This window comes from Ranitomeya variabilis, chromosome 4 (genome assembly GCF_051348905.1).
Source record: "Ranitomeya variabilis isolate aRanVar5 chromosome 4, aRanVar5.hap1, whole genome shotgun sequence".
Taxonomy (NCBI): domain Eukaryota; kingdom Metazoa; phylum Chordata; class Amphibia; order Anura; family Dendrobatidae; genus Ranitomeya; species Ranitomeya variabilis.
Genome location: NC_135235.1, coordinates 744,985,947 through 745,058,035, shown reverse-complemented (window position 1 = coordinate 745,058,035; position 72,089 = coordinate 744,985,947). Strand labels below are relative to the sequence as shown.

The 72,089-nt window shown below is 46.1% G+C and overlaps 1 protein-coding gene across 1 annotated transcript; it reads right to left on the bottom strand.

The window, feature by feature from the left end:
* Nucleotides 1-32,622: 32,622 nt before the first annotated feature.
* LOC143768262 (uncharacterized) lies at nt 32,623-65,409 on the bottom strand. The gene is made up of 7 exons (XM_077256956.1): nt 65,321-65,409; nt 46,990-47,131; nt 45,420-45,596; nt 45,213-45,336; nt 45,032-45,129; nt 44,746-44,833; nt 32,623-33,663 (listed from the first exon to the last, which is right to left on the bottom strand). Exons 1-7 carry the CDS (start codon nt 65,407-65,409, stop codon nt 32,801-32,803), a joined length of 1,581 nt encoding a protein of 526 aa, XP_077113071.1. The 3' UTR covers nt 32,623-32,800.
* Nucleotides 65,410-72,089: the final 6,680 nt, after the last annotated feature.

The following is a 72,089-nucleotide window of genomic DNA, read 5'->3' as shown; positions in this document are numbered from 1 at the left end:
GTACGATGCTGGGCTGCGTCGCAAATCGTAACGCCATGTCACACTTTGCAACCTCGGAACGAGGACGGATAAACGTCACAAATCGAACGCTCGTTCAGACTTTGATTGCACAGTGTGAAGGGGCCCTTAGGTGTGTGTTAGGGTATGTGTCCACGTTCAGGATTGCATCAGGATTTGGTCAGGATTTTTCATCAGTTTTTGTAAGCCAAAACCAGGAGTGGAACAATTAGAGGAAAAGTTGTTATGATCCTTAGTGGCTTAGGATCACAAATCTGACCAGCTAAGTAAGAACATAGGACGAGCTCTGGGGATGTGGTAACTGGACTGACCGCAATCCTGATCCTAACCGCACACACTATAGGCAGCCGTGGAACGTACCTAGAAATCCTAGACGTCTCTTCACAGCCTGAGAAACTAACTACCCCTAGAGGGAAATAAAGCCTCACTTGCCTCAGAGAAATAACCCCAAAGTATAGAACAGCCCCCCACAAATAATAACGGTGAGTAAAGGAGAAAGCACAAACGCAGTTATGAAAACAGATTCAGCAAAGGAGGCCCACTAATCACTAGATAGACAGAGGACAGCAAAGAGTCTATGCGGTCAGTACAAAACCCTATCCAAAAATATCCACGCTGAGGATGCAAGAACCCCCACACCAACTAACGATGTGAGGGGAGCACCTCAGCACCCCAGAACTAACCAGCGAGCAAAAAATCACATAAAAGCAAGCTGGACTGAACTCATAATATACTGAGAAACGTTTTCAAGGAAACCATGAGCAAAATAAACAAGCAAACTTAGCTTCTCCTAGCAGAAGACTGGTCACAAGGAATATTCAGGAGAGCAATGAATCAGGACTGAATACACCGACAGCAGGCGACAAGTGAAAGTCCAGCTGGATTAAATAGGCCCCGCATAGCAGGAAATTGAAACAGCTGAACCCAGCCAAGACCCGCCATATCGCTAAAGGCCACCAGAGGGAGCCCAAGAACAAATTCACAACAGTACCCCCCCCTTAAGGAGGGGTCACCGAACCCTCACCAGGGCTCCCAGGCCGATCAGGACGAGCCAAATGAAAGGCACGAACCAAATCGGCCGCATGGACATCGGAGGCGACAACCCAGGAATTATCCTCCTGACCATAGCCCTTCCACTTAACCAAGTACTGAAGCTTCCGTCTCGAAATACGAGAATCCAAGATCTTCTCCACCACATACTCCAACTCCCCCTCGACCAAGACCGGAGCAGGAGGATCAACAGAAGGGACCACAGGCACCACATATCTCCGCAACAATGACCGATGGAACACATTATGAATGGCAAACGATGTAGGAAGGTCCAAACGAAATGACACAGGGTTGAGGATTTCCAAAATCTTATAAGGACCGATGAAATGAGGCTTGAACTTAGGAGAGGAAACCTTCATCGGGACATAACGAGAAGACAACCATACCAAATCCCCCACACAAAGTCGGGGACCCACACAGTGACGGCGGCTGGCAAAGCGCTGAGCCTTCTCTTGGGACAAGGTCAAATTGTCCACCACATGGTTCCAAATCTGCTGCAACCTATCCACCACAGAATCCACCCCAGGGCAGTCAGAAGGCTCAACCTGACCCGAGGAAAAACGAGGATGAAAACCAGAATTGCAAAAGAAAGGTGAAACCAAAGTAGCAGAACTAGCCCGATTATTGAGGGCGAACTCAGCCAATGGCAAAAAGGTCACCCAATCATCCTGATCAGCAGAAACAAAACATCTCAAATAAGCCTCCAAGGTCTGATTAGTTTGTTCGGTTTGACCATTCGTCTGAGGATGGAAGGCCGACGAAAAAGACAATTCAATGCCCATCTTAGCACAAAAGGACCGCCAAAATCTGGACACAAACTGGGATCCTCTATCAGACACAATGTTCTCCGGAATACCATGTAAACGAACCACATTCTGAAAAAACAGTGGCACCAAATCGGAAGAGGAAGGCAGTTTAGGCAAGGGTACCAAATGGACCATTTTAGAAAAACGATCACAAACCACCCAGATGACAGACATCTTCTGAGAGACAGGAAGATCCGAAATAAAATCCATGGAAATATGCGTCCAAGGCCTCTTCGGGACAGGCAAAGGCAAAAGCAATCCACTGGCCCGAGAACAGGAAGGCTTGGCCCGAGCACAAATCCCACAGGACTGCACAAAGGAACGCACATCCCGCGACAAAGAAGGCCACCAAAAGGACCTCGCCACCAAATCCCTGGTACCAAAAATCCCAGGATGACCCACCAACACCGAAGAATGCACCTCGGAAATAACTCTACTGGTCCATCTGTCCAGAACAAACAATCTCTCCGGTGGACAACGGTCAGGTCTATTGGCCTGAAACTCCTGCAACACCCGTCACAGATCAGGAGAGATGGCAGACAAAATCACCCCTGTTATGACCCCAGTGGACAGGGTCTCAGAGGAACGTGTAAGTCTGCAAGATACAAAAATCCAGCTCATAGGGCTGTGGTAACTGGGTTGACCAAATAGCTACTCCTAACGCCAACACTAGAAGTAGCCGGGGATCATGCCTACGGTCATCGCTAGATGACTCGCGCCAGCCGGAGAATCTAACTACCCCTAGGAGAAGAAAACAAAGACCTCTCTTGCCTCCAGAGAAAGGGACCCCAAAGCAAGATACAAGCCCCCCACAAATAATAAAGGTGAGGTAAGAGGAAATGACAAACACAGAAATGAACCAGGTTCAGCAAAGAGAGGCCAGCTTACTAATAGCAGAATATAGCAAGATAACTTATCTGGTCAACAAAAACCCTATAAAAATCCACGCTGGAGATTCAAGAACCCCCGAACCGTCTAACGGTCCGGGGGGAGAACACCAGCCCCCTAGAGCTTCCAGCAAAGATCAGGATACAGATAGGAACAAGCTGGACAAAAATACCAAACAAAACAAAAGCAAAAAGCAAAGAAGCAGACTTAGCTTGAAAAACAGGAACCAGGATCAGAGGACAAGAGCACAACAGATTAGCTCTGATTTCAACGATGCCAGGCATTGAACTGAAGGTCCAGGGAGCTTATATAGCAACGCCCCTGAACTAACAGCCCAGGTGAGGATATAGGAAAAGACAGACGCTCCAGAGTCAAATCACTAATGACCACTAGAGGGAGCAAAAAGCAAAATCACAACAGTACCCCCCCCCTTAGTGAGGGGTCACCGAACCCTCACCACGACCACCAGGGCGATCAGGATGAGCGGCATGAAAGGCACGAACTAAATCGGCCGCATGAACATCAGAGGCGACCACCCAGGAATTATCTTCCTGACCATAGCCCTTCCACTTGACCAGGTACTGAAGCCTCCGCCTGGAGAGACGAGAATCCAAGATCTTCTCCACCACGTACTCCAACTCGCCCTCAACCAACACCGGAGCAGGAGGCTCAGCAGAAGGAACCACAGGCACAACGTACCGCCGCAACAAGGACCTATGAAACACGTTCTGGATAGCAAACGACACAGGTAGATCCAGGCGAAAGGATACAGGATTAAGAATTTCCAATATCTTGTAAGGACCAATAAAACGAGGTTTAAATTTGGGAGAGGAAACCTTCATAGGAACAAAGCGGGAAGAAAGCCACACCAAATCCCCAACACGTAGTCGGGGACCCACACCGCGGCGGCGGTTGGCAAAGCGCTGAGCCCTCTCCTGTGACAACTTCAAGTTGTCCACCACAAGATTCCAGATCCGCTGCAACCTATCCACCACAGAATCCACCCCAGGGCAGTCAGAAGGTTCCACATGACCCGAAGAAAAACGAGGGTGGAAACCAGAGTTGCAGAAAAACGGCGAAACCAAGGTGGCGGAACTAGCCCGATTATTAAGGGCAAACTCAGCTAACGGCAAGAAGGTCACCCAATCGTCCTGATCAGCAGAGACAAAACACCTCAAATAAGCCTCCAAAGTCTGATTAGTTCGCTCCGTCTGTCCATTAGTCTGAGGATGGAAAGCAGACGAAAACGACAAGTCAATGCCCATCCTACTACAAAAGGATCGCCAGAATCTGGAAACGAACTGGGATCCTCTGTCTGACACAATATTCTCAGGGATGCCGTGCAAACGAACCACGTTCTGGAAAAACACAGGAACCAGATCGGAAGAGGAAGGCAGTTTAGGCAAAGGAACCAAATGGACCATCTTGGAGAAGCGATCACATATCACCCAGATAACAGACATGCCCTGAGACACCGGAAGATCAGAAATGAAATCCATGGAGATATGTGTCCAAGGTCTCTTAGGGACAGGCAAGGGCAAGAGCAACCCGCTGGCACGAGAACAGCAAGGCTTAGCTCGAGCACAAGTCATTCCGGCGTCTATGAATTTTCCTCTCATTTCTAGTCAGGATTCTATCACATTGCATCAAATCAGGTGTCCGTTCAGACAACACCATGAGGGAATTTGCGGTTTTTCTATCACATTGCATCACATCAGGTGTCTGTTCAGACAACAACATGAGGGAATTTGCGGTTTTGCGCTCCCGCAACCGCCGGTCAATTTGAATAGCCAGGGACATGGTATCATTCAGACCTGTGGGAATGGGAAAACCCACCATAACATTCTTAATGGCCTCAGAAAGGCCATTTCTAAAATTAGCGGCCAGTGCACACTCGTTCCAATGTGTCAGCACGGACCATTTCCGAAATTTTTGGCAATACACCTCAGCCTCGTCCTGGCCCTGAGACATAGCCAGCAAGGCTTTCTCTGCCTGAATCTCAAGATTGGGTTCCTCATAAAGTAAACCGAGCGCCAGAAAAAACGCATCAATATCAGCCAATGCCGGATCTCCTGGCGCCAACGAAAAAGCCCAATCCTGAGGGTCACCCCGTAAGAATGAAATAACAATTTTTACTTGTTGAGCAGAGTCTCCAGACGAACAAGGTTTCAGGGACAAAAATAATTTACAATTATTCCTGAAATTCCTAAACTTAAATCGGTCTCCTGAAAACAGTTCAGGAATCGGAATCTTGGGTTCAGACCTAGGATTTCTGGTAACATAATCTTGTATACCCTGCACACGAGCGGCAAGCTGGTCCACACTTGTAATCAAGGTCTGGACATTCATGTCTGCAGCAAGCTTAAGCCACTCTGAGGTAAAGGGGAAAAGAAAAAAAAAAATGAGAGAGGGAAAAAAAAAAACTCAAAATTTTCTTTCTTATAATCCCACTTCTGCAATGCATTAAACATTTAATACTGTCCTGGCATACTGTTATGACCCCAGTGGACAGGGTCTCAGAGGAACGTGTAAGTCTGCAAGATACAAAAATCCAGCTCATAGGGCTGTGGTAACTGGGTTGACCAAATAGCTACTCCTAACGCCAACACTAGAAGTAGCCGGGGATCATGCCTACGGTGATCGCTAGATGACTCGCGCCAGCCGGAGAATCTAACTACCCCTAGGAGAAGAAAACAAAGACCTCTCTTGCCTCCAGAGAAAGGAACCCCAAAGCAAGATACAAGCCCCCCACAAATAATAACGGTGAGGTAAGAGGAAATGACAAACACAGAAATGAACCAGGTTCAGCAAAGAGAGGCCAGCTTACTAATAGCAGAATATAGCAAGATAACTTATCTGGTCAACAAAAACCCTATAAAAATCCACGCTGGAGATTCAAGAACCCCCGAACCGTCTAACGGTCCGGGGGGAGAACACCAGCCCCCTAGAGCTTCCAGCAAAGGTCAGGATACAGATAGGAACAAGCTGGACAAAAATACCAAACAAAACAAAAGCAAAAAGCAAAGAAGCAGACTTAGCTTGAAAAACAGGAACCAGGATCAGAGGACAAGAGCACAACAGATTAGCTCTGATTTCAACGATGCCAGGCATTGAACTGAAGGTCCAGGGAGCTTATATAGCAACGCCCCTGAACTAACGGCTCAGGTGAGGATATAGGAAAAGACAGACGCTCCAGAGTCAAATCACTAATGACCACTAGAGGGAGCAAAAAGCAAAATCACAACACACCCCCTCTTTGAGGACACCAGTCGGTTCAGAAACTTCCGGGGAGTCAGGTACAAAACTCGTAGAAAGGGCATCAGCCTTCACGTTTTTCGAACCCGGAAGATATGAAACCACAAAATTGAAACGAGAGAAAAACAGCGACCATCGAGCCTGTCTCGGATTCAACCGTTTGGCAGACTCGAGATAAGTCAAATTCTTGTGATCCGTCAAGACCACCACACGATGCTTGGCTCCCTCAAGCCAATGTCGCCACTCCTCAAATGCCCACTTCATTGCCAACAACTCTCGATTACCAACATCATAATTCCGCTCGGCAGGCGAAAACTTTCTTGAAAAGAAAGCACATGGTCTCATCACAGAGCTATCAGAGCTTTTCTGCGACAAGACAGCCCCTGCTCCAATCTCAGAAGCATCAACCTCGACCTGAAACGGAAGAGAGACATCGGGCTGGCGCAAGACAGGAGCCGAAGAAAACCAACGTTTCAGCTCATGAAAGGCCTCCACGGCCGCAGGGGACCAATTCGTCACATCAGAACCCTTTTTGGTCAAATCCGTCAAAGGCTTAACCACACTAGAAAAATTAGTGATGAAGCGACGGTAAAAATTAGCAAAACCCAAGAACTTCTGAAGACTCTTCACAGATGTAGGTTGAGTCCAGTCATGAATAGGCTGGACCTTGACTGGATCCATCTCAATAGCAGAAGGAGAAAAAATAAAGCCCAAAAAGGAAACCTTCTGGACTCCAAAGAGACATTTAGAGCCCTTCACAAACAAGGCATTGGCACGCAGGACCTGAAATACCATCCTGACCTGCTTCACATGAGACTCCCAATCATCAGAAAAGACCAAAATATCATCCAGGTACACAATCATAAATCTATGCAGATACTCTCGGAAGATGTCGTGCATGAAGGACTGAAACACAGAGGGGGCATTAGAAAGCCCAAAAGGCATCACCAAGTACTCAAAATGGCCTTCGGGCGTATTAAATGCTGTTTTCCATTAATCGCCCTGCTTTATGCGCACAAGATTATACGCACCTCGAAGATCTATCTTGGTGAACCAACTGGCCCCCCTAATCCGGGCAAACAGATCGGACAACAGTGGCAAGGGGTACTGAAATTTGACCGTGATGTTATTTAGAAGGCGATAATCTATACAGGGTCTCAGAGAACCATCCTTCTTGGCCACAAAAAAGAACCCCGCACCCAAAGGAGACGAGGACGGGCGAATATGTCCCTTCTCCAAGGACTCCTTTATATAACTCCGCATATCGGCATGTTCTGGTACAGATAAATTAAAAAGTCGTCCCTTATATAACTTACTACCAGGAACCAGGTTTATGGCACAATCACAATCCCTATGAGGAGGTAAGGCACTGGATTTGGGCTCATTAAATACATCCTGGTAGTCCGACAAAAATTCAGGGACTTCAGAAGGAGTAGAAGAAGCAATTGACACCAAAGGAGCATCGCCATGAATTCCCTGGCAACCCCAACTTGACACAGACATAGCTTTTCAATCCAGGACTGGGTTATGATCCTGCAGCCATGGCAGACCCAATACGACAACATCATGCAAATTATGTAGCACCAGAAAGCGAATCACCTCCTGATGTGCAGGAGCCATGCACATGGTCAATTGAGTCCAGTACTGAGGTTTATTCTTGGCCAATGGTGTAGCGTCAATTCCCTTTAGTGGAATAGGGATTGTAAAGGCTCCAAGATAAAACCACAGCGCCTGGCAAATGACAAATCCATCAAATTCAGGGCAGTACCTGAATCCACAAAAGCCATAACTGAGTAGGATGACAGAGAGCAAATCAAGGTAACAGACAAAATGAATTTAGGTTGTACAGTACCAATGGTGACAGACTTAGCGAAGTTTTTTGTGCACTTAGAGCATGCTGAGATAACATGAGCAGAATCACCACAGTAAAAGCACAACCCGTTCTGACGTCTGTAGTTTTGCCGTTCAACTCTGGTCAGAATCCTGTCGCATTGCATAGGCTCAGGCTTCTGCTCAGAAAGTACCGCCAGATGGTGCACAGGTTTGCGCTCCCGCAAACGCCGATCAATCTGAATGGCCAAAGACATTGACTCATTCAGACCCGCAGGCGTGGGGAACCCCACCATAACATCTTTAAGGGCTTCAGAAAGACCCTTTCTGAAAATCGCCGCCAGGGCGCACTCATTCCACTGAGTGAGCACTGACCACTTCCTAAACTTCTGACAATAAACCTCTGCTTCATCCTGACCTTGAGAGAGAGCCAGCAAAACTTTCTCTGCTTGGTCTACCAGATTTGGTTCCTCATAAAGCACTCCAAGCGCCAGAAAAAACGCATCAACATTTAGCAGTGCAGGATCTCCTGGTGCCAGAGAGAATGCCCAATCTTGAGGGTCGCCACGTAACAAAGAAATAACAATTTTAACTTGCTGAACAGAGTCACCAGATGAGCGAGGTCTCAAAGAAAGGAATAACTTACAATTATTCTTAAAGTTCAAAAACCTAGATCTATCTCCGGAGAACAGCTCAGGAATAGGTATTTTAGGCTCTGACATAGGACTGCGGATTACATAATCCTGAATGCCCTGTACCCTTGCAGTGAGATGATCCACACTAGAAGACAGACTCTGAATGTCCATAACAGTAGCTGCATTCAGAACCACCCAGAGGTTAAGGGGAGGAGAGAAGCTAAACACAGTGCAGAGGGAAAAAAAAAAAAAATGACCTTAGGATTTCTCTTCTCCCTCTTTTGCTGCATTAACACTTTCTGGCCTGCTGTACTGTTATGATCCTTAGTGGCTTAGGATCACAAATCTGACCAGCTAGGTAAGAACATAGGACGAGCTCTGGGGATGTGGTAACTGGACTGACCGCAATCCTGATCCTAACCGCAATCCTGATCCTAACCGCACACACTATAGGCAGCCGTGGAACGTACCTAGAAATCCTAGACGTCTCTTCACAGCCTGAGAAACTAACTACCCCTAGAGGGAAATAAAGCCTCACTTGCCTCAGAGAAATAACCCCAAAGTATAGAACAGCCCCCCACAAATAATAACGGTGAGTAAAGGAGAAAGCACAAACGCAGTTATGAAAACAGATTCAGCAAAGGAGGCCCGCTAATCACTAGATAGACAGAGGACAGCAAAGAGTCTATGCAGTCAGTACAAAACCCTATCAAAAATATCCACGCTGAGGATGCAAGAACCCCCACACCAACTAACGATGTGAGGGGAGCACCTCAGCACCCCAGAACTAACCAGCGAGCAAAAAATCACATAAAAGCAAGCTGGACTGAACTCATAATATACTGAGAAACGTTTTCAAGGAAATCATGAGCAAAATAAACAAGCAAACTTAGCTTCTCCTAGCAGAAGACTGGTCACAAGGAATATTCAGGAGAGCAATGAATTAGGACTGAATACACCGACAGCAGGCGACAAGTGAAAGTCCAGCTGGATTAAATAGGCCCCGCATAGCAGGAAATTGAAACAGCTGAACCCAGCCAAGACCCGCCATATCGCTAAAGGCCACCAGAGGGAGCCCAAGAACAAATTCACAACAAAAAGTATAACAGAAACATATGCTCCACTTCTGCATTTATCACCCACTCCTGGTTTTGGCTTACAAATACTGATGAAAAATCCTGACCAAATCCTGATGCAATCCTGAATGTGGACACATACCCTAAGAGTCTCCTGTCTGTATAGACCAGTATTGAAAGCTGTTTTCCGCTCATCCCCCTCTTTAACCCCATAAGCCCCAAGGGTGGTTTGCACGTTAATGACCGGGCCAATTTTTACAATTCTCATCACTGTCACTTTATGAGGCTATAACTCTGGAACACTTCAACGGATCTTGACAATTCTGACACTGTTTTCTCATGACATATTGTACTTCATGACAGTGGTAAAATTTATTTGATAATACCTGCGTTTATTTGTGAAAAAAACGGAAATTTGAAGAAAATTTTGAAAATGTCGCAATTTTCCAACTTTGAATTTTTATGCCCTAAAATCACAGAGATATGTCACACAAAATACTTAATAAGTAACATTTCCCACATGTCTACTTTACATCAGCACAATTTTGGAACCAAAATTTTTTTTTGTTAGGGAGTTATAAGGGTTAAAATTTGACCAGCAATTTCTAATTTTTAAAACACCTTTTTTTTTTTTAAAGGACCACATCACATTTGAAGTCATTTTGAGGGGTCTATATGATAGAAAATAACCAAGTGTGACACCATTCTAAAAACTGCACCCCTCAAGGTGCTCAAAACCGCATTCAAGATGTTTATTAACCCTTCAGGTGTTTCACAGGAATTTTTGGAATGTATTAAAAAAAATGAGTATTTAACTTTTTTTCACAAAAAATTTACTTCAGCTCCAATTTGTTTTATTTTACCAAGGGTAACAGGAGAAGAAAATGGACCCCAAAAGTTGTTGTACAATTTGTCCTGAGTACGCTGATACCCCATATGTGGGGGGGGGAACCACTGTTTGGGCGCATGGCAGAGCTCGGAAGCGAAGGAGCGCCATATGACTTTTCAATGCAAAATTGACTGGAACTGAGATGGGAAGTCATGTTGCGTTTGGAGAGCCACTTATGATGTGCCTAAACATTGAAACCCCCCACAAGTGACACCATTTTGGAAAGTAGACCCCCTAAGGAACTTATCTAGATGTGTGTTCAGCACTTTGACCCACCAGGTGCTTCACAGAAGTTTATATATTTTTTTTTTTAAATGATCTTTTCGCCCCAATTTTTTATTATCCCAAAGGTAAGAGAAGAAATTGGACCCCAAAAGTTGTTGTGCAATTTGTCCTGAGTACTCTGATACCCCATATGTGTGGGTAAACCACTGTTTGGGCGCATGGCAGAGCTTGGAAGGGAAGGAGCGCGATTTGACTTTTAAATGCAAAATTGACTGGAATTGAGATGGGATGCCATGTTGCATTTGGAGAGCCCCTGATGTGCCTAAACATTGAAACCCCCCACAAGTGATACCATTTTGGAAAGTAGACCTCACTAAGGAACTTATACAGAGGTGGTGTTAAAAATTCTTTTTTTTTTCCACAAAAAATATTTTTTAGCCCCCAGTTTTGTATTTTCCCAAGGGTATCAGGAGAAATTGGACCCCAAAAGTTGTCCAATTTGTCCTGAGTACGCTGATACTCCATATGTGGGGGGAACCACCGTTTGGGCACATGGCAGAGCTCGGAAAGGAAGGAGCACCGTTTGGAATGCAGACTTAGATGGAATGGTCTGCAGGTGTCACATTGCGTTTGCAGAGCCCCTAATGTACCTAAACAGTAGAAACCCCCCACAAGTGACCCCATATTGGAAACTAGACCACCCAAGGAACTCATCTAGATGTGTTGTCAGAACTTTGAACCCCCAAGTGTTTCACTACAGTTTATAACGCAGAGCCGTGAAAATAAAAAATCATTTTTTTTCCACAAAAATTATTTTTTAGCCCCCAGCTTTGTATTTTTCAAAGGGTAACAGGAGAAATTGGACCCCACAAGTTGTTGTCCAATTTGTCCTGAGTACGCTAATACCCCATATGTTGGGGTAAACCCGTTTGGGCACACGGGAGAGCTTGGAAGGGAAGGAGCACTATTTTACTTATTCAACGCAGAATTGGCTGGAATTGAGATCAGACGCCATTTCGCCTTTGGAGAGCCCTGATGCGCATAAACAGTGGAAACCCCCAATTCTAACTGAAACCCTAACCCAAACACACCCCTAATCCCAACCACACCCCTAACCCCAACACACCCCTAACCCTAATCCCAACCCTAACCACACCCCTAACTCCAACACACCCCTAACTGTTATGAACTGGTGGCCTAGGAGCGGCATGAGACGTACTCTGGAGAATGTGGTAACTGTACTGACCGCAGACCCTGGACTTAGCACCGCAACTAGAAGTAGCCGTGGGATGTACCTACCAATCCTAGACACCTCGACACAGCCGGAGGACTAATTAACCCTATAGATAGAAAAGGGAAAACTATCTTGCCTCAGAGAAAATTCCCAAAGGATAGGCAGCCCCCCACAAATATTGACTGTGAGAGGAGAGGAAAAAAACATACACAGGCTGAAAACAGAATTTAGCAAAGGAGGCCAATCTAGCTAGATAGAAAAGATAGGACAGAGAACTATTCGGTCAGTATTAAAATACTAAGAAATGTCCACCACAGATAATACAAAAAAAACTCCACATCTAACTAAAGACATAGAGGGTAAATCTGCCTCTCCAGAGATTCCAGCTTAGCTGCATAAATCCTTACACAGATTAAGCTGGACAAGAAAAAACATGAAATGCACTGAACAATGAGGCCCACAACAAGTGGGCAGAAAAACAAGCGGACTTATCTTGAAGAAATGAACTGCAAGCAGGAGCGACCAGGAAGGGATGTGAATCCTCCAGAACAATGAACAACTGGCACTCACTAAAGGGTGAAGCCAGACTAAATAGCCCCGTCCGAAGTGGACGCACCTGATGACTGCTGTGAAGGATAAACAGCAGCACTACCACTTATAACCACCGGAGGGAGCCCAAGAGCAGAACCCACAACAGAATTCACAACACCTAACCCTAATCCCAACCATAACCCTAACCACACCCCTAACCCCAACACACCCCTAACCCTAATCCCAACCCTAACCACACCCCTAACTCCAACACACCCCTAACCCTAATCCCAACCATAACCCTAACCACATCCCTAACCCTGACACACCCCTAACCCTAATCCCAACTGCAAATGTAATCCAAACCCTAACTTTAGCCCCAAGCCTAACCCTAACTTTAGCCCCAACCCTAACTGTAGCTCTAACCCTAACTTTAGCCCCAACCCTAACCCTAACTTTAGCCCCAGCCCTAACCCTAACTTTAGCCCCAACCCTAACCCTAAATTTAGCCACAACCCTAACTGTAGCCCTAACCCTAGCCCCAACCCTAACCCTAGCCCTAACCCTAATCCTAACCCTAATGGGAAAATGGAAATAAATACATTTTTTTTATTTTATTATTTTTCCCTAACTAAGGGGGTGATGAAGGGGGGTTTTATTTACTTTTATAGTGGGTATTTTATCGGATTTTTATGATTGGCAGCTGTCACACACTAAAAGACTCTGTTTGTTGCAAAAAAAATAGTTTTTGCATCTCCACATTTTGAGAGCTATAATTTTTCCATATTTTGGTCCACAGAGTCATGTGAGGTCTTGTTGTTTGCAGGAGGAGTTGACGTTTCTATTGGTATCATTTTCGAGCACGTGACATTTTTTTATCGCTTTTTATTCCGATTTTTGTGAGGCAGAATGACCAAAAACCAGCTATTCATGAATTTCTTTTTTTGGGGGGGGCGTTTATACCATTCAACGTTTGGTAAAATTGATAAATAAAGCAGTTTTATTCTTCGGGTCAGAATGATTACAGTGATACCTCATTTATATCATTGTTTTATGTTTTGGCGCTTTTATACGATAAAAACTATTTTATAGAAAAAATAATTATTTTTGCATGCGCTTTATTCTGAGGACTGTAACTTTTTTATTTTTTTGCTGAAGATGCTGTATGGCAGCTCGTTTTTTGTGGGACAAGATGATGTTTTCAGCGGTACCATGGTTATTTATATCCGTCTTTTTGATCGCGTGTTATTCCACTTTTTGTTCGGCGGTGTGATAATAAAGCATTGTTTTTTTGCCTCGTTTTTTTTTTTACGGCGTTCACTGAAGGGGTTAACTAGTGGGATAGTTTTATAGGTGGGGTCGTTACGGACGCGGCGACACTAAATATGTGTACTTTTATTTTTTCATTATTTAGCTAAAGAAATGTATTTATTATTATTAGTATTTATTAGTAATTTTTTTATTTAGGAATTTTTTTATTTTTTAGTCTTTATTTTTTTTTTACACATCTAAATTTTTTTTTTAACTTTATAACGTTGTCCCAGGGGGTGACATCCCACTATAGGGTCAGATCGCTGATCTGACACTTTGCACAGCACTGTGTCAGATCAGCGATCTGACAAGCAGGGCTGCAGGCTTACCAGCGCCTGCTCTGAGCAGGCGCTTGTAAGCCACCTCCCTGCAGGACCTGAAAGTAGCCCCGCGGCCATTTTGGATCCGGGGCCTGCAGGGAGGAAACGCACGGTACAAGGTGAGCACATCGCCTTGTACTTAGGGTCTCAGGGAAGCACGCAGGGAGCCCCCTCCCTGTGCGATGCTTCCCTATGCATCCGGAATGCTGCGATCGCAGTGTTTCGGGGGTTAATGTGCCGGGAGCGGTCCATGGGCGACCCATTCCTTGCGAATAGACCCACCGACGATCCTAGGTTAATCTCATGCGAACAACTATAGATAAGGGGAAGAGGTACCCTAAAAGAACTAAGGACTGGGTACAAAAATGGGTCACCTCCTAGTAGAAAACACAAAGAAGGCTGCAGAAACCAATAGAAAACAGAAACTAAGGCTAGCAGAACCAGAGGTACCAGCACTGCACAAATAACACACACAGAACACTAAGCAAAGTACTAAGCTAGAGCTCAAGCAGGTTAACACTGTTGTCCAGCAAGGACTGAAAGGCAGGTTCTGGTTAATAAAGAGTGAAACAAACACCTGACCCAAGTCAAACCCAGCACCAGAGGAAAAAGACCAGCAGCCAGAACTTCACAAGAAAATGGCGGATAGTAACAAACTAAACAGATTCTAACAGCTTGAGTAAAATACCCCTGTCTCAAGGGTGTAGAATCGATGGCCGTTATGGGTATAGATCTGGACAGTCCATAAAGAAGAAAGCGGATTGGCACATACCGTCCCGTGCAACAAAATCCTTTATCCTTTACATTGCACTTCAACAGGTCATAAACAGCTGTGCATTCGTCCTGCCTCTCTCCCATGGTATATAGATCTGGACAGTGTGTGTGGTCTGAGATCCTGGACCTGGAGGAACCTAGTGTCGATCAAGTTAAACCCAGAAATGCAGAAATAACCACCTTATTGTAGCCCAGATTGATTTCAGCCAGCAAAATAAATTGTGTCCTCGCCATGGAGGAGATATGTACACCCGGGTTGCTAACCTCCCCGCAATCTGGGCTCCTTAGTTTTCTGGCGTCTGTTTACTGTGAGATAGGGAAGGACATGTGCCCATGAAATAGCCCTTTATACTACAGTAAAAATATACTCCCCTTTGCATCGAACAACAGACTGCTTTCCAGAATGAGTTGCCCCACCCAACTGCATGGGTTCCTCAGATGACTCAGAATAGGTTTCCCTTGGCCCCGAATCTGCCGCACATTGGGGTGTCTCTTTATGTCTCTGGCGAAGACGGCGATCCACTCAGATAGACAGAGACATGGCCTCCTCAAAGGAAACTGGAGTCTCATACAGGGCTAAGGCATCCTTCACCCTTACTGATAGCCACTCACAGGACTGTCTATCGAGTGCAGGGTCATTCCACTTAGTGTCCGTGGACCACCTCCCAAACTCAGACATACTCCTCCACCAGCTGGTCTCCCTGCTGGAGCTGATGTAGTGTGGACTCAGCCAGGGAGATGCGGTCAGGGTCATTGTATACATTAAACAGCACCAGAAAAAATTCCTCCACTGTCTGGAGAGACTGGGAGTCAGATAGCAGAGAGAATGCCCATGCTTGGGGGTCACCCTGAGGGAGCGAGATTATTATCCCCACCCTTTGCTCCTTGGTTCCTAAAGTATAGTTTACAGGCCTCCCTGAAAACAACAAACTTGCCACGCAACCCCGAGAACCTGTCAGGCAGAGCGATCTTGGCTCCACTAAGGGTTGCCTGGCAGTCATGGTCCCCAAACTTGATATGTTAGGATGCTGCAAAACAACAGGGCATAGATCTGCCACCTCAAGGCTGAGCTCATGCAGTTGCCCTGACAGAGTAGTGAAAGCATCCATACTGTTAGGGTATGTGCACACGTTGCGGATTTCTTGCAGAAATTTCCTGAAGAAAACCGGAAATTTTCTGCAAGAAATCCACATTTTTTTTTTTGCGTTTTTTTCGCGTTTTTTTAGCATTCTGCAAGCGTAATTAGCTTGCAGAATGCTAAAGTTTTCCAAGCGATCTGTAGCATCGCTTGGAAAACTGACTGACAAGTTGGTCACACTTGTCAAACATACTGTTTGACAAGTGTGACCAACTTTTTACTATAGATGCAGCTTATGCAGCATCTATAGTAAAAGATAGAATGTTTAAAAATAATAAAAAAAATAAAAAAAATGCTTATACTCACCCAGACATCTCATCAGCGGCGTCCGTTCGTCTTCCTATAGCTGGTGTGTGCGCACAGGACCTTCCGTGATGTCACGGTCACGTGAGCGGTCACATGACCGCTCACGACCAATCACAGGACAGTGACGTCATCGGCAAGGTCCTTCGCCGCACATCAGCTACAGGAACCGAAGCGACAGCGTGCAGTGGAGGCGGGAAGACATCGAGGGTGAGTATATCGCTATTTTTTATTTTAATTCTTATTTTTTGACCACTTATATGGTGCCCAGTGCGTGGAGGAGAGTCTCCTCTCCTCCACCCTGGGTACCAACCGCACATAATCTGCTTACTTCCCGCATGGTGTGCACAGCCCCGTGCGGGAAGTAAGCAGATCAATGGACCCCTAGGTGTGCGGAATCCCCTGCAATTCCGCATTTTAATGAACATGTTGCTTTTTTTTCCGCGATGCGATTTTTTCGCGGAAAAAAAGGCTACATTTGCACAAAAAATGCGGAATACACTTAAAATAATGGGAGGCATATGTAAGCGTTTTTTTCGCGTTTTTATCACGTTTTTATAGCGAAAAAACGCGAAAAATACTTAACGTGTGCACATGGCCTTAGGAGTTGAGTTCCCACCTCTGCACAGGGGGAATCTCAGGCCATCTCCGCTGTGGTCTCCCATTACTTCTCCTGCCGCAGTGGAGACTGCTCAGCAGAGATGTCAGACCCAGGATCTCACTCAGTCTGACTCTGTATAGAGAGTTACTACTGCTTTTCCAGCTTCTGCCATTGAAGTCAGTGCTGGGCAGCGGCGAGCAGATGCTTCTAGGACTAAGTCCTGCTTTTCTCGTTCTGAGCATGCCCAGAGTAAGATCTCTCAGTGGAGATCGAGGGTCACATGTTCAGATACTGCAGCTAAATCCATTGGTCCTCCAGGAAGGTCCTGAAGGTGCTCAGGCTCTCTAGCAGCCTCTCATTGGTCCTTCTAGGAGGGTCCTGTACTTGCTGCAGCTATTTAAGGCTCTCATCACCGCACGGCCATGCGCTAGTATTGAATCTGTTACGTGCATGCGCCAGTGTGGTCATTTATGTGTGTTCAGGGACTCGGCTGAAATAAGCCCCTAGAATGCCGGCACCTCCGGCGAGGAGATTGTGTGCATGGATTTAGGGCCCCAGATGAAATAAGCCCCTAGAATACCTGCTCCTCCGGTGAGGAGATTGTATGTTTGCATGACCACTGAATGCTCTCTGATGGGCACTTAACCTGTGCTCCTGTGAAGTCTAACAGGGCGCAGAGCTTCCCTTTATTGGCTACTCTGTAACAAAGCTAATCTATACCGCCAAATAGTGCCACCATTTACTAGCAGCTGGTTCCCCTGCACGGTGGACCCTGGGCTGCTAACACATCAATAATAATAAACATCTTTATTTACTCGGTGTGTTCCGCTAGCCCTAACACATACTGGATCAAAAAATGGTTTAGGTCAAAGCTAATGTCACAACTTGGTTGGCGGGTGTCTTGAGACCAGCGGCTCCTTCTCTATACCTAAGGCTAGGGGCATCCTAGCTCTTCATATGTCCAATTACTTCTGATGGTGAAGGTGCTTGGGCTACATACCTTGCCTTATTTCCTGAATCTGCCCTCAGTCTGTACCCTTCCCCCCCCAGGGAAGAGGGGAGTAGTGGTGTACCGTAATACACCAACCAGACAAACAAGTTAATACAAACAGGGATAACAAAAAATACCAAACATACAAATATGTTCACGCATATAACAGTGGAATGCTCTGGGGAGTGGATGATGGGTTAAACTAAAGTAGAAGAAAGGGAATTATAACACTCAAAACCTAGCAACAGTCACAGATAAATCCACCAACTGCCTTCTCCAATAACAACCAACAACCTCCAGCCATGCTGCATGAGCTATCTCTAGAGGACAATGAGTGCTAGCCAGGGCCCAGAATATATAGGAGATGGGAGTGGCTAACAGTGCACAGATGAGTGCCTTAGGCAATGTTCACACTTTGCGGTTTTTGCTGCGGATCCGCAGCGGATTTGACGCTGCGGATCCGCAGCAGTTTTCCATGCAGGGTACAGTACAATGTTACCCTATGGAAAACAAAAACCGCTGTGCCCACATTGCGGAAAATCCCGGAAAAAAACGCGCGGAATTGCTGCGGAAAAAAAGAAGCATGTCACTTCTTTCTGTGGATTCCGCAGCGGTTTTCAACATGCACCAATAGGAAAGTGCTGTTGAAAACCCGCAGAGGAATCCGCAGAAGAAACCGCAGGAAAATCCGCAGTGAAAATGGCAGCGGTTTTGCACTGCAGATTTTCCAATTCCGCAGCGGAAAAACCGCAGCAGATTCCGCAGCGTGTGCACGAGCCCTTAATGCTCCAGGAGCTCTCAACAGAGCAGATTAATCATTGCACTGCCTAAAGAAATTTACACCGTTTAATATGAAGGTGAAGTGCTTCTAATCAGTGCAGGAGCAGGAGAAATCAGATGCTGCGGTCTTCTGGCTCCTTTGTGTTGTGGAAAACCTGTGACAACACCGCCAAATGTGTCTCTCAGTGAGTGGGACCCCCCTGACCCTTTTCCCAACGCGATGCACTGCTCCCTCGGACTGAGGCCTATCTGGAGGCCTGAAGCCTTGGCCTCCCTTGCGGGCCATGTACACCAGGTGCACGGCCCCTGTGGAATACACAGGAGTGATCTGATTGCTCGAAGATACAGACCCGAAAGAACAAAATAGACAGGCGGAGCTAGAGAGACACAAAGCCAGCCTGGCCAATGATACCACACCCGACACCGCATATTTATCTGCCGCGTGTCCTCCTGCAGCAAAGACTGGACCCTGGGGGTTGTGGCGTAGCTTCTACTCCAGGTCTGCCTCTTCTGACATCATGGCTGCTGGTGAGTGACTGGATCAGCTTGGTTGCATCTCGTGTCCTGTATAGGTGCTCGCAGGGTGGGCGCTGTGGTTGAGGTTTCCCCTGTCGTTCACAGGGTTCGTCTGGCTTTAACCCTGACACAGGTATAGTGCAGTCTGAGGGCCTCAGGCGGTGAATCTCAGGAAGGCCTCTGCAGTGGTCATTTTCCTTTTTCCCCTAGGCTTCTTGTCCAGGAAGAACACCTTTGAACAAAATACGGTACTCCTCAGCCTCTTAGGTGCATAAGAGGGGTCACTTATAGCACCAACACCTGCTCCATCGGCCCTTCCCTCTCCCCTCCCTCTTTCTACATTGGACATCTTTTGCTACAACAAGTCTCCAGCATAAACAAGTGCTTCTCACAAAATTAGAATATAATCAAAAATTTTATTTATTTCAGTTCTTCAATGCAAAAAGTGAAACTCATATATTCTATTCTATAGAGTCATTACAAACAGAGTGATCTAATCAAGTGTTTATTTCTGTTAATGTTCATGATTATGGCTTACAGCCAATGAAAACCAAAAGTCATTATCTTAGTAAATTAGAATACTTTATAACACCAGCTTAAAAAATGATTTTAAAATCCGATAAGTTGGCCTACTGAAATGTATGCTAAGTAAATGCACTCAATACTTGGTCGGGGCACTTTTTGAATCAATTACTGCATCAATGCATCGTGGCATGGAGGCAATCAGCCTGTGGCACTGCTGAGGTGTTATAGAAGCCCAGGTTGCTTTGATAGCAGCCTCCAGCTCATCTGCATTGTTGGGTCTGGTGTCTCTCATCTTCCTATTGACAATACCCCATAGATTCTCTATGGGGTTAAGGTCAGGCGAGTTTCTTGGCCAATCAAACACAGTGATACTGTTGTTTGTAAACCAGGTATTGTTACTTTTGGCAGTGTGGACAGGTGCCAAGTCCTGCTGGAGAATTAAATTTCCGTCTCCAAAAGATTCATATCACCGCCACAAAATAACAACGTGGGATACAGCAAGCTGTTTCACATTTAGCAACAGAAAAAATTATAACTTTGTTTAATGTGCCTTAGGTCTGCAGACAGTTTTATATCACCACAGAAGTAAATGACAAGGTGGGATACAGCAGGCAGTTTAATATTTTTTTCACTAGCTACATGTGAATTAGAATGCTATATTCATGCATGGAGCACAATAGAAGCACTGCACAACATGTGCCCTGCTAGCATTCTTTGTGGACCTCAGTAATGTCCAAAAAGGAATTAAAAAAATGCTGGAAGGTAAATTTAACAGCCACACTGGACAGTAGCTCCCTACACTATCTGACTGATATACACCCGCCTAGCTAACTAGCTAAAATCTTGTTAACAGTGGCAGCTTCAGGAGCAGCCTCTCTGCTCTGTTATAGTGTCAAAATGGTGCTAAAACAAGATGTCTGTTATTTATATGGAGAGGGACATGTGATTTCAGCAGCCAATGACATAAGCCGTGGTGTCAGGACATTGTGGGTGTTTCCTGTGCCCTGATTGGCTAGCCACAATGTGCACACAAAGTTAGGAGAAAAAAATGACTGCTGTGCGGTGCTTACAAGAACGTCGCTCCTCTGAGCTCTGCAAACCCCCTCCTCTCAAACATGTGCCAAACTCTCATGATACACCACCATTATTGTTGCTAAAGTGCTGAAAATACTTTTGTGGCAACGCAAATATTTTCCCGTACTTTTACCGAATGTTAACAAACAGGATTTCCATGCATGTGTTGTGACTGTCATACAGCCGTGACACATGCAGCTGTGGCACCGATCAGCCGTCACTATCCAGGAAGCAGGGCTCCCTCTGCAGCTTATTTGGTAAGCGCTGTAGCTTGCCGAATAAGAGGGAACCCAAACAAATTTGCTCAACTCTACCTTCTGACCAGCGGGGATGATTTCACCGTCGATCAGAAGCGGTGTTTGCCAGGCTTTCATGCACATGACAGTGTGGGAAACACTGGATGTTCGGGCCCCCCATTCAAGTGAATGGGGTCCGGGGTTCGAGTACTGTTCTGGTGCCCGAACCCGAACTTTTTGTAACTGTTCGGCCTAACTCGTTGGACCCGAATATCCAGGTGTCCGACCATCTCTATTCGTGACAAGTTGGTGGCAGCTTTAGAGGTTTTCATGACACAGACTAATGGAAAAATCGCTCATCTCTATTTCCTAATCATCATTTAGTGTTGAGAATAGTTTCCCTTACTCTTCTAAAACTGTAACTGTTGGATTTTTTTTCTTATAAAACACTCAACCTCTATTCTAGGTTATAAAGTGCCTAGAACAAAAAATAAAATAAAAAGGGAGAAATAACAGAAAATACTTAAATGTTTTCCGTCTGTAGTTATTCTGATTTCCTGAGGTGAGGGGAGTAATTCATGGAGCACGTCAGCCTTTAAGCTGACCCCACATGTGAACACTTCTCTTTGCGTAACCCAGCTGTTTATAGAGGCTCATTTTTCTAGGATGACTTGGATTGGTCTATTGAACCACTTCACCCCGAAGCCTGTTTTCACCTTTCTGACCAGGCCAAATCTTACAATTCTGACCAGTCACTTTATGTGGTTATAACTCTGCAACGCTTCAACGGATCCCGCTGATTCTGAGAATGTTTTCTCTTGACATATTGTCCTTCAAGATAGTTGTCAAATTATTTGATATGACTTACACTTGTCTGTGAAAATATTGGAAATTTGGTGAAAATGTGAAAAATTTTGCAATATTCAGACTTTAAAATTTTATGCTCTTACAGTTATGTCAAATAAAATAGTTAATAAATAACATCTCCCACATGTCAACTTTACATCAGCACAATTTTTTGAAACACAATTTTATTTTTGTTAGTTATAAGGGCTAAAAGTTGACCAGCAATTTCTAATTTTTCCAATAAAATTTACAGAACCATCTTTTTTGAGCGATGACATCACATATGAAATGATTTTGAGGGGCCTATATGACAGAAAATAGCGAAAAGTTACACCATGCTAGAAACTGTACCTCTAAAATGTGCTCAAAACCACATTCAAGAAGTTTATTAACCCTTCTGGTTCTTCACAGTAATTAATTAATGGAATGTGGATAAAAAAAATGAACATTTAACTTTTTCATAAAAAAATTACTGTAGACCCAATTTTTATTTATTCTCACAAAGGTAACAGAAAAAAAATTGACCCCAAAATTTGTTGTGCAATTTTTCCTGAGTATACAGATACCCCAGATGTTGGGGGAAAACACTGTTTGGACCTCATTTTATAAACAAGACCCATCAAGGAATTTATCTAGATGTGTGTGAAGTTAATAACGTTGAACCATGAAAATAGAAAAATCTAATTTTTCCCACAAAAATGTTCTTTTAGCCCCAATTTTTTATTTCACAAGGTTAACAGGGGAAAATGGATCTCAAAATTTATTGTGCAATTTCTCGTGAGTACATCAATACCCGGTATGTGTCCAAAAACTACTGTTTAGGCAATGTCACGACAACGGTCGGTTGACCTGGGACCAGGGATCCTTTTATGGCCCTAACACTAGGAAGCGACCTAGCTCGCCCTGTTCCCAGGGCTACTTCAGATGGCAAAGACGTCGAGGCCTCTGCTGTTACCCTGTCTCCTAAATTAGCCCTCCGTCTGTTCTCCTCCCCCACCCAGGGAGATGTGGGTGCTACTGTGCACCCCAGTGCACCAACCCGACAAACGGGGACAAAGACAAGGGGAAATTGAAAACTCCACACACACTAAATATACACTCACATATAACAGAGGGATCAACCAGGGTGTGCAGGAAGGGGAATAAACCAAAAATAGGAAAGGATAAGGAATTACCAAGCAAACCAAACAGCCACTTATATGTTGTGATTCGGTTCGTGGGCTCCCCCGGTGGTCTCTTGTGGTACTGGTGTCCTGCAAGCTTTGCCTTCAGTTCACCTGTTCCTATCAGGATGTGGGAGTATCCTATTTAACCTTGCTCCTCAGTCATTCTAATGCTGGCCATCAATGTATCCAGAGTGATTCTGTTGCATGTTCCTGCTCCCAGTTTTCTGCTCAGCTAAGTTGGACACTTTAGTCCTTAAGTCTATTTTTGTATGTTTTGTCCAGTTTGCACTTATGTGAATCTCTGCAGCTGGAAGCTCTTGTTGGGCTGAAATTACCACTCCAGTGGCATGAGTTGTCACATGAGTTAAGGTAATTTCAGGATGGTGTTTTGAAGGGTTTTGCAGCTGACCGCGAAGTCCTCTGTTGTATCTTTCTGCTATTTAGTTAGCGGGCCTCTCTGTGCTAAATCTGCTTTCATACTACGTGTGTCCTTTCATCTGCTCTCACCGTTATTATATGTGGGGGGCTGCTATCTCCTGTGGGGACATTCTCTGGAGGCAAGCCAGGACTGTGTTTTCTTCTACCAGGGGTAGTTAGTTCTCCGGCTGGCGCGCGGCATCTAGAGACAACGCAGGAATGCCCCCTGGCTACTTCTAGTGTGGTGTGTAGGTTTAGCATCGCGGTCAGCTCTAGTTTCCATCACCCGAGAGCTTGTCCGTTTATTCTATGCTTCTGATGTTTTCTTGCCATTGGAAACCATAACACTTATAACTCCTCCAGCGCTCCTTCACATACCAACTTCTCTCCTTCATTTAGTCATGCAGCAAAAAGCGAACTCTGACGAGGACTAGCAATAGAGCAGAGATTATATAGGGAAAAGGAGTGGCTAACTTAGCACAACTGAGAACAGGGACTTCCAACATGGCAGATTAACCCTTGTTCTGCTAGAAGAAATAAACAATAATAAGCCAGAGTAGTGCTTTTTCTCAGCGCTAGAGTAGGAGCAAAAAGACGCTGCGGTCCTCTGGCTCCGCTCCATTGCGGTAACCCCGTGACAGGAACTCTGCAAAGCTCAGAAGGGAAGAACCACCATATTGGAGTTCAGATTTTGCTTGACTGATTTAATGGTACATGTCACATTGGGAGAGCCCCTGAAGGGCCAGAGTAGCAGAACCCCACCATAAAAGTGACCCCATTTTACAAGACACACCTCTCAATGAATTAATCTATGGATGCATTGAGCATACTGACTCCGACTTTTATACCATTGGGCAGTGAAGAAAAAAAAAATCAATTTTTGCCACCAAAATTTTGTTTTAATATTTCTTAACCACACGGTGAGACTCAGGAGGGACAGAGTGCTATTTTCCTCCTGGAGTGCAGATTTTTTGAGAATTCTTTGCAATTCCGTATCCAGAGCCACTAAGTGCTAGAAAAGCAGAATCCTCCCTCAAATTACTCCATTTTTGAAATTATATCCCTTTTGGAATTTATCTACAGGTGTAATGACGATTTTGACTCCATGGGTGGTTTACAGAAACATGCAGCAGTGGATGTTGCTTAGTGAAAATTCCAAACTGCCATTGTGGTGCCAGTACGTTGCAAGTCTCAGTATGTTGCAGTCACCAGAATGTGGCAGTGCCCAGCTCATGCTTCTGGAGACACACAACTGTAAGTTAGGTGATCTGTCATCACTACAGAAATGCTAAACATGTGGATGCTATATGTGGTTTAGACACACTGTGATCAGAAGGGAGGGGGCATTTGGTAGCGCAGAATGTGCTTTCTTTTGGGGGGCAAGGAGCCATAGTGCTTTTCCAGAGCCTTTGTGCTACCAGTAACGTGGAAGACACCTATATTTCCAGCTGATGGACCTGAGTGGGGACTTGATTTTTTTTAGGGAACATTTTCCATAACATTTGAGATCACATTTATCCTGCGCTTTACACTGAGCACTTACATAGGGGTTTACATCTATATCTGTGAGTGACAGGATTCAGATGAGAATCCCCAGGTTATTTACTATAATGCAGCAGCAGTGTTACTCTGGACTGTTTGGCCTCTGTTCAGCAATATACTTCTTTTCAGAGGTGCACAAAACTGTAGTTGACTGCGCAGTTTTGCACGCCTAAAAAAAATAGACACCGCCGGATCATAGGAAGCCACACGGCATCCACAGTGACTTCATCTGCCTCGTTATAGGGAATCTTCCACCAGAGGTTACATCTGAATCACTTATTTCAGAGATTTACACAGAAACCCTGGTGTAAGTGCTCAGCATAGAGCACATTATAAATATGAGCGCAGCCTTACTGTGATCTTTTGGAGATTGAATGAACAAAATAGGTGCAGGTGAGGAATTCGTTTTATTTATCTTTACACTGTTCATCGTGATGTATAAGTGATTAGGCAACTTTATTCTTGGATAAGTGCGATTACAGCGATACCAGATGTGGAGACACAGGGGTCAGCGGGTGCTCTAGTCCACCAGGCAAAACCGCATAAACCAGGGATCATCCCACCGATTGCCCACTCTCCTTTTACTGTGGGCATGTTACTCAGACAACACAAGGTGAGGGTAAAACAGTGGCGATACTTTATTGAACCACAAAACAGGCAAATAACATATTGAACAGTCCCAGCAAAATACCCAAGATGATGTAAAATTACAGCATATCACACTTTTGCTGACTCGCCTGGATAAGTGCAGCTGTGACTTCAGATCTTCCAAGGCTCACTACCCCACATGTGGAACGCACAGGTGGAAATAACAGGCTTAGGAAGCTGACAGACTATTGAGGTCAGGTGACCAGAGGGTCACATCCTGGCTTCTCCGAACATCTCCATGGAGCCAGGTGATCAGTGGGCGACAATCTTGGCTTTCCCAAATATATCCATGGGGCTTTGGTGACCGGTGGGTCGAAAATCCTGACTACCCCAAACATATCCATGGTTCAGTGATGGTCAATGGAGCAGATCTGTATTCTTTCAGCCGTTTCAATGTTCCTGGCTGTGGTTTTGTAAAAAAGTCTCTGTTTATTTGGATCTCTTGATGTCTTGGCTGTCTGGATGTATATGGTTAGGCTACGTTCACATTTGCGTTGCGCGGTGCAGCGTCGGCGACGCAATGCACCATGCAAATGTAAACGCATGCACAACGCAGCGTTTTGTGACACATGCGTCCACTTTTGCATGGTTTTTGGTGCAGAAAAAAACTGCATCATGCAGCGTCCTCTGCGCCCTGATGCATGCACCACAGTGACGCATGCGTCACAAAACGCAAGTGCAACACATGTCCATGCGCCCCCCATGTTAAATATAGGGGGGCATGATGCATGCGTCGCCGCGGCTGCGCCTGATGCAACGCTAATGTGAACGTAGCCTTAAGGTACCGTCACACTAAGCAACGTCGCCAGCGATCTGTGACGTTGCAGCGTCCTAGGGAGCGATATCGCTGTATTTGACACGCAGCAGCGATCAGAATCCCGCTGTGAAATTGCTGGTCGCTGCTAGAAGGTCTGCACATTATTTGGTCGCTAGGTCGCCGTGTATCGCTGTGTTTGACAAGCAAAAGCAACCATACCAGCGATATTTTACACTGGTAACCAGGGTAAACATCGGGTTACTGAGCGCAGGGCCGCGCTTAGTAACCCGATGTTTACCCTGGTTACCAGCGTAAAATGTAAAAAAACAAACAGTACATGCTCACCTGCGCGTCCCCCAGACTCTGCTTCCTGACTCTTACTGATCGCCGGCCCTAAACTGAAAGTGAAAGCACAGCGGTGACGTCACCGCTGTGCTGTTAGGACCGGAGCTCAGTCAGTGTCAGGAAGCAGAGGCTGGGGGACGCGCTGGTGAGTATGTACTGTTTGTTTTTTTAACTTTTACGCTGGTAACCAGGGTAAACATCGGGTTACTAAGCGCGGCCCTGCGCTTAGCAACCCGATGTTTACCCTGGTTACCCGGGGGCCTCGGCATCGTTGGTCGCTGGAGAGCGGTCTGTGTGACAGCTCTCCAGCGACCAAACAGCGACGCTGCAGCGATCGGCATTGCTGTCTGTATCGCTGCAGCATCGCTTAGTGTGACGGTACCTTTAGAGGCATATTCCACTTACATAGCTCACAACTGTTGTCATTCAAACCAGCATCAAGAGGAAGATGTGATGAGGTTAATTAACGCACATTGTTGGACTAAATTAATTTGCATACTTTTTAATCCTCTGTTTTGCAAGTCAACAAGCCACAAGACCCACACAATGGTCATTCAACATAATAAGTAAAAATCCATTGTTAAATTACCCTACATCACTGTCTTCTAAAGATAGACATAAAGCTGTAGGAGCTGATGTAAGAGGCAACCAATAGGCTATTCAAAAAACAACACTTAACCCCTTAACAACCGCCGATATGCCTTTTAACGGTGGCAGTTAAGGGTACTTAATTAACGGCGCTGTGGAAAAAGTGTAAAACGCCCCGCAGAGTCGGATTTTCTCTGGGGTCTCGGTTGCTGGGGGTAGCGGGGACCCCAGAGAACATGATTTGGGTCGGTTTTTACCGACCCCTGGGTTGCGATCGCCGATAAATAACAGTTTACCGGTGGCCGCAAAAAAACACAACAAAAAAAGCAATTTCCAATTTAATTTCTCTGTCCTCCGATGTGATCGCACATCAGCGGACAGAGAAATGGGGTCCCCGATCGCCCCCCGATACTCACCCATCTCCTCCCTATGCTCCTCGTGGCTCCAGATGGGCGCCGCCATCTTTTTCCTGGGGAAAAAATGGCGGGTGCATGCGCAGTGCGCCAGCCGGCACCTGGCAGATCTTTGGGGTCTCGGCTGCCGGGGGTAGCTGAGACCTCAAAGAACATGATTGGGGTTGGTTTTTACCGACCCGTTTTGGGATCGCCGGTAATTAACTGTTTACCGGCGACTGCAAAAAAAGCGGTGTTATTCTCTGTCCTTTGATGTGATCGCACATCAGAGGACAGAGAAATAGGGGGATCAGGGACCCTGATATACTTATCGCTGTCCCTGGGTCCTCCTGTGTCCCCTCCTGGCCGCCAGCTTCTTCCTCCGGGAAGAAAATGGCGGGCGCATGCGCAGTGCGCCCGCCGTGATGTGCCGGCTGGCAGTGGAAGATTGTTTCTCTTATTTTATTTTGGTCACTGTGAGATCTTACCACAGTGATCAAAATAGAAAAAATAATAAATACCCCCCCCCCTTAGTTAGGAAAAAAACAATAAAATAAAAAAAGGATGTATTTCCATTTTCCAATCAGGGTTAGGGTTAGGGTTGGGGCTAAAGTTAGGACTAGGGTTAGGGTTGGTATTAGGGTTAGGGTTGGCATTAGGGTTAAGGTTAGGATTAGGTTTGAGATTATGATTAGAGGTGTGTTGGGCTTAGGGATTTGATTAGGTGTGTTTTGGGGTTAGGGTTTTGATTAGGGTTATGGATTGGGTTGGGATTAGGGGTGTGTTGGGGTTAGGATTGGAGTTAGAATTGGGGGGTTTCCACTGTTTAGGTACATCAGGGGGTCTCCAAACGCGATAGCCAATTTTGCGCTCAAAAAGTCAAATGGTGCTCCCTCCATTCTGAGCTCTGCCGTGTGCCCAAACAGTGGTTTACCCCCACATATGGGGTATCAACGTACTCAGGACTAATTGGACAACAACTTTTGGGGTCCAGTTTCTCCTGGTAGCCTTGCAAAAATAAAAAAAATTGGGGGCTAAAAAAATCATTTTTGTGAAAAAAAAACATTTATTTTCACAAATCTGCATTATAAACTTTTGTGAAGCACTTGGGCTTTCAAAGTGCTCACGACACATCTAGATAAGTTCCTTGGGGGGTGTAGTTTCCAAAATGGGGTCACTTGTGTGGGGTTTCTACTGTTTAGGCACATCAGGGATTCTGCAAACACAACATGACGCCTGCAGACCATTGTATCAAAGTCTGCATTCCAAAACAGCGCTCCTTGCCATCCGAGCTCTGCCATGCGCCCAAAGAGTGGTCCCTCCACATATGGGGTATCAGCGTACTCAGCATACTTTGCACAATAAATTTTGGGGTCCAATTTCTCCTATTACCCTTGTGAAAGTAAAAATTTGGGGGTGAAAAAAAATCATTTTTTCCACAAAAATGATTTTTTATTTTCATGGCTCTACACTATGAACTTCTGTGAAGCAGTTGGGCATTCAAAATGCTCACCACACTTCTAGATAAGTTCCTTGGGGGGGGGATCTAGTTTCCAAAATGGGGTCACTTGTGGGGGGTTTCTACTGTTTAGGTACATCAGGAGCTCTGCAAATGCAACATGACATCCACAGACCATTCCATCAAAGTCTGCATTTTAATACGTTACAACTTCCCTTCCGAGCCCCGATGTGTGCCCAAACAGTGGTACCCCCACACATGGGGTATCAGCGTACTCAGGACAAACTGGATAACAAATTTTGGGGTCAAATTTCTCCTGTTACCCTTGAGAAAATAAAAAATTGCAAGCTAAAAAATCATTTTTGAGAAATAAAAAAGAAGGATTTTTTATTTTCACAGCTCTACATTATAAATTTCTGTGAAGCACTTTGGGGTTCAAAGTGCTCACCACACATCTGGATAATTCCTTGGGGGGGGGTCTAGTTCCCAAAATGGGGTCACTTGTGGGGGGTTTCCACTGTTTAGGCACATCAGGGGCTCTCCAAGCGCGACATGGCATCCGATCTATATTCCAGCCAATTCAGCATTGAAAAAGTCAAACGGTGCTCCCTCTCTTCCCAGCTCTGCCATGCGCCCAAACTGTGGTTTACCCCCACATATGGGGTATCGGCGTACTCAGAACAAATTGCACAACAACATTTGGGGTCTAATTTCTCCTGTTATCCTTGTAAAAATAAAAATTTGGGGGCAAAGAGATCATTCTTGTAGAAAAAATGCGATTTTTTATTTTCACGGCTCACCACACATCTAGATAAGTTCCTTAAGGGGTCTAGTTTCCAAAATGGTGTCATTTGTGGGGGGTTTCTACTGTCTAGGCACATCAAGGGCTCTCCAAACGCGACATGGCGTCCGATCTCCATTCCAGCCAATTCTGCATTGAAAAAGTCAAACGGCGCTCCTCTTCCAAGCCCTGCCGTGCGCCCAAACAGTGGCTGATCCCCATATATGGGGTATCGGCATATTCAGGAGAAATTGCACAACAAAATTTGTGGTTCATTTTCTCTTTTTACACTTGTGAAAATATAAAAAAATTATTCTGGAATAAAATGTTTGCAAAAAAAAAGTTAAATGTTCATTTTTTCCATCCACATTGTTTCAGTTCCTGTGAAGCCCGTAAAGGGTTAATAAACTTCTTGAATGTGGTTTTGAGCACCTTGAGGGGTGTAGTTTTTAGAATGGTGTCAAGTTTGGGTATCTTCTGTCACACCCCTCAAAGTGACTTTAAATGTGAGATGGTCCCTAAAAAAAATGGTTTTGTAAATTTTGTTGTAAAAATGAGAAATCGCTGGTCAACTTTTAACCCTTATAACTTCCTAAGAAAAAAAAAATTGTTTCCAAAATTGTGCTGATATAAAGTGGGAAATGTTATTTATTACCTATTTTGTGTGGCATTTCTCTCTGATTTAAGGGCATACAAATTCAAAGTTTGAAAATTGCAAAATTTTTAAAATTTTCACCATATTTCCGTTTTTTTTTCATAAATAATCGCAAGTAATATTGAAGAAATGTTACCACTAACATGAAGTACAATATTTCAGGAAAAAGCCATGTCAGAATCAGCGCAATCTGTTAAAGCGTTCTGGAGTTATAACCTCATAAAGTGACAGTGGTAAGAATTGTAAAAATTGGCCCGGTCATTAAGTACCAAATTGGCTCTGTCACTAAGGGGTTAAGACTAATATGACAGTGTATGGTTATTGACCAACTGAAGAACAAATGCATAAATGCAAAACTCAACATATAGATAACAGTCTATTCCTCCTGGCTTACAGAAAATAGACGTGTGGATAATTAAGATAAAATGCTGTGTTGTCACACCAGATTTATATTTTTTTATATTTGGCTGCTGTCACATACTAAGAGGCGCTTTTTATTGCAAAAACTGCATCACCATATTTTGAGAGCTATAATTTTTCCGTACTTTTGCTAACAGTCATGTGAGGGCTTGATTTTTGCAGGATGGGTTGACATTTATTGGTATAATTTTCGGACACAACATTATTTGTTGACCCGAGTATAAGCTGACCCCCCTAACTTTGCCACAAAAAAACTGGGAAAACGTAATGACGAGTATAAGACTAGGTTGGAAAATGCAGCAGCTACCGGTAATTTTAAAAATAAAAATAGGTACCAATAAAAGTTAAATTAATTGAGATATCAGAAGGTTAAGTGTTTTTGAATATCCATATTGAATCAGGAGCCCCATATAATGCTCCATACAGTTCAAGATGGGCCCCATAAGATGCTCCATATTAAAATGCGCCCCATATACTGCTGCACAAAGGTTAATAATGGCCCCATAAGATGCTCCATAGACACATTTGCCCCATACAGTACTGCATAAAGATTAATAAGGGCCCCATAAGATGCTCCATTTGGCATTTGCCCAATATAATGCTGCACAAATGTTGATTATGGCCCCATAAGAGGCTCCAGAGATATTTGCCCCCATATAAAGCTGCACAAATGTTCATTATGGCCCCATAAGATGCTCCATAGAGATATTTGCCCCATATAATGCTGCACAAATGTTGATTATGGCCCCATAAGATGCTCCATATAGATATTTGCCCCATATAGTGCTGCACAAATGTTGAATATGGCCCCATAAGATGCTCCATAAAGATATTTGCCCCATATGCTGTTGCTGCAATTAAGAAAAAAAAAATTACATACTCACCTCTCGTCGCTCAGGCCCCCAACACTTGCAATCCTCGCTGTGTCTTTCGTGTCCTCTGCATTGACGCTAAGGCAGAGGGCGCGCACTAACGACGTCATCGCACCCTCTGACCTGAGCGTCACTGCAGAGAACGTGGAAGACGGAGCGGCGCCTGGAACTAAGAAAGGTGAATATCGCGCAGTGCTCCCCCTCCTGGCTTGGTCCCTGCATCTACGGTCTCCGGACGCTGACAGCTTCTTCCAGCGTTGAGCGGCTCTACCCCTATGGGAGTGGAGTCGGGTCCATATTCACTACTGTAATGAGCGGTACAAAGTGACCACTCAACGCTGGAAAAAGCTGTCAGCGCCCGGAGACAGGAGATGCAGGGACCTCGCCAGGAGCAGGTGAGTATGTCACAGCTGCCGCTCCCCCTTCCCCGCCGACCCCCCTGGGACAATGACTCGAGTATAAGCCGAGAGGGGCACTTTCAGCCTAAAAAAGTTCTGAAAACCTCGGCTTATACTCGAGTATATATGGTTTATTTATTGGATTAATATTTTTTCTTTTTGTTCTTTATTTTGTGATTTTTTTTTTTTAAATACTTTTACATTTTATTAAGTTGTTTTTTTTTATTAAACTCTTTTACTTTGTCCCAGGATGGGAGATCAACTGTATAATGACATATCACTGAGCTGAGAATCCATGAGCAAAGGTGCCAGGATGGACACCTACCTCCAGCAAAACCCCCTTTGTGCTTACAATATTGGTATATCCAGTTTCACCCTTTTGTCAAGTAAATGTAACTCTACTGCCTGATTGATTTCAGTTATTATTTCCTTCTAAAAACTCATGTAGAGTGTGATGAGGAAGAAGATATGATTCCTAGGAATAATATTACCACATAAAAAATAGTTTCTACCTTGTATGCGTTCTCTGATGTGCAACAAGTTTTGAACTTGAAATATAACATTTCCCACATTCTCGACATGAATATGGCTTCTCTCCTGTGTGAATTCTTTGATGTTTAATAAGCTCTTGTCTCTGGGTAAAACATTTCCCACATTCTGGACATGGATATGGCTTCTCTCCTGTGTGAATTCTTTGATGTGTATTAAGATCATGTCTCTGGATAAAACATTTCCCACATTCTGGACATGGATATGGCTTCTCTCCTGTGTGGATTCTTTGATGTTTAAGAAGATTTGATCTCTGGATAAAACATTTCCCACATTCTGGACATGGATATGGCTTTTCCCCTGTGTGACTTCTTTGGTGTCTAAGAAGAACTGATTTGAAGTTAAAACTTTTCCCGCATTCGTGACATAAAAGTGGCTTCACCCCTGTATGAGTTCTCTGATGTACGCGGAAATTTGATTTCTGGTTAAAAGATTTTCCACATTCTGAACATGAAAATAGCTTTTCCCCTGTGTGAATTTGATGATGATTAATGAAATGTGATTTGCGGTTGAAACATTTTCCACATTCTGGACATGAATATGGCTTCTCACCTGTGTGAATTCTCTCATGTGCAAGCAATTTAGATTTATGTTTAAAATATTTCCCACATTCTGAACAGGAAAATGGTTTCTTCTCTGTGGGAATTATTTGATGTTCAACATCACTTTTGCTGCTTTCATTTTGCTTAACAGTCTGTGATGAATCCAAATAGGTGACTGATTGCAAAGACTCTGATGATTGATTTTTGCTCTGAAGGGCTGGAGGTATAGCTGGAATAATGGCATGCTTTTCATAGGTATCTGGTTTGACACCACAGTCATCTGCAAAGATTAAAACTGATTTTATTATTTTTCAATATCAATGCTTTATATTTTATATCATTTCTATATACATAAATTTTATACAAATTAAAGTATAATGATACTATGACCTAAGACAGTGGTGAGCCACCTGTTCACAAATCCCATGGTACTGAACCACGAAAGTACAATCGACAAACCTAATACACAAACACAGAAAAGTTTGAAGCAATAAAGGGAGGATTACAAATAAGCTTTATTGCAATACAACATATAGCAACAGATAAAAATTATAGACCATGAAAACATGTAAGATTCTTAAAGGGGTATTCCCATCTCTGATCAACTAGCCCAATATGTTGTATTAGGAAGAAATATGTAGTATAGTTCTTCTGACTCGTTATGTTGCTCATCTCATGTGCAGGGTATTGCATTAGCTTAGGCATCCATGGTTACTACCACTCATAGTGACTGTTAGTTGTTAGTGGTCATAACCATGGATACCTAAGCTACTGCAATGTCCTGGACATGGGTTAAGTCACAGAGAATCAGGAAAACTATAGCACATTTCTAATTGGAGGTATTTGCTATTATTATTACACCTAGTATATTTTGTGATAGGATCTTGGAAATGGGAGTACCTCCTTTAGGCCTCCTTCACATGTCAGTGTGTCTGGTACATGTGATGATAGTTTTCATAAGTCCTGGAGACACTTAAACACGTAGACCCATTCAAGTGAATGGATCTGTGCACACGTCAGTGGCTGTGGGCAAGAAGACATGAATTTTTTTTGCAGCAGCAAAGGCCGCAAAACGTCTCGCGCATGTGCACACTGATGACACACGGCTGACATCTGTGGGTCAACAGTGTGACATGTACCAGCGCCGGGAAATCAGCGGTAGTGTTCACGATAATCTCCGGCTCCAGGTGAAGACAGCTCACATCATTGTACCCTGCTCTGACTGTGATCAGCGTGAGCAGGGGACAATCCTGAGAGTAGTATTCAGCCCCCGCTGTCTATATAATTTTACTCCAATTCTAAAATAAAAAAAATAAAAATCACATTATACTCACCTTAACACCTAATAACCTGAAGCCATTGTCCTGTGTAAAGAAACTAAAATGAAAAACACAACAATATCACCTCACCTGTCCAAAGTTGAAAGAATCCAAAGTGACCCACGCCAAATCCGTTTGTGCGACATCTGCTCAAAAGCACGAGCAGTGACCAGAGGCGACCGATCAAGTTGAAAAGCTGGGGAGAATGACTTGTTGCACCCCGATTTCTCAAGGTGAACTGCGATGATCTCACTAAGGTCAGCACAGTTTATGGGCCCGCTCTCGCTGAAGGGAGTAATTTTCCCCAGCTCTTCAGTGGAAGTGGTTGCCTCATAACCCTCCATCAAAGTCCATCACACCTAAAAGCACTACAAATATTGGCTGATAAATTAACTCATTCAACCTTTATCTACCCCCAATTCCTTAAGATGGCTGGACCATCATTGTAGGCAAGCCCCGTACTTTGTGTCACTCCCACCACATTGTAGATTGTAAGCTCTTACAGGCACGGTCGTCAATATCTTTGCATTATCCATTTACTTTGTTATGAGTGTTGTATATGAACTGTTGAATTGTAAAGCGCTGTGGAATATGTTGGTGCTATATAAAGATTATTATATTATTATTATGAGCAAATATCACACAGATGGCTTACAGCGGTGGAAACTCTGCAGTCTTTCAACTTTGGGCAGGTGAGAGATATTGTTGTCTTTTATTTTTGCTTGTTTACAAGGGACAATCGCTTCAGAGGATTAGGTGCTAAGGGCTTGTACCCATTAGGCTGTGTGCACACGTAGCAGATTTTTCACGTTTTTTTCACGTCTTTTCGCTATAAAAATGCTATAACACTGCGAAAAAAAGCTCACATTAAGCAGCCTATTTAATAGAATGCAATCCGCATTTTTTTGCACATGCTGCGTTGTTTTCCTGAGCGGAATCGCATTCCAGAAAACAATGCATGTTTGTTAAATTTGCGGAATCGCGGGGATTCTGCACACCTACGAATTCATTGATCTGCTTACTTCCCGCACGGGGCTGTGCCCACCATGCGGGAAGTAAGCAGATCATGAGCGGTTGGTACCCAGAGTGGAGGAGAGGAGACTCTCCTCCACGGACTGGGCACCATATAATTGTTTAAAAAAAAAAGAATTAAAATAACAAATCGTGATATACTCACCTTCTGATGGCCCGGAGTCTTCCCGCCTCTCAGCGGTGCACGCGGCCGCTTCCGTTCCCATTTCCCATGGATGCTTTGTGTGAAGGACCTGCGATGACGTCGCGGTCACGTGACCGTGACGTCATCGCAAGTCCTGCACACAAAACATCTATAGGATATAGGATCTATATATTGTTAGATAGCAGCTTATTTGTTTAGTTAGTGCCGGACAGGCTAGGAAAAAACAAAACATAAAAATAAATCCTATGTTGCTTTCACGTTAATAAATCTGACCTGAGGTCAGTCATCTTGGAAACCTGCTGTCGCCTCAGAGTTCAATGCACAAACCACGTGACCTTTGACCCCAGCAAAGGCGATCCCGAAGTGTTTTGTTACATTGTGGTGGAGAACCGGGCATCACGTGGCACAGGCGACAGTATGGAAGACGTGGTGAAAGCCCTAGTACAGTCCACTGCCGTACAGCAGCAGGCCACTGCCGCACAGCATGAAGCTAATCGCTTGATGGCCGCACAGCTGAAGGAGTTATTGGACATGACGGTTGCAGACCGCCAGCTTCTCCAACAGGTGGCGCAGCGCCTGGTGAGCATGCCTGAGGTAGACCCGGAAGCAGAGTCCAGAAGGATCCATGTGAGTCGGTACTGGCAAAAGTTGACTGCAGAAGATGACGTCGAAGCATACCTGACAACGTTCGAGCGGACGGCGTTGAGGGAGAAGTGGACGAAGGCACGATGGGCCGATTTGATTGCTCCGTTTCTCTCCGGCGAGGCCCAAAAAGCTTACCATGACTTAGACCCGGAAGTCGCTCAGGACTTTGAGAAGCTGAAAGTTGAGATCCTGACCCGGCTGGGTGTGACGACGGCTGTCCGTGCACAGAGGGTACATCAGTGGACCTATCAGCAAGATAAACCGCCGCGATCGCAGATGTTCGACCTGATCTACTTGATAAAGAAATGGCTGCAACCCGAGGTACTGACAACTCCGGAGATAATCCAGCGGGTCGTTCTGGACAAGTACCTGAGAGTACTACCACCGGCGCTGAAAAAGTGGGTGAGCCAAGGAAACCCTGCGACAGCGGATCAACTGGTGGACTTGGTTGAGCGTTATTTCGTGGCGGAAGGACTTCCTGATGATACCGCTACTACCCGAACTGTACCTCCTCCTCGTGGAACCGGTAAGACTGTTCCAGGGACTGCGGGGGAAGGAAAATTGCCAAAAACTGTGGGGGAGGAATACGGGACTGCTTGCACCCCGAGATCAAGGGTGTCGGACTCTGGTTTCAATAGGGGGCTTGTTAGGTGTTTCCGTTGCCATGAGAAGGGCCATGTTTCTGCGAACTGTCCTGTTACCACTGAACCCATGCAGTGCGACATTACGGACTCTAAGAAACGCATGTCTTTGGTTACACGGCTAGTAAGTGTGAATGCGGGTCAAAATGATATAGCGAAACACGAAACACCTGTGTGAATTATCTGTTGATGGGAAAAGTGTTGTGGCGTTACTAGACTCTGGAAGTGTGGTGACTCTGGTGAAAGCTAGTCTGGTGGCACTTTCATCAGGTTCGTCTGACAAATTTTCTGTAACGTGTGTGCATGGTGACACCTGTTCGTACCTAACGGCGGTCATATCGATTTCCACTCCCTATGGGTCTGTGCAACACAAAGTGGGACTCGTTCCCGCATTGTTACATGATATAATCCTGGGCAGGGAATTTCCCCATTTCTGGCAGTTGTGGGAGAATCAGTTGCTCCTTCACCGTAGCTGTGAATCTTTTCCCATGCCATCTGGAGGTCCCGAACTCCTAGAGGAGGTCCCACAGGCAGACGTTGCTAGGGAGGTTATTGAATCTAACCTTCAGTTCCCCTTCTCAGTTATGGCGGGGAAACTGAGGAAACTGAGGAAACTCAGCGAGAGGCGGAGGCAGACAGCCATCCAGCACCCTGCCTACCAGATTTGGGAGTCCAGTTGGATGACTTCCACAGCGAGCAAATGAGAGATCCTACCCCGACTCCGGCTAGGAAAAATGTAAAAATGATAGATGGGGTACCCGTAGAACCTGACACTAGGCTAGCGTACCCGCACATGGTTCTTGAAAATGATTTGCTCTACCAGGTAGAGAAAAAAGGGGAAGATATTGTGCAACAGTTAGTGGTTCCCAAACCTTATCGGCGGAAGGTACTGGACCTGGCCCACGGACATATAATGGGGGGACATCTGGGGGTACAGAAAACCACAGAAAGGATATCGCATTGTTTTGTGTGGCCCGGAATACATAATTATGTGCGTAACTATTGTGAGTCCTGTCCAGAGTGCCAAATCTCTGCGCCTAAAACTCGGTTCTGTAGCCCTTTGGTACCCCTCCCTATCATTGGGTTACATGGAGTCCTTTGCAGCCCAACTGAGGCAACAAGTTGCTGAACTTCAGAACTTTGGTACCACCTACCAAGAGAAATTTTCAAGTTGCAGACACAGGTGTAGGGTCAGAAAAAGGAAATTATTGAGTTGCAGAGGCAACTTCTGGAATTGTGCAACTCTGGCCTGGAATCAAACGCACGCATTACGCTGCCTGCAAATTTCAGGGGGGAGGTCATTATCACTACCATGGATTCCTAAATCAATGTCGTATCTATTTCCAGATGCATCCTTCTCTGTTTACCAGTGACAGTAAAAGGGTTCTGTTTATCATTAATCTCCTGACTGATGAGGCGCTTGCATGGGCCTCACCTTATTTGGAGAAGAACTCTGACCTCCTAAATGACTTAGGGTACCGTCACACAGTGCCATTTTCATCGCTACGAAGGTACGATTCGTGACGTTCTAGCGATATAGTTACGATCTCGCAGTGTCTGACACGCAGCAGCGATCAGGGACCCTGCTGAGAATCGTACGTCGTAGCAGATCGTATGGAACTTTCTTTCGTCGCTTGATCACCCGCTGACATCGCTGGATCGTTGTGTGTGACAGCGATCCAGCGATGTGTTCGCTTGTAACCATGGTAAACATCGGGTAACTAAGCGCAGGGCCGCGCTTAGTAACCCGATGTTTACCCTGGTTACCAGCGTAAACGTAAAAAAACCAAACAGTACATACTTACATTCCGGTGTCTGTCCTCCGGCGTCTCAGCTTCTCTGCACTGTGAGCGCCTGCCGGCCGGAAAGCGAGCACAGCTGTGACGTCTGACGTCACCGCTGTGCTTTCCGGCTGGCGCAGACACAGTGGAGAGAAGCAGAACGCCGGGGGACAGACACCGGAATGTAAGTATGTACTGTTTGTTTTTTTTACATTTACGCTGGTAACCAGGGTAAACATCGGTTACTAAGCGCGGCCCTGCGCTTAGTAACCCGATGTTTACCCTGGTTACCCGGGGACTTCGGCATCGCTCCAGCGCCGTGATTGCAAAGTGTGACCGCAGTCTACGACGCTGGAGCGATAATCATACGACGCTGCGACGTCACGGATCGTGCCGTCATAGCGATGAAAATGGCACTGTGACGGTACCCTTAGTCTCTTTCATCACTACTATGGACCAAGTGTTTGATGATCCAAATCATTGTGCGACAGCTGAAACCAAATTGCAGAACCTACGTCAAAGGCGGTGCTCTGTAGCTCAATATACCTCTGAATTCCGCCGCTGGGTGGCAGACACCACATGGAATTTGGCTGCCCAGAGAAGTCAATTTTGCCGAGGATTATCAGAGCTAATCAAAGATGAACTTGCAAGGGTTGAGACCCCTGATAATTTGGAGGACTTTATTCAGCTATGCATCCGAATTGATCAGAGACTCACTGAACGAAGAAAGGAAAGGCTGCGAGTGTTTGGAAACACCCCTGACTACTTCTTTACTCAATCAGTATTAAAAAAAAAAATACAACAGAAAAAGGAAACTCTTCCTGAACTTATGCAAATCGATGTAATCCGTAAACCTCTCTCTGCAGTAGAGAAGGAGAGGCTGCGTACCAAGAATCTGTGTCTCTATTGTGTGGGCACTGGACATTTTTCCATCAACTGTTCTAGTAAAAGGACCATATCCTTCACAAATCCCAGGGCTGAAAGCAATTTAGACCTCTTTGAACCGCCAGACCCAGTTCTGCAGACGATCTCATCCGTAATGCAAGATAAAGGACAAGAGCAGACACCATCATCTCATTTTGTCGTTCCCATACAGGTCATAATTGGGAGCCAAACAATACAATGCTCTGCCATATTAGATTCTGGAGCAGGAGGTACTTTCATGGACTTACAATTCACACTTGACAATAACATTGCAAGTAGGACTAAATCCATGCTGATCGATATGGAAACGGTGGATGGATCACCTTTATCATCTGGACCGGTTACTCACAAGACAAACTGGAAATCTGTATGGAGTCGAATCATCATGAAGCGGTTAGTTTTCATCTCATTTCATCTCCAAAATTTCCAGTTATTCTAGGAATTCCCTGGTTTTCAATTCATAACCCATCTATCAATTGGGCATCGAGGACCATTACCTTCCCCTCTAAGTACTGTAAGAACTATTTCCATGCTAAGGTATCTGCTTCCAAATGAATTCAAATTTCCGAGATTTCTCATCAAAGTGATGATAAACTACCACCTCAGTACCAGCATTTCACTGGTCTCCAGTAAGAAGAAAGCCAATCAACTGCCTCCTCATTGTCCTTATGACTGTCCCGTTGAATTACTTCCTGGAGCGTCAATTCCATTTGGGCAAATTTACAATCTTTCTGAGCCAGAATTAAAAGTATTAAAAGGAACACCTGGACGAAAATTTAGAGAAAGGCTTTATTCAACCTTCTTCGTCATCAGCTGGGAGCACCCTTATTTTTTGTAGAAAAGGACTCAACCCTGCAACCATGTATCGATTATTCTTAATGTTAATTTTATTGATGTATCTATAGCTACCCACTCCCCTTAATCCCTGAGTTACTGGAGAGACTGCATTCTGCCAGACTTTTTACCAAACGCGATCTAAGAAGGGCTTATAATCTCATACGAATCCGCCCGGGAGATGACTGAAAGACTGCCTTTAGAACTCGATATGGACATTTTGATTATCTGGTTATGCCTTTCGGCCTTAGCAACGCCCCTGTCACCTTTCAGCAATTCATCAATGATGTTTTTCAAGATTTTTTTGGATCAGTTTGTTGTTTATCTTGAGGACATAGTTATATTTTCAGATACCCTGGAGGAGCATCGCAGACATGTCCAGTTAGTCCTGGAACGTCTACTAGAAAACCAGCTCTATATTGAACTCAAAAACTGTGAATTCGAACAAACCAGAACTCAATTTCTGGGATATATCATCTGCCCAGAAGGTCTGAACATGGATCCCAGTAAGATCAGAGCTGCCTACCCTAAAAAATTTAGAAGACGTTCAGCACTTTATAGGATTTGCAAATTTCTATAGAAGATTCATTAAAAACTTTTCAAAATTAATCTTACCAATTACTTCATTCACAAAGAAAACCAGAAAGTTTTTTTGGTCTCCTAAGGCACAAATGGCGTTTGACAAACTAAAGACACTTTTTACTTTCACACCATTACTTGTCCATCCAAACCCTGAGCTGCCGGTTGTTGATAAAGTAGACGTCTCAGACTCTGTGGTGGGAGCCGTTTTATCACAGCGAGTTGGAGACAAAATGCAGCTTCATCCATGTGCATTTCTTTCTCATACCATGTCAGCTGCAGAAAAGAACTGACATTGGAAATAAGGAACGGTTAGCCATTAAAGTTGCCTTCTCCGAATGGAGACATCTTTTGGAAGGGACCAATCATCCAGTGATTGTTCTTACTGACCTCAAAAATTTTGAATTTATCTGTACAGCTAAGAGGTTGTCTGCAAGACAAGAACGTTGGGACTCATTTTTCTCCAGGTTTAATTTTATAATTTCTTATCGGCCTGGTTCAAGAAATGGCAAGGCTGATGCTCTGTCCAGGATTTTTGTTGAACCTGGACCACAGGAGAGGTCTAGCACTGACTGTATCCAGGGGCGTAGCTAGAGCTTTTGCCGCCCGGGGCTGTTCCCGAGTTTGGCGCCCCCCCCCCCCCCCAGAATGTATGCCCCCCATCCCCACTCACAGTAAATCCCCCCCACAATATATGCCCCCCATCCCCACTCACAGTAAATCCCCCCCACAATATATGCCCCCCATCCCCTCACATTAAATCCCCCCCACAATATATGCCCCCATCCCCACTCACAGTAAATCCCCCCCCTGCACTTTCGGTGTCTTCAGCTCCACTGGAGCACTTACCACCGCTCTGCATCTCCTGCTCTGCCGCGCAGGTGAGTGACGTCAGCAGCGTGATCACATGACCTGATCACGCTGCTGGCGTCGCTCTGACCCGGCAGTCAGAGCTTCAATTGTACTCGCATCTCAGATACGAGTACAATTGAACATTGGGAGCCGGCGCGCCGCAGCTTCTCTGTGCCGGCTGTCAGCTTGACAGTCGGCACAGAGAACAGCTGACTCCCAGTGCGGGGGGTGACAGAATGCAGCCGCCGGGGGAGACACTGCGGACCGCCGCTTTAGGCGGCCCGACTGCGCCCCCCTGCCGGCTGCTCCCCCCTAGATACGCCACTGACTCACCCCCGCATTGTGCCGCCCCCCCGCATTGTGCCGCCCGGGGCGGCCCGCCCCCCCCCTTCCTACGCCACTGACTGTATCATTCTACGTCCAAAAACTTTTTTGGGGAATTTGTGATGAAAATTAAAGAGGGACACCAAACTGACTTCTTTCTTAACCATCCTTCTAAAGACATTGATCTTTCCTTTAAGGTGGGATTTTGGATGCAGAACCACCAAATATATGTCCCCAAATCTGCTCGACTTGAAGTCCTCAAACGTGTCCATGATTCTAAACTTGGAGGACACCCTGGAGTAATGAAAACGCAAGAACTTCTACTTTGTTCTTTTTGGTGGCCTAATTGTAGGAAGGATGCGAGAAAATATATTTCTTCCTGTTTAGCATGTGCACAGAACAAAACGCCACGATCTTCTCGTCTAAGACTTTTACCAACCTCTTCCAGTTCCATCTAGGCCTTGGGGATCAATCTTAATGGATTTTATCGTGGACTTTCCTCCTTCAAAAGAAATGATTGTTATCTTTGTTGTGGTGGATTGGCTCACAAAGATGTCCTATTTTATTCCGACTAAAGGAATTCCTACCGCTGAACAAACTGCAGAATTAGTGGTCAAAGGTATTCAGACTACATGGAATTCCTCACAATGTCGTTTCTGATAGAGATGTTCAATTTAGATCCAGATTTTGGAAAACCTTCTGTACACACACAATTCAATGGACAGACTGAAAAAACTAACCAAACCCTTCAACAATACCTGTGCTATATGTGTTATATTTCTTACCTACAGGATGACTGGGTGGATTATCTACCAATAGCAGAATTTGCATATAATAACTAGAAACACATTTCTACATCCCAAAGCCCATTTTTTTTGCTAACTATGGCTTGCATCTGGTATTTATTCCTAATCTTCCATTCAATACCTCAGTTCCTGCTGTTACAAACAGACTTACAGAGTTGCAGAAAGCTCAAAAAGAACTAACATGTTAGGGCATCTTAGGTTAGACTATGGGTTGAACTAGATGGACTTAAAGTCTTCCTTCAACCTTAATAACTATGTAACTGAGATGTTACAAAAGACCCAAGAAGATTATAAAGAAACAGCAGATAGACGTCACAAAGTCCCTCCTACCTTTCAGGTCTGCGACAAAGTTTGGCTTTATACCAAAAACCTGAAGACAAACGTACCATCTTCTAAATTAGGTAAAAAATTCATAGGACCTTTTCAAATTTCTGCACAAATTAACCCAGTTGCTTTCCGTTTAAAACTTCCCAGCAGCCTGAAAATTCACCCTGTGTTGCATATGTCCTTGCTCAAGATATTCAATGAGAACTCTTTTACAGAAAAAACTCAGCCACCTCCTCCACCAGAAAAAGTCCATGGTGAAAAAGAATACATCGTTGTTGACATTTTGGACTCAATAAAATTTAGAGGGATACTACAATATTTGGTACAATGGAGGGGTTATGGACCAGAAGATAATTCATGGGAGGCAGAGGGCAACGTCCATGCATCCAGGCTTACAAGAGCTTTTCATCTGAGACACCAAGAGAAGTCAGTGCCTGGGATGTCCAGAGGCCATCCTGGAATGAGGGGAGTACTGTCACGATTCGAACCTAGCAGTTAATCTGCACCAGTTGGCACCTTTTCCTTCTGAGCTATTTAGCTCGCTGGACAGTCCCGTGCTTATCCAAATACTTGAACCTATGTTGTTGCTGATGTCTCCTCCCTGAGTTTCCTGTTGGTTATCACCCTGAGTTCCTCATTGGTTCATTCTGACTGAGAACCCTATTTAAAACTTGGCCTGATTATTGAGCTACCTGCTTTTAGTCAAGCTTCCTTCCACCTGCTATTCCTTCAAATGACACTGCTGCTCCTAGTAAACGACCTCTGGCTTCCTTGATTATGATTCCTGCTTGTAATGTTCTTGTACTGGCATGCTCCTGCACTGTCACTTTTCTAACCAGCCTTCACAATATAGCCCATGGTTGCGCTGGTGGAAATGCTGCACTAAATTCACAGGGTCACTTAGTTCATTGTGTAAGAGTCAAATTAGCTAATCTGTTATTACCAGAGTTAAGTTGTTACCCGGTTTTGAGTAGATTATTACCGGACCCTACATCTAAATCCTTTCCTGACCTGCCTACATATTTCTTGTTGACATCAAAACGGTTTGGCTTCTCATTTGACTGTTCTTCCAGGACCGGTACGGCTGCTAGACATTCAACATATAATTACAGTAAAATCTATGACTTCTCTGCATTTAGTGGTTACTACTCACCTGGGTCACATGTAGGAATCTCCTCTTTACACCGCTCATCACCCCTCACATATGTCTCTGCAGTATTAATATGGGTCAAATTTTCACCCTGAAACAAATTTTGTAAAAGTCACCAACAGATGGAGAAGTCACATCTATGATCAGCTCTAATCCTGCCATCTCCACCGTTCTCATTACACAAGTATAAAACATATAATACTGGTGGATAAAACAAGACTGAGCACAAGACCTTCACAGCCATCTACACATCATAGGGGAGGTCTCATGACACCTTCTCTCCATCTACCTGATGATCCTGAGGAACATTGGGATCTTCCTGTTTACAGTCCTGTGGAAGAAGAGGACGGGGACATCTCTCTGGTGTTGTCCTCTTACTGGATAGATCTGGAGGAAACACATACAGGGACTGAATTCATTCTTTACATACAGATAATTATAGGCAGTGTGTATTTAGTCCTGTCTATTACCTGGTGATGTCAGGGACTGGGGAACCTCCATCATGACGTCCTTGTACACATCTTTGTGTCCTTCTAAATACTCCCACTCCTCCATGGAGAAATAGACAGCGACATCCTGACACCTTATAGGAACCTGACACATACAATGATACCGTCATCCCCCCGATCCCTTCATAGTGTTACTGTATAATGTCCCAGCATTCCCAGCAGTGTCACCTCTCCAGTCAGCAGCTCAACCATCTTGTAGAGAAGTTCTAGGATCTTCTGGTCATTGATGACCTCATGTTTCAGGGGGTGAGGTGGAGGCCCCATGATTGGGCTCAGGGGTCTTCCCCATCCCTCAGACAGAGTTTTCTGACAGCACTTAGTAAAGGTCTTCACTACTGTGTAATCCTGGTTATGGAGAGACATATTAATAAATCTCACTACAGACATTTCCAGAGTTCTCACCTCTCCAGTTCTGTCCATCTGTTATTCCGATAGATAATGATGTTGTAAAAAGAAGCCATGACATATATGGAGAACTCTTGCAGGCTGTGTCATTGATGACGAGAGGCTGCCATATGCTGCCCAGCCAAAATCAAGTGGAACCAAAGTATGCTGGAAGGTTTGCAGCTATTCCTTTAATTTTGTACTTTAAAATAAAATTGCATTATATCGCAAGTAGTAGCCTTCTTTAAAGCCGTATCCGAACCTTAGTGTTAAAAAACTTGGCAATACACGCCTATCCCTTGCTGAGAATTGAGGAGTCCCTATCTGCATTAGGAAAAGCCAAATATTTTTCCTCACTTGATTTAGCCAGTGGCTACTGATAAGTCCTGGTGGCTGAGTAGGACGGCCAGAAAACAGCTTTTGTTCTCCCTATGGGCCTGTTTGAGTTCAACCGGCTACCCTTCGGACAGACGAATGCACTGGGAACCTTACAGCAGTTGATAGGAAGATGCTTTGAACTTTGAAGCCCCTTTGATCTATCTGGATGACATAATAGTTTATTCCTCCACGTTTGAAGAATATCTTCACCAGCTGGAGCAAGTGCTGGAGCGGCTTCAAAGACAAGGATTAGAAATAATGCCCCGGAAGTGTCATCTATTTAAGTGGGAAATTGAACACCTAAGACTCACCGTGTCTAATGAGGGAATTTACCCCACCGCAGAGAAGGTGGCTGCAGTACTGAAGTGGCCCACGCCTACTGACCTGGTAGAACTGTGAGCGTTCCTAGTGCTAGCCGTATGCAACCGGTTCATAAGGGACTTTGCCAAGATTGCAGTACCACAAAACGAGTTGTTGCGGGGCACGGCTGGAAACGTCAACCCATTCACTGGGGACCATGACAAGAGGAAGCATTTCAGGCATTAAAGATGACATTGACAGATGTCCCAATCTTGGCCTACCCTGCCTGTTTAGGGGCCTGTTGGAGCGTGGGAGGCTCAATGGGCTTTAATAGACTACATGAGGTAGAGACTTGCCGCCTAGCGAGAAAACTCGGTGACCTCCGGTAGGGCAAGAGCTTTGAGTGAGAACTGACGTGGTGACTCCCAAGACTGGGCACACTACTTTTGTGAAAAGGACACTAACGTTAACTAGTGAAGACTTTCTTGTTTATTCTAAACCTTTTGTATTCCCTCTACTGTAAAACTGCATAGCTACTAACACTTATTGTTTAAAAGTTACTGCTGTATATAAATAGCATTATATCAACCCTTGGCTGTTTCTGCCTCTTGATCTCTGCTTGTTGCATCCAGACACCTGCATTACAATGTAATTTGATATCATCAGAATCTCTCACCTCTCCAGTAAGCTGGAAGAGGATCTCTAGGGTGAGGTGTAATATCCTCTCCGCCATCTTGTCTCTGTCCATATCCATCCTTGAAGGGTCAAAGCAGATTTTGTAGTAGATGTCAATGTAAAAGATAAAATTTCTCAGGAACCTGAATAGAAAGAAGGTGAGATTATGTACAATCATACAAAATACTATGACCTTCCCCCCCCAACAAATTACTGGGTTGGTGCTGCTAGTTGAGAGCAATAACCTAAAATGTGGAGTTCAGACTGTAACACCATTACAGGCGCCTCTTCATGGTCTTCCCTCTACCTCCATGCAGCGACACCGGCATATTGACCGCCCCAGCCATGCGGCGTGGTCCCCGGCGTGTTGCCCGTTTCCTGGCCTGTGTGTGCCGTACCTCCCAGTGCGTGCTCCCGTGTTCTTAAGGGGGCAGCGTTCGCACATAGTAAAACGCCTCCAGCCAATAGCTGGGAGGCATTTAGTTTAACCCTTTCATGACCGGAGCTTTTTTCGGTTTTGCATTTTTGTTTTTCACTCGCCTTCTTCGCAGAGCCATAACTTTTTTATTTTTCCGTCAATATGGCCAAGTGAGGGCTTATTTTTTGCGGGACGAGTTGTACTTTTGAACGACACCATTGGTTTTACCATGTCTTGTACTAGAAAACGGGAAAACAATTCCAAGTTCGGTGAAATTGCAAAAAAAAGTGCAATGCAAAAAAAAGTGCAATCCCACACTTTTTTTTTGGGTTTGTTTTTTTGCTAGGTTCACTAAATGCTAAAACTGACCTTCCATTACGATTTTCCAGCTCATTACGAGTTCATAGACACCAAACATGTCTAGGTTCTTTTTTTATCTAAGTGGTGAAAACAAATTACAAACTTTGCTAAAAAAAACAAACAAAAAACAATGCAACATTTTCTGACACCTGTAGTGTCTCCATTTTTCGTGATCTGGGGTTGTGTTAGGGCTTATTTTTTGCACGCCGAGGTGACGGTTTTAATGATAACATTTTGGTGCAGGTACGTTCTTTTGATTGCCCATTATTGCATTTTAATGCAATGTCATGGCAACCAAAAAAATTTAATTCTGGCGTTTTGATGTTTTTTCCCGCTAAGCCGTTTAGCGATCAGGTTAATCCTTTTTTTAATATTGATAGATCGGGCGATTATGAACGCGGCAATACCAAAAATGTGTATGATTGATTTTTTGTTGTTGTTTTATTTGGGGCAATAGGGGGGTGATTTGAACTTTTATATTGTTTTTATTTTTTTTTATATTTTTAACACTATTTTTCTTTAACTTTTGGCATGCTTCAGTAGTCTCCATGGGAGGCTAGAAGCTGACATAACTCTAAGGGTATGTGCACACGTAGAATGGTCCTCTGCAGATTTTTCCGCAGTGGATTTGAAAAATCCGCAGGGCAAAAACACTGCGTTTTTCCTGCGGATTTACCGCGTTTTTTGTGCGGATTCCACTGCGGTTTTACACCTGCGGTTTTCTATTATGGAGCAGGTGTAAAACCGCTGCGGATTCCGCACAAAGAATTGACATGCTCCGGAATGTAAACCGCTGCGTTTCCGCACGTTTTTTTCCGCAGCATGGGCACAGCGTTTTCGGTTTCCCATAGGTTTACATTGTACTGTAAACTCATGGGAAACTGCTGCGGATCAGCAGCAAAATCCACATCGTGTGCACATAGCCTATCGGCTCTGCTACATAGAGGCGATGCTCAGATCGCCTCTATGTAGCAGAATTACAGACTTGCTATGAGCGCAGACCATCGGGTGGCGCTCAAGCAATCTGGTACCAAAAACCATAGAGGTGTCAAGGAGACCTCTGGTTGTCATGCCGACCGTGACCCGTGATCACGTGACGCAGGTCACCGGTGTGCGTATTTCCAGCTAGACGGCCGGAAGGGCATGATAAATGCCGATGTCAGAAATTAACAGTGGCTTTTAACTAGTTAATAGCCGCGGGTCACCAACGGAGCCCACATCAAAGCGGGGGATAGTGACATTGGCGTACGTCCGATGTCAGAAAGGGGTGGGTTAAAAGTACACCTGCAAGATGGATTCCAACCAATAGCTGGGAGCTAAGGGCCCACCAGTATCATTGACTTTGGGGGGCCCACATTGCACATACATGCAAATACTACACTTCCCTGGTTCACAAATCTACCTATGCTTCTATATAAAAGTAAACTGGGTAGTTTGGTTAATGAGTGATGATTTTGTTTTTTTCTGTACAGAGTAAATCAAGTGAATTATGCCAAGCACTGACCATAGTGGGGTTGGGGGCCCATATCTAGACTAGGGCCCACCAGGGGATTCCCCTGTTCCCCTATGAGCCAGTCCAAGCCTGGCAGGGAGGCATCTTGTTTAAAAGGAACCCTCCCCTATAGAGTGGTGTCAAGCACTACAGGGAATCATTAGTGAGTGAAGTAGCCTCCTAGTGAAGTTGTGAGGTCTCCTGGTACTGATGTGACCAGTGTGCTGACCCTGTAGTACCTGGTCATTGTGCGACCAGTCCTGAGTCTAAAGTCACTGATCCTGGTGCGGCCAGTTCCTGGACCTTGTCACCTGATCCGTGTGCGGCCAGTCCCTGAATCAACATCTAAGACTTGTGTGTCAATGTGTGAAAATTATTAATATTTATTTATATAGCACCATTAATTCCATGGTGCTGTACATGAGAAAGGGGTTACATACAGGGTTATAAATATCATTTACAGTAAACAGGTTTACAGTGAGAGGACCCTGTCCTTGCGGACTTACATTCTATGGGATAGTGGGGAAGAGACAGAAGGTAGGGGTGAGGCGGCGGCGGCTCTGGCGGTGGTGAGGCGGCGGCTCGGTTATTGTAGGCTGTAGGCTTTCCTGAAGAGATGGGTTTTTAGGTTCCGTCTGAAGGATCCGAGGGTGGTGGATAATCGGACATGTTGAGGCATGGAATTCCAGAGGATGGGGGATATTCGGGAGAAATCTTGGAGGCGATTGTGTGAGGAACAAATAAGTGTGGAGGAGAGTAGGAGGTCTTGGGATGAACGAAGATTATGTGAGGGAAGATAGTGTGAGATTAGTTCAGAGATATAGGGAGGGGACAGGTTGTGGATGGCTTTGTAGATCAGTGTTAGTAGTTTGAACTGGATTCGTTGGGGGATTGGGAGCCACTGGAGGGATTTGCAGAGGGGAGAAGCAGGGGAGTAGCGAGGAGAGAGGTGGATTAGGCGGGCAGCAGAGTTGAGGACAGACTGGAGTGGTGCAAGAGAGTTAGCGGGGAGGCCACAGAGGAGGGTGTTGCAGTAATCGAGGCGGGAGATGATGAGAGCATGCACAAGAGTTTTGGTATAGATTGTGGGCTGAGGAAGGAACGGATTCTGGCAATATTTTTGAGTTGGAGGCGACAGGAGGTGGCAAGAGCTTGGACGTGACGTTTGAAGGACAGGGCAGAGTCAAGAGTTACCCCAAGGCAGCGGATTTCAGGAGCAGGAGAGAGCGTGATGCCGTTTACCATAATAGATAGATTGGGTAGGGGGGATACGTGAGGTGGGGGAAAGATGAATTCAGTTTTGTCTACAGTGAGTTTTAGGAAGCGAGAGGTGAAGAAGGAGGATATGGCTGACAGACACTTCGGGATTCTGGACAGCAGGGAGGTGACATTTGGGCCAGAGATGTAGATCTGAGTGTCATCTGCATACAGGTGGTACTGGAAGCCATGGGACTTTATGAGTTGTCTTAGGCCAAGGGTATAGATGGAAAAAAGTAGGGGTCCTAGGACAGAGCCTTGAGGGACTCCAACAGAGAGAGGGCGGGATGAGGAGGTAGTGTGGGAGTGGGAAATGCTAAATGTGCGGTTGGATAGGTATGAGGCAATCCAGGACAGGGCGAGGTCTTTGATGCCAAGGGGAGAAAGAATCTGTAGCAGTAGGCAGCGATCGACTGTGTCGAAGGCAGAGGACAGGTCAAGAAGGAAGAGGATGGAGAACTGTCTGTTAGCTTTGGCTGTGACTAGGTCTGAGTAATATCTGAGTACCCCGTATATCCGGACTGCTACAAACAGTCTCCGAATTAGTGCGTAATACAGACATCAAGTATCGTTCTCGTTTCAGTTGGGATCACAAAAAAGGTTAACTCCTTGCCGACATCGGACGTACTATACCGTCCGATGTCGGGTCCCCTGCTTTGATGTGCGCTCCGGCGGTGAGCGCACATCAAAGTCGCGACATGTCAGCTGTTTTTTACAGCTGACATGTGCGCGCAATAGCGGCGGGTGAAATCGCGATCACCCGCCGCTATTAACTAGCTAAATGCCGCTGTCAAACGCAGACAGCGGCATTTAACTACCGCATCCGGCCGGGCGGCCGGAAATGAGCGCATCGCCGACCCCCCTCACATGATCGGGTGTCGGCGATGCTTGTATATTGTAGCCATAGAGGTCCTTGAGACCTCTATGGTTACTGATCGCCGGTGGCTGTGAGCGCCCCCCTGTGGCACACCTGCAATTCTGCTATATAGCAGCGATCTGATGATCGCTGTTATGTAGCAGAGCCGATCGGGCTGTGCCTGCTTCTAGCCTCCCATGGAGGCTATTGAAGCATGGCAAAAGTTAAAAAAAAAGTTAAAAAAAGTGAAAAAAATAAAAAAAATATAAAAGTTTAAATCACCCCCCTTTCGCCCCAATCAAAATAAATCAATAAAAAAAAAATCAAATCTACACATATTTGGTATCGCCGCGTTCAGGGCCGGTTTTAGGCAAAGTGGGGCCCTAGGCAAAAGTTTAAAATGGGGCCCCAAATGCTAACATATTGCACCAACAGAAACATTTTGGTTGTAGCTACATGCGCTGATTTCAGGCCACTAAACGAGCGTGATCAACAATATTGAAGTCATTCGCCACTTGTTTCCAGCCTCTTTACACTGGCTGGGGACAGAATGATCACTAGTAAATCAATCTGTCCCCATACAATATCATCTTAGCAGAATATCTGCAGTTTTAACTGGGCGATGTGCTGATGAGAACAATGATTTTTGTTCCGGCATATACTGTAAATACATACACCGTACATACACACAGATACACATACCGTACATACACAGACATACACCTTACATGCATACACACATACAGTTATATACACAGATAGTATACACATACCGTACATACATATACCATACATACACACAAATACACATACACCGTACGTACACACAGATACACATACAAATACAGTATATGCAAACACATACATATACCATACATACACACAGATACACATACATATACCATCATACATACACATACCGTACATACACACATGCATACACCCTACATTCACACAAATGCCGTACACACATATACCGTACATACACACAGATACACACACATATACCGTACATACACAGATACAGTTATATACATATAGTACACACATACCGTACATACATATAAAATACACCCAAATGCACATACCGTACATACATACATATACCGTACATGCATACACACACATATACCGAACATACAGATACACATACACGTACCGTACATACACACATACAGTATATACACATACCGTACACACATATACATACACATATACTGCATGTACATGCACATAAACATACATATATACCATATATCCATACAAATTTATTTCACATACACAGATACACACATACTGTACATGCATACACACACAGCCATACAACTATACCATACATACACACATATACTGTACATACACAGATACACACACACAGATAGAAACATACACATAGATACACACAGATGCACACATACATATACAAGCATATACATTCATACATACTAATCTTGTATAGGTGATCAGATGAGCCCTGCAGGTCAGTTCAGCTGGAGAAGGCTGCAGACCCCACTGTGGGGGATGGGGCACAGAGCAGACAGCACCTGATGATAAATTCCCAGTAAGGGAGGAAAAGACTCAAATTCAAAAAGTTCCATGACTAAAATTATAAAGAGATAAGTTATAAAGAGCACTATAACTGCACATTACTTTTCAGGTCACTTCACAGCATACATTTTGCTGCCGTGCTGCCCCTGCAGTGAGCTCCTCCCCCATCTCTTCTCTGTGAGGAGACGCTGCAGCCTGCTCTGAACAGAACAGTGGAGGGAGCAGAAGACCCCCTGTAAGTCCTGCTCTTCCTCCACTGCTGTCCCTGTGTGCTGTGCAGCCGGGGCCCCTGACTGTAGGCGAGTACTCACCATTGGGACGCTCCATGCAGGGGGACAGACGGCAGCCAGTGAGCGCTCTCCTCAGTCTGGTCACTGTGAGGTAAGGAAAGCGTTCATTGGCCAGCGTCTCTCCCTGCATGACACGCCCCCTTTTTGATCTCCTGCACTTCGCGCCCCACTCTCTCCCCGACACTCGGTGTTCCATGATTACAGGAGGGAGTGAGAGGGGCCCGACCCTGCATGATACCACCTCTGGGCCCTGTAGCAGTGCCATCAACAGTATGTCTGCCCCTGGCTGGGGGCCCCTAGGGCAGCGGGGGCCCCAGGCAGCTGCCTAGTCTGCCTGCCCCTAACGCCGGCCCTGGCCGCGTTCAGAATCGCCCGATCTATCAATAAAAAAAAGCATTAACCTGATCGCAAAACGGCGTAACGAGAAAAAAAATCGAAACGCCAGAATTACGTTTTTTTGGTCGCCGCGACATTGCATTAAAATGCAATAACGGGCGATCAAAAGAACGTATCTGCACCGAAATGCTATTATTAAAAACACCAGCTCGGCACACAAAAAATAAGCCCTCACCCGACCCCAGATCACGAAAAATGGAGACGCTACGGGTATCGGAAAATGGCGCAATTTTATTTTATTTTTTTTTTGCAAAGTTTGGAATTTTTTTTCACCACTTAGGTAAAAAATAACCTAGACATGTTTGGTGTCTATGAACTCGTACTGACCTGGGAATCATAATGGCAGGTCAGTTTTATCATTTAGTGAACCTAGCAAAAAAAAAACAAGTGTGGGATTGCACTTTTTTTGCAATTTCACCGCACTTGGAATTTTTTTCCCGTTTTCTAGTACACGCCATGGTAAAACCAATGGTGTCATTCAAAAGTACAACTCGTCCCGCAAAAAATAAGCCCTCACATGGCCAAATTGACGGAAAAATAAAAAAGTTATGGCTCTGGGAAGGAGGGGAGTGAAAAACGAAAACGGAAAAACGAAAAATCCCACGGTCATGAAGGGGTTAAAATTGAATATAGAGTAAGGAGATATTGTATAATACAATTCAATACACTGCCTATTGGTTTCTGCTGGAAATCCAAAGACAAAGAGGGACAAACTATGTATAGCCGCCACAGCAAAATTCTTGTCTTGCCCTTAACTGCACCCACAGCCAGAGCCATTTACCATTTTTTCCTACCCTGGCCAGAGGAGATGTCAGAAGGAGGCATGATGGCAGTCAGGGACATTCAGCAGACTGCCCAGGACGACAGGACATAGACCCAAATCTGGGACTGTTCTGCTGGATTCGGGAGGGTTGGGACCTATGGATTTATTCTTTGTTCATTCCTTCATAGTTGTAGCAGCCAGAACTTTTTCGTTTTTACACATAAGGTTCACTATATGACGTCTTGCTTTATTAGTGAGACGAGCTGTCAGTTTATTGTTTTTTTAAAGGCCATTGTGCCAAACACATAACCTGCAACGTTTAGGTTTTCACGCACTGAAATATGTGGAAATGTTTCAGTGTTTTAACCACATACTGTAAATTGACATGTTAGAGTTGAAAATTTTGGCTTGGGCACAAAATGGATAAAAAAAAACTGCAATAAATCATTATTCTAATTGTTCTTTATTATTTTATGGGGAAAAAAATCTCTGACTTTAATTTCAGCTCTAGAATGCAGGTACATAGGAATACACTGGTATATAGGAATGTATCTCTATGCACCAGCACAGGAAGTTGTGTGTTTGATCAGCAGGGCCCAGACGGGAAGAAAGGTGAAGAATGAGTTAATTACAGCACAGAGATGCCGGCGGCCTTCCCCCAGAGTCAGAGAAGGAACTAGTGAGCACTGAACACAGTGAGCTGGAGAGGAGGCAACTTACAGGGACAGAGTGAGAGTCGGGAGGTGGCCCTGAACACCCGGGAGAGTTACCCCAAATTGGGACTGTCCTGCTAGATGGCTGGAAGCAATGAATAATGGGGAGCCTGTGGCACCGACCTCCACCGCAGAGCCGCACTCCACATAGAGAATAATGGAGCCTCCAGCACCGACCTCCACCCGCAGAGCCGCACTCCACATAGAGAATAATGGAGCCTCCAGCACCGACCTCCACCCGCAGAGCCGCACTCCACATATAGAATAATGGAGCCTCCAGCACCGACCTCCACCCGCAGAGCCACACTCCACATAGAGAATAATGGAGCCTCCAGCACCGACCTCCACCCGCAGAGCCGCACTCCACATAGAGAATAATGGAGCCTCCAGCACCGACCTCCACCCGCAGAGCCGCACTCCACATATAGAATAATGGAGCCTCCAGCACCGACCTCCACCCGCAGAGCCACACTCCACATAGAGAATAATGGAGCCTCCAGCACCTACCTCCACCCGCACTCCACATAGAGAACAATGGAGCCTCCATCACTGACCTCCACCCGCACTCCACATAGAGAATAATGGAGCCTCCAGCACCGACCTCCACCCGCAGAGCCGCACTCCACATAGAGAATAATGGAGCCTCCAGCACCGACCTCCACCCGCACTCCACATAAAGAATAATGGAGCCTCCAGCACCGACCTCCACCCGCAGAGCCGCACTCCACATAGAGAATAATGGAGCCTCCAGCACCGACCTCCACCCGCAGAGCCGCACTCCACATAGAGAATAATGGAGCCTCCAGCACCGACCTCCACCCGCAGAGCTGCACTCCACATAGAGAATAATGGAGTAATGGAGCCTCCAGCACCGACCTCCACCCGCAGAGCTGCACTCCACATAGAGAACAATGGAACCTCCAGCACCGACCTCCACCCGCAGAGCCGCACTCCACATAGAGAATAATGGAGCCTCCAGCACCGACCTCCACCCGCACTCCACATAGAGAATAATGGAGCCTCCAGCACCGACCTCCACCTGCAGAGCCGCACTCTACATAGAGAATAATGGAGCCACCAGCACCGACCTCCACCCGCAGAGCCACACTCCACATAGAGAATAATGGAGCCTCCAGCACCGACCTCCACCCGCAGAGCCGCACTCCACATAGAGAATAATGGAGCCTCCAGCACCGACCTCCACCCGCAGAGCCGCACTCCACATAGAGAATAATGGAGTAATGGAGCCTCCAGCACCGACCTCCACCCGCAGAGCTGCACTCCACATAGAGAATAATGGAACCTCCAGCACCGACCTCCACCCGCAGAGCCGCACTCCACATAGAGAATAATGGAGCCTCCAGCACCGACCTCCACCCGCACTCCACATAGAGAATAATGGAGCCTCCAGCACCGACCTCCACCTGCAGAGCCGCACTCTACATAGAGAATAATGGAGCCACCAGCACCGACCTCCACCCGCAGAGCCGCACTCCACATAGAGAATAATGGAGCCTCCAGCACCGACCTCCACCCGCAGAGCCGCACTCCACATAGAGAATAATGGAGCCTCCAGCACCGACCTCCACCCGCAGAGACGCACTCCACATAGAGAACAATGGAGCCTCCAGCACCGACCTCCACCTGCAGAGCCGCACACTCCACATAGAGAATAATGGAACCTCCAGCACCGACCTCCACCCGCAGAGCCGCACTCCACATAGAGAATAATGGAGCCTCCAGCACCGACCTCCACCCGCACTCCACATAGAGAATAATGGAGCCTCCAGCACCGACCTCCACCTGCAGAGCCGCACTCTACATAGAGAATAATGGAGCCACCAGCACCGACCTCCACCCGCAGAGCCGCACTCCACATAGAGAATAATGGAGCCACCAGCACCGACCTCCACCCGCAGAGCCACACTCCACATAGAGAATAATGGAGCCTCCAGCACCGACCTCCACCCGCAGAGCCGCACTCTACATAGAGAATAATGGAGCCACCAGCACCGACCTCCAATCACAGAGCCACACTCCACATAGAGAATAATGGGGCCTCCAGCACTGACCTCCACCCGCAGAGCCGCACTCCACATAGAGAATAATGGAGCCTCCAGCACCGACCTCCACCCGCAGAGCCACACTCCACATAGAGAATAAGCCGGATTACTCACCGGTAATGCTCTTTTAATGAGTCCACGACAGCACCCCACATGAGAGAGAGGGATCCGCCCATAGGAACAGGAAACCTACAGAATAAAAGGAGGCGGTCCCCTCTCCTCCTCAGTTTAGTTTACAGAGTATAAAAAGGGAACCGCAAAAGCTTTAGTATTAATTCTTATTCAGCAAAATATCTTAAAAACTCTATACAACCATTATTTGTGAATCTAAAGAAAGAGCTGTGCATAATCAGGGTGGGTTGTAAATGGGTGCTGTCGTGGACTCTTTAAAAGAGCATTACCGGTGAGTAATCCGGCTTTTTACCCTTCGCCACGACAGCACCCCACATGAGAGACTTTCAGAGAGTCATTATTCGGGTGGGATTACTGTACTAAGAACAGCTCTACCAAAGGCCAAATCAGAAGATGAAGATAGATCAAGTCTATAATGGTTGTAAAAGGTAGAAGGTGTAGACCAAGTTGCGGCCTTACATATTAAATGGATCGGGACATCCGCTTGTTCCGCCCAGGAGGAAGCCATGGCTCGTGTCGAGTGTGCTTTAATACCCTCTGGAGGAATCTCGCCTTTTGATGTATAGGCCAAGCAGATAGCATCTCTGATCCATCGAGATATGGTAGCCCTCGTGACCCCATGTCCTTTCTTGTGGCCCTGAAAGGAGATAAACAGAGCCCTACTCTCCCTCCATGTTTGACACCTTTCTATATAAGTCAGGATGGCTCTTCTGACATCTAAGGTGTGGAACTTATGTTGTTCAGGGGTTACAGGAGAATCAAAGAAGGAAGGGAGAAATATTTCCTGTGACCTGTGGTAGGTGGATGCTACCTTAGGGAGGTATGAGGGGTCTCGTTTTAGGACTACCCGATCATGGAATATCAGTAAGAAGGGTGGGTCTACTGATAGGGCCTGGATGTCGCTAACACGTCTGGCTGAGGTCAGGGCTACCAAGAGGGCTACTTTATATGTGAGGACATTTAGAGGTATAGAATCTAGAGGCTCAAATGGGGAGCTGGTTAAGGCCTCTAGCACTAGATTTAAATCCCACGGAGGTAGACGGGGAATATGTACCGGGTTACTTCGTTCACAAGATTTAATGAATCTGGAGACCCATCTATCAGCGGCTACATTATATCCATATAGGGCTCCTAACGCTGATATCTGGACTCTTAAGGTGTTTACTGATAGTCCTAATTCTCTACCTTTTTGTAGGAACTCTAGAATAGGTGTTATCGGAACGTGTTTAGTGAACGGTATTGTATGAAAGTTTAAGAATTTTTTCCATACCCTGCTATATATCAGGGTGGTAGATCTTTTCCTACTTAGTAGCAGGGTTTTCACTAGTTGTTCTGAAAAACCCCTTGAGCTTAGTAACTGCCGCTCAAGTTCCACGCCGTCAAGTGAAGCCCTTTCACTTGCGGGTGGAAAAACGGCCCCTGGAACAGTAGTTCCCTGTCCAATGGAAGAATCCATGGCTCGCATAGACACATGCTCTGGAGGCAGGAGAACCACGGCCTCTTTGGCCAGAAGGGTGCGATGAGGATCATCCTTGCCCGTTCCCTCCTGATCACTAGCGGAACTAGAGACATTGGAGGAAAGGCGTAAGCCAGTTTGAAGTTCCAAGGATGGTGTAGGGAGTCCAGTATGTCTGGATGATCCAAGGAGTTCAGGGAAGCGAATCTTTCTACCTGTCTGTTGCCTCTTGTGGCAAATAGATCTATCTGAGGCACTCCCCATGCTTTTGTTATCAGTCGGAACACGGTTCTGTTTAAGGACCATTCTCCCTGGCGCAGCCTGTTTCGACTGAGGTAGTCTGCTTTGGTATTCTCTACTCCTCTGATGTGTAGGGCTGTTAGAGATGCCAGATGAATCTCTGCGAACTGGAAGATCTCCCCTGCGATGGTCATCAGACTTCCTGACCGTGTACCGCCCTGACGGTTTACATAGGCCACTGTGGTGGAGTTGTCTGAGAAAACTCTTACATCTGCTCCTTGAATCTGTGGAAGAAAATAATTTAAGGCTTTCCCTACTGCTGTTAATTCTTTCCAATTTGAAGAACATGATGATTCTGCCTGATTCCAGGTATCCTGGACTACATCATTTTCCATATGTGCACCCCATCCCGTAGGGCTGGCGTCGGTAGTAATTATTTTGGATGGATCTACTATCCAAGGTACGCCTCCTGAAAGGTGTCCCATATCTAGCCACCAGGATAGAGATTCTACGACATCTCTAGAGAGAGTTAGTTTACTCTCTAGGTGTCCTTTCCGTCCCTGGGCTGACAGTACTTCGTACTGTAATTGGCGGGTATGGAATTGAGCCCATGGTACAGCCGGGATACATGAGGACAATGACCCTAATAAGGACATAGCCTTTCTCAGTGTCATGTAGGGGTTTCTTATTGCTTCTGACACTTTTGACTGTATAGTCATTCTCTTTGAATGTGGGAGGAAGCTCTTTTGACTTACGGAGTCCAGCTGGATCCCTAGAAACATTTGAGTAGTGTCTGGCTTCAATCTGGACTTTTCGAAGTTGATAATCCAACCCAAGTCTTGCAGGGATGAGATTGTGTTAGACAACCGCAATTTACATTGAGCCACAGAATTGCCTATCACTAAAAAGTCATCCAGGTATGGTATTATTAAAGTGTCCCGTTGGCGTAGATGAGCCATCACTTCTAACATCACTTTTGTAAAGATGCGGGGGGCCATAGAAAGCCCAAATGGCATTGCTACATATTGAAAGTGACGAACCTGTCCCTCCAGGATGACCGCTACTCTTAGATACTGCTGGTGTTCGGCATGTATAGGAAGGTGATAGTAAGCATCTCTTAGGTCTATCCCGGCCATGACACACCTAGGGAACAAAAGCTTGATGGTAGAACTAATGGATTCCATTTTGAAAGTGTGGTTACGCAAAAAGGAATTTAGTTTTTTGAGGTTTATGATGGTTCGAAATGAACCATCTGGCTTATTGATCAAAAATAAAGGGGAATAGAACCCCCTCCCTTCTTGATCTCGTGGAACCTTTATCAATACTTTTTTAGATAGAAGCGACAGGATCTCTGATTCTAGAGCTTCTTGTTGTTGCTGACCTCTCGGAGATGTTACAATAAAAGAATCCCAAGGGATTCTATCAAATTCTAATTTTAATCCGTTTTCAACAATTTCCAGAATCCAAAGACTAGATGTTATCAGCTTCCATTTAGAAAAGAAATATTTCAATCTACCGCCTACTTCATAATTAACGGTACTTGTTACGTTTTTGGTTATAGGATCCCGAAAACAGAGCACCTCTTTGTTTTGGATCCTTTGTCTCCCAGCGCTCCCTTTGTTCAGTAGGTTTGTTTCTGGTAAAGGGGCGTCTCCTGAAAGCTCTCCTGTAAGAGGGAAGGTACTGGTTAGGGAAGCCTTTCTTCCGCTCTCCTGCCTTATTTAAGAGCTCGTCCAGAGTTTTCCCAAATAGGAACTCACCCTGGCAGGGAATCGCACAAAGTTTTGCTTTGGCCTGTGCGTCCCCTTTCCAATTTTTCAACCAGAGTGCTCGCCGGGCTGTGTTTACTAGGCCGGCTGACCTGGCTGTTAGGCGTAGCGAATCCACCGACGCATCTGCTAGAAATGCTACTGCATCTTTCATTAGAGGGATTTTCGACAGAATTTTATTTCTCGAAGCTCCACCTCTAATTTGTTCCTCCAGCTGCTCTGTCCATACTAGCAGTGACCTTGCAGTGCAGGTGCTAGAGATGGCTGGTCTGAATGCCCCCGTATTAGCCTCCCATGACCTCCTAAGTAAGGCTTCTGCCTTTCGGTCTAACGGATCAGTTAAAGTCCCTGAGTCCTCCACAGGCAAGACCGACTGTTTAGAAGTTGAAGCCACTGCCGCATCAACCTTTGGTATCTTTTGCCAGGAACTAAGTTCTTCATCACTGAAGGGGTAGCGTCTTTTAGCAGAGGATGGTAAGAATCCTCTCGTGTGTTGTTTCTCCCACTCTTTTTTAACCAGCTCCTTAATTGTGGGTATGGCGGGGAAGGACCTTCGTTTTCTTTGTCCTAACCCCGCAAACATGATGTCCTGCGCTGACTTCTTTCCCTTCTCATCTGGGCACCCCATCGTGCTCCTGACGGCTTTAATTAAACTGTCTACACTACTATTTGGTAGACAAAGGCCTCCTTCATATTCCGATGAACTTGGCTGGGACTCCTCTTCATCAGAGGATTTTTGTACTACCTCTGACTCCGAGCTTACTGGAGATCGGGACCTGCTAGGCTGACGGGTACTGGTGCTACTCGTATGCGCCAAACCCTGCATCTCTTCACGTATTATGGCTCTAACGTCAGACGGAGTCATTACGTTTTCTTCCCGTAAGGTCAATATGATGCACTCTGCACATAATCTCTTTGTGTATGAGTCCGGGAGGGGTTGTAAGCATAAGGCACATTCTTTATGTTTGGATTTATGTGTCCTTTTCTTAGTCTAGAGGAAGGGGATACAGGAGGAACATATATCAGCATATGGGAAGAGACTCTTTTAAAAACTCACCCAGTGAAGCTGACAGGTTCCGGTTCTGGAGGCGGATTCTCTGAAGAAACATCCTTCTGTTTGGTGGCAGATCGCTTAACCTGGGATCGATCTCCACTTTTAGTGCTGCTCCTGGCGCTTGTCTCCTTACTGGGAGACCGCTCTGTTGCAGGCAAGTGCGCTACATCGGCCGGTGAAGCCATACTTACACACACCGGCCGACGCTAGTGCCGCACTTTTAAATCTGGCGCCGAATCTCCTGCCTCCCCGGACCCAACCCGGAAGTGCTCCAGCGACTTCCGGGTTAGACGCGCCGCTCCTCCTTACCATGCGGCGGCTGCTGGATAAGAAGCCGGCCGCTGAGCGCGCGCGTCCTCATGGAGCCGGGCGGACCAGCGGCACCGAACCCGGACCATGGCGACGATCAGACGAGGGGGGAGGCTGCAAACAGTGGCTCCCCCGACGCTGCCTCTGGTACCGCAGCCCCTGCCGTTCCCACGGAGACCGACGCAGGCGGGTGCATGGCCCCAGGAATCCTTGACTGTAGGTACTTCGGGTTCCCCATAGAAACAGGAAACCTAAACTGAGGAGGAGAGGGGACCGCCTCCTTTTATTCTGTAGGTTTCCTGTTCCTATGGGCGGATCCCTCTCTCTCATGTGGGGTGCTGTCGTGGCGAAGGGTAAAAATGGGGCCTCCAGCACTGACCTCCACCCGCAGAGCCGCACTCCACATAGAGAATAATGGGGCCTCCAGCTCCGACCTCCACCCACAGAGCCGCACTCCACATAGAGAATAATGGAGCCTCCAGCACCGACCTCCACCCGCAGAGCCGCACTCCACATAGAGAATAATGGGGCCTCCAGCACCGACCTCCACCCGCACTCCACATAGAGAATAATGGAGCCTCCAGCACAGACCTCCACCCGCAGAGCTGCACTCCACATAGAGAATAATGGAGCCTCCAGCACCGACTTCCACCCGCAGAGCCGCACTCCACATAGAGAATAATGGAGCCTCCAGCACCGACCTCCACCCGCAGAGCCGCACTCCACATAGAGAATAATGGAGCCTCCAGCACCGACCTCCACCCGCAGAGCCGCACTCTACATAGAGAATAATGGAGCCACCAGCACTGACCTCCAATCACAGAGCCACACTCCACATAGAGAATAATGGGGCCTCCAGCACTGACCTCCACCCGCAGAGCCGCACTCCACATAGAGAATAATGGAGCCTCCAGCACCGACCTCCACCCGCAGAGCCGCACTCCACATAGAGAATAATGGAGCCTCCAGCACCGACCTCCATCCGCAGAGCCGCACTCCACATAGAGAATAATGGAGCCTCCAGCACCGACCTCCAACCGCAGAGCCGCACTCTACATAGAGAATAATGGAGCCACCAGCACCGACCTCCACCCGCAGAGCCGCACTCCACATAGAGAATAATGGAGCCACCAGCACCGACCTCCACCCGCAGAGCCGCACTCCACATAGAGAATAATGGAGCCACCAGCACCGACCTCCACCCGCAGAGCCGCACTCCACATAGAGAATAATGGGGCCTCCAGCACCGACCTCCACCCGCAGAGCCGCACTCTACATAGAGAATAATGGAGCCACCAGCACCGACCTCCAATCACAGAGCCACACTCCACATAGAGAATAATGGGGCCTCCAGCACCGACCTCCACCCGCAGAGCCGCACTCCACATAGAGAAAAAATGGAGCCTCCAGCACCGACCTCCACCCGCAGAGCCGCACTCTACATAGAGAATAATGGAGCCACCAGCACCGACCTCCAATCACAGAGCCACACTCCACATAGAGAATAATGGAGCCTCCAGCACCGACCTCCACCCGCAGAGCCGCACTCCACATAGAGAAAAAATGGAGCCTCCAGCACCGACCTCCACCCGCAGAGCCGCACTCTACATAGAGAATAATGGAGCCACCAGCACCGACCTCCAATCACAGAGCCACACTCCACATAGAGAATAATGGAGCCTCCAGCACCGACCTCCACCCGCAGAGCCGCACTCCACATAGAGAATAATGGAGCCTCCAGCACCGACCTCCACCCGCAGAGCCGCACTCCACATAGAGAATAATGGAGCCTCCAGCACCGACCTCCACCCGCAGAGCCGCACTCCACATAGAGAATAATGGAGCCTCCAGCACTGACCTCCACCCGCACTCCACATAGAGAATAATGGAGCCTCCAGCACCGACCTCCACCCGCAGAGCCGCACTCCACATAGAGAATAATGGGGCCTCCAGCACCGACCTCCACCCGCAGAGCCGCACTCCACATAGAGAATAATGGAGCCTCCAGCACCGACCTCCAACCGCAGAGCCGCACTCTACATAGAGAATAATGGAGCCACCAGCACCGACCTCCACCCGCAGAGCCGCACTCCACATAGAGAATAATGGAGCCTCCAGCACCGACCTCCACCCGCAGAGTGCACTCTACATAGAGAATAATGGAGCCACCAGCACCGACCTCCAATCACAGAGCCACACTCCACATAGAGAATAATGGGGCCTCCACCACCGACCTCCACCCGCAGAGCCGCACTCCACATAGAGAATAATGGAGCCTCCAGCACCTACCTCCACCCGCAGAGCCGCACTCCACATAGAGAATAATGGGGCCTCCAGCACTGACCTCCACCCGCAGAGCCGCACTCTACATAGAGAATAATGGAGCCTCCAGCACCGACCTCCACCTGCAGAGCCGCACTCCACATAGAGAATAATGGAGCCTCCAGCACTGACCTCCACCCGCAGAGCCGCACTCTACATAGAGAATAATGGAGCCTACAGCACCGACCTCCACCCGCAGAGCAGCACTCCACATAGAGAATAATGGGGCCTCCAGCACCGACCTCCACCCGCAGAGCCGCACTCTACATAGAGAATAATGGAGCCTCCAGCACCGACCTCCACCCGCAGAGCAGCACTCCACATAGAGAATAATGGGGCCTCCAGCACCGACCTCCACCCGCAGAGCCGCACTCCTCATAGAGAATAATGGAGCCTCCAGCACCGACCTCCACCCGCAGAGCCGCGCTCCACATAGAGAATAATGGAGCCTCCAGCACCGACCTCCACCCGCAGAGCCGCACTCCACATAGAGAATAATGGAGCCTCCAGCACCGACCTCCACCCGCAGAGCCGCACTCCACATAGAGAATAATGGAGCCTCCAGCACCGACCTCCACCCGCACAGCCGCACTCCACATAGAGAATAATGGGGCCTCCAGCACCGACCTCCACCCACAGAGCCGCACTCCACATAGAGAATAATGGAGCCTCCAGCACCAACCTCCACCCGCACTCCACATAGAGAATAATGGAGCCTCCAGCACCGACCTCCACCCGCAGAGCCGCACTCCACATAGAGAATAATGGAGCCTCCAGCACTGACCTCCACCTGCAGAGCCGCACTCCACATAGAGAATAATGGAGCCTCCAGCACCGACCTCCACCCGCAGAGCCGCACTCCACATAGAGAATAATGGAGCCTCCAGAACTTACCTGCACCCGCAGAGCTGCACACCAAATATATAGCTGTTCTGTGCGTACAGGACCTGCACAGTCACACGTCTGGACCCCGAGAGCGTCATAGGCTCTGTTGTGAGGAAAATTTTTAACCCTATGCATTCCAATTCACCAAACAATTTTGCCCCTATCTACATAATGGGGAAAAAGTGAAAGGAAAAGTGTTGGAGGCGAATTGACAGCTGCCAGATGTGAACAAGCGATGATGCCAAAGAGTATATACTGTTCAGTTGCTAAGGTGGGGCCTTGAAATGGGATACTCACCACACACGGGGATATGAACACACACAAAATTGTTGTGAATTTGGATTCTGGGCTCCCCCGGTGGCCGCTTGTGGAATTGGACTTGTCATCCTCTTTCCTGTTTCACCTGGTTCCATCAGTAGTGGGTGTCGCTATTTAAGCTCATTTCTCTGGTGGTTTCTTGCCGGTCAACAATGTTATCTGATGCCTCTCAGTGCTTGTTCCTGCTTCTAGACAACTACTAGATAAGTTGGACTTTTGTCCATGTTTGCTTTGCCTATTTGTTCCAGTTCACAGCTGAAGTTTTGTTACTGTGTCTGGAAAGCTCTCGTTGATCAGGGATTGCTACTCTGGCGTTATGAGTTAATGCCAGAGTTTAAGGTAATCTCTGGATGGTGTTTTGTTAGTGTTTTTCTGCTGACCATGAAAGTATACTATCTGTCTTCTGCTATCTAGTAAGCGGACCTCAAATTTGCTAAGACTATTTTCCTGCTGCGTTTGTTGTTTCATCTGAACTCACCGTCATTATATGTGGGGGGCTACTGTCTTCTTTGGAATATTTCTCTAGAGGTGAGCCAGGTCTTATATTTCCCTCTGCTAGCTATTTAGGTCTTAGGCCAGAGCTGGGCATCTAGCGATAAATAGGAAATGCTACCTGGCTATGTCTAGTTGCGCGGCAGGCTTAGTTCATGGTCAGTATAGTTCCATCTTCCGAGAGCTTGTCCCTCTATAGGCTTGCTATGATCTCTGCCTGCAGAGATCATGACAGTTTGACCGGCCATTAAAGTGTTAAAGACCCAGGTTGAGAAAGGAGAGTTATAAGAAGTCTGCTGGAATTTTTTTTTTTTTTTTTTCCTCCAGTCTGCCTTGCTGCAGTCTTTTTTCTCTCTCTCCTCCTAATCTCTGTATGGCTCTGTGTGCACCTGACAATAATGGATCTCCAGAGTGTAACTGCGGGTTTGAATAATCTCATCACGAAAGTACAAAATTTACAAGATTTTGTGGTACATGCTCCGGTATCTGAGCCGAGAATTCCTTTGCCGGAGTTCTTCACAGGGAATAGAGCTAGCTTCCAGAATTTCCGAAATAATTGTAAGCTTTATTTGTCCCTGAAGTCTCGTTCAGCTGGAGACCCTGCTCAGCAGGTTAGGATTGTGATTTCCTTGCTCAGGGGTGACCCTCAAGATTGGGCCTTCTCATTGCCAGCAGGGGATCCTGCGTTACGCGATGTGGATGCGTTTTTTCTGGCCTTGGGCTTGCTTTATGAGGAACCTCATTTGGAAATTCAGGCAGAAAAAACTTTGATGGCACTATCTCAGGGGCAAGACGAAGCTGAAGTTTTCTGCCAAAAATTCCGTAAATGGTCTGTGCTTACTCAGTGGAATGAGTGCGCCTTGGCGGCAACTTTCAGAGAAGGTCTCTCTGATGCCGTTAAGGATGTTATGGTGGGGTTCCCTGTGCCTGCAGGTCTGAATGAGTCCATGACAATGGCTATTCAGATTGATAGGCGTCTGCGGGAGCGCAAACCGGTGCACCATCTGGCGGTGTCTATGGAAAAGACGCCAGAAAGTATGCAGTGTGATAGAATTCTGTCCAGGAGCGAGCGACAGAATTTTAGACGGAAGAATGGATTGTGTTTCTATTGTGGGGATTCTACTCATGTTATATCAGCATGCTCTAGGCGTACAAAGAAGCTTGATAAGTCTGTTTCCATTGGCACCATTCAGTCTAAGTTTATTTTGTCTGTAACCCTGATTTGCTCTTTGTCATCCATTGCCACGGACGCCTATGTTGACTCTGGCGCCGCTCTGAGTCTTATGGATTGGTCCTTTGCCAATCGTTGTGGTTTTGATTTAGAGCCTTTGGAGACTCTTATTCCTCTGAAGGGGATTGACTCCACCCCATTGGCTAATAATAAACCACAATACTGGACACAAGTAACCATGCGTATCAATCCGGATCACCAGGAGATTATTCGTTTCCTGGTGCTGTATAATTTACATGACGATTTGGTACTGGGATTGCCATGGTTGCAGTCTCACAACCCAGTCTTGGACTGGAGAGCAATGTCTGTGTTGAGCTGGGGATGTAAGGGTATTCATGGGGACTTACCTTTGGTTTCTATTTCGTCGTCCATTCCCTCTGAAGTCCCTGAGTTCCTCTCTGATTATCAAGACGTCTTTGACGAACCCAAGCTTGGGTCGTTACCTCCGCACCGTGAGTGCGATTGTGCCATAGATTTGATACCGGGTTGTAAATATCCAAAGGGTCGTTTGTTTAATCTGTCTGTGCCGGAACATGCTGCTATGCGGGAATATATAAAGGAGTCTTTGGAAAAGGGACATATTCGTCCATCTTCTTCTCCCTTGGGAGCTGGGTTTTTCTTTGTCTCAAAAAAAGACGGCTCTTTGAGACCATGTATTGATTATCGGCTTCTGAATAAGATCACTGTTAAGTATCAATACCCATTGCCATTGCTTACTGATTTGTTTGCTCGTATAGAGGGTGCTAAGTGGTTCTCTAAAATTGATCTTCGTGGGGCGTATAATTTGGTGCGGATCAGGCAGGGGGATGAGTGGAAGACCGCATTTAATACGCCCGAGGGCCACTTTGAGTATTTGGTCATGCCTTTTGGTCTTTCTAATGCCCCTTCAGTTTTCCAGTCTTTTATGCATGATATTTTCCGCGATTTTTTGGATAAATTTATGATAATATATCTGGATGATATTCTGATTTTTTCTGATGACTGGGACTCTCATGTCCAGCAGGTCAGGAGAGTTTTTCAGGTTCTGCGGTCTAATTCTTTATGTGTGAAGGGGTCTAAGTGCGTTTTTGGGGTCCAGAAAATTTCCTTTTTGGGGTATATTTTTTCTCCCTCTTCCATTGAGATGGATCCCGTCAAGGTGCAAGCTATTTGTGACTGGACTCAGCCCTCCTCTCTTAAGGGTCTTCAGAGATTTTTGGGCTTTGCCAACTTTTACCGCCGATTTATTGCTGGTTTTTCGGATGTCGTTAAACCACTGACTGATTTGACCAGACAAGGCGCTGATGTTGCTAATTGGTCCCCTCATGCTGTAGAGGCCTTTCAGGAGCTTAAGCGCCGTTTTGCCTCTGCCCCTGTGTTGCGTCAGCCTGATGTGAATCTGCCTTTTCAGGTTGAGGTTGACGCTTCGGAGATCGGAGCTGGGGCAGTGTTGTCGCAGAAAGGTTCCGACTGCTCCGTCATTAGGCCTTGTGCCTTCTTTTCTCGCAAATTTTCGCCCGCAGAGCGGAATTATGATGTTGGGAATCGGGAGCTTTTGGCCATGAAGTGGGCGTTTGAGGAGTGGCGCCATTGGCTCGAGGGGGCTAGGCATCAGGTGGTGGTATTGACTGACCACAAAAATTTGATTTATCTTGAGACTGCCAGACGCCTGAATCCTAGACAGGCGCGCTGGTCTTTATTTTTTTCTCGCTTTAATTTTGTGGTGTCATACCTACCGGGTTCTAAGAATGTTAAGGCAGATGCCCTTTCTAGGAGTTTTGACCCGGACTCTCCTGGTAATTCTGAACCCACAGGTATCCTTAGGGAGGGAGTAATTTTGTCGGCCGTTTCTCCTGATCTGCGGCGGTCCTTGCAAGAGTTTCAGGCGGATAGACCGGATCGTTGTCCGCCTGATAGACTGTTTGTTCCGGATGATTGGACCAGCAGAGTCATCTCTGAGGTACATTCTTCTGCATTGGCAGGTCATCCCGGAATTTTTGGTACCAGGGATTTGGTGGCAAGATCCTTCTGGTGGCCTTCCCTGTCACGAGATGTGCGAGTCTTTGTGCAGTCATGTGACGTTTGTGCTCGGGCCAAGTCTTGTAGTTCTCGGGCTAGCGGACTGCTGTTGCCCTTGCCTATTCCTAAGAGGCCTTGGACACACATCTCGATGGATTTTATTTCAGATCTGCCTGTTTCCCAGAAGATGTCTGTCATCTGGGTGGTCTGTGACCGTTTCTCTAAAATGGTCCATTTGGTTCCTCTGCCCAAGTTGCCTTCTTCTTCTGAGTTGGTTCCTCTGTTTTTTCAGAATGTTGTCCGATTGCACGGTATTCCTGAGAATATTGTTTCTGACAGAGGTACCCAATTTGTGTCTAGATTTTGGCGGGCATTCTGTGCTAGGATGGGCATAGATTTGTCTTTTTCATCTGCTTTTCACCCTCAGACTAATGGCCAGACCGAGCGGACTAATCAGACCCTGGAGACATATCTGAGGTGTTTTGTCTCTGCTGACCAGGATGATTGGGTTGCTTTTTTGCCATTGGCAGAGTTCGCCCTCAATAATCGGGCCAGCTCTTCCACCTTGGTGTCCCCGTTTTTCTGTAATTCGGGGTTTCACCCTCGATTTTCCTCCGGTCAGGTGGAATCCTCGGATTGTCCTGGAGTGGATGCGGTGGTGGAGAGATTGCATCACATCTGGGGGCAGGTTATGGACAATTTGAAGTTGTCCCAGGAGAAGACTCAGCGTTTTGCCAACCGTCATCGTCGTGTTGGTTCTCGGCTTTGTGTTGGAGATTTGGTGTGGTTGTCTTCTCGTTTTGTCCCTATGAGGGTCTCTTCTCCTAAGTTTAAACCTCGGTTCATCGGCCCTTATAGAATATTGGAGATTCTTAATCCTGTTTCTTTCCGTTTGGACCTCCCTGCGTCCTTTTCCATTCATAACGTTTTTCATCGGTCGTTATTGCGCAGGTATGAGGTACCTGTTGCACCTTCAGTTGAGCCTCCTGCTCCGGTGTTGGTTGAGGGTGAGTTGGAGTACGTTGTGGAGAAAATTTTGGACTCTCGTGTTTCCAGACGGAGACTCCAGTATCTGGTCAACTGGAAGGGTTACGGCCAGGAGGATAATTCTTGGGTCAATGCATCTGATGTTCATGCTTCTGATCTTGTTCGTGCCTTCCATAGGGCTCATCCTGGTCGCCCTGGTGGATCTGGTGAGGGTTCGGTGCCCCCTCCTTGAGGGGGGGGTACTGTTGTGAATTTGGATTCTGGGCTCCCCCGGTGGCCGCTTGTGGAATTGGACTTGTCATCCTCTTTCCTGTTTCACCTGGTTCCATCAGTAGTGGGTGTCGCTATTTAAGCTCATTTCTCTGGTGGTTTCTTGCCGGTCAACAATGTTATCTGATGCCTCTCAGTGCTTGTTCCTGCTTCTAGACAACTACTAGATAAGTTGGACTTTTGTCCATGTTTGCTTTGCCTATTTGTTCCAGTTCACAGCTGAAGTTTTGTTACTGTGTCTGGAAAGCTCTCGTTGATCAGGGATTGCTACTCTGGCGTTATGAGTTAATGCCAGAGTTTAAGGTAATCTCTGGATGGTGTTTTGTTAGTGTTTTTCTGCTGACCATGAAAGTATACTATCTGTCTTCTGCTATCTAGTAAGCGGACCTCAAATTTGCTAAGACTATTTTCCTGCTGCGTTTGTTGTTTCATCTGAACTCACCGTCATTATATGTGGGGGGCTACTGTCTTCTTTGGAATATTTCTCTAGAGGTGAGCCAGGTCTTATATTTCCCTCTGCTAGCTATTTAGGTCTTAGGCCAGAGCTGGGCATCTAGCGATAAATAGGAAATGCTACCTGGCTATGTCTAGTTGCGCGGCAGGCTTAGTTCATGGTCAGTATAGTTCCATCTTCCGAGAGCTTGTCCCTCTATAGGCTTGCTATGATCTCTGCCTGCAGAGATCATGACACAAAATGCACCACACTCTACCTCGTGCTTGAACACATATCACCCTCAGCACACATTTCACCACACATACACCAACCTCGCCACATAAAAGTCGAAACACAAAAGTCGCCACGCGCAAAACTCGCCACGCGCAAAACTCGCCACATGCAAAACTCACCTCATGGAAAACTTGCCACACGCAAAACTTGCACACGCGAAAAAATTGCCACATGCACAAAAGTTGCAACACATGCAAAAGTTGCCTTACACAAAACTTGCACATACTCAAAGCGCACCACCCATAAAACTCGCCACGCGCAAAACTCGCCATTTGCAAAACTTGCTGCACACAACTTGCTACACTAACCTGCCACACGCAACTCAACACACATAACTTGACACATTAAAACTCGCCCTAAAACACACACAAGTCTGGTATTATCCTTCAAAAATAAAAATCTGATTAATAAGCAGACAAACTACAAGAGCAACAACTGTACCATATAGGAAATACGGCAGCTGTCAGTCACATGACCTGTCTATTATGTGTATGTGTGAGCTAATATATACTGCCAGGGGGGAGGGCTTCCTGTTGGCTGGGGATTTATCAGGCTGCCAATTTAGCTTACAAATACTGAGGTAAAAATACTGAGCAAATAACGTGTGAACGAGGTCTAATACAGGAGGAGATGACATACAGATATATATGCTATATACAGGGGAGATGACACACAGATATATACTATATACAGGAGAGATGACACACAGGTATAGACTATATACAGGAGGAGATGACACACAGGTATATACTATA

Bases quoted from the DNA above. Each gene is read 5' to 3' on its own strand.
- LOC143768262 (XM_077256956.1), bottom strand. From the start codon at position 65,409: ATGACGCTCTCGGGGTCCAGACGTGTGACTGTGCAGGTCCTGTACGCA. The intron at 45,597-46,989 runs GTGAGAGATTCT...CTCCATAACCAG, and splicing joins TCTTCCAGCTTACTGGAGAG to GATTACACAGTAGTGAAGAC. The intron at 45,337-45,419 runs GTGACACTGCTG...TGTATGTGTCAG, and splicing joins TTGAGCTGCTGACTGGAGAG to GTTCCTATAAGGTGTCAGGA.